The sequence below is a fragment of the Populus trichocarpa genome, chromosome 18, assembly GCF_000002775.5.
Source record: "Populus trichocarpa isolate Nisqually-1 chromosome 18, P.trichocarpa_v4.1, whole genome shotgun sequence".
In the NCBI taxonomy this organism is placed as follows: domain Eukaryota; kingdom Viridiplantae; phylum Streptophyta; class Magnoliopsida; order Malpighiales; family Salicaceae; genus Populus; species Populus trichocarpa.
In genome coordinates, this window is record NC_037302.2 from 15,966,006 (window position 1) to 16,037,570 (window position 71,565).

Consider the following 71,565-nt stretch of genomic DNA (forward strand, 5'->3'; position numbering starts at 1 on the left):
TCCGTATATACAACCATTTGCCAGCTTTGTTGCGGCTTTCCTTCACAAGTGATTTGGGGTATCTTGGTTTTATACCTGATTTCTCAACATCTGGCGAGACTACCAGTGCTTAGATTCATCAAGATTGGTCTTTGTCAACTTTCACTCTCCACCTCAAATCGTCCACATGATCGGGTTTCCAAGAGTGTCCTGATTTTTCCTTCCTTACAGCCAATTAAAATTCCCCCACTTAGCAGTTCAGCACACATAATTGGGCGAACGTGTATGACTTCTTCTTCTTCATCTCCATCGACCACCATGATGACCTTCAGATGCCTCCTCATCGGGCAATCTCTCTTTAATAATTCACCACCACCACTTTCAGTCTCAATCTCAATGATCGGACCATACCATTGCATCTGGAACGATTAAATTAGCTAGAAACAAGTCTGAAATCATCCAAATCGCATTTCAGACGGCTAAGATTTGATCAAAACAATTCTGGCCTGATGAACGGCCCAGATTCAATCTCAAATCGGGTTGCACGTAGGATCAGCTACACTGGATCCTATCCCTCGACTCACGGCACAGCTCAAACTTGGCTCAGCTCAACTCGGCTCGCGACTGATGTCGTGGCAGGTGGGTCCCGTTATGCTGACGTGTCAGCTGACATGGCTTGCTAACTGGCATGCTGACAACATGATTACATCATGATGGCGTCAACCTCCATCCGGGTTAGTCACGTCGGTCAGGTCGTCTGGTATTCGAGTCAGGTTAGCCCATCCGGGTGAAGAAGACGTGTGGCACGCGTGGGGCGCGTCGGCGCGTGTTGGCGCGTACGGCCATTTCTGACGTCTGATTTTTGCGCCGTTTTCACCGGTGTACTCGTCTATTCCTCCTCCACATAGTGATATGGTCAAAACAAAATTTTGACAACTTTCATTTTTGAGCAAAAATCAAACACCACTTTAAACCATATGCTCTGATACCAATTGTTGGGGATTTCTCCCCCTGCAGATCAGCGGTGTTCATGATCATTGCCCAAATGAGGCTAAGCACACTGACATAATATTTAACGTGGTTCGACAAATCGCCTACATCCACAGGAGTAGTCTATATTATTAGAGATAGAGAAAGAATACAACATACGGAGGAGGATCACATCCACTCAACTCAACTCCTATCTCTCATTGCTGCATAAGGCAACAGGGCTACTGCTAGCAGCCCTTCTTTCTTTCTCTCTTCTTCTCTCTTTTTTTGCTCTACTACTGGACTCTCTCTATCATTTTGTGCTGCTCTTTTGGTGCCTATTTATAGGCTTCAATGACAGCTCCTGCTACACTTGTCAACAAATGGCGGCTACTCTTTGTTAATGGTTGGTGCAGTTTCTTTTGACATTAGCAGCTGCCACCAATAACCCACCATTGTAGCCTCCTTTTTTTGACAATGTCAATAGGCTGCAAATGCTGCACCAGAAGCCCTTTTTAACTCTCACAAGTTGGCCTTCTTTCTTTGACAATGACAGCCATCTTCTTCTAGAGAATGGGCTGCAGATGCTGCCACATAAGTGGCAATATCCCAACAGTTATGCAGTTGTTTATGATAAAGTAATTGTTCTCATAATTATTCATACGATTAGGATGAATAATAAGTTTACAACCCTACAAAGTCTATAAATATCAAAGACGTCTTGTATGAAGAAGAGAACATACAAACCCCATGATAGAGAATAATATAAATCATATCTTGGGACCTCACCTAACAGCTTAAGCTTTTGGGTTGAATTGATTCTTTGACATGGTATCAGAGCCTTGATGACCAAGCGGTCACAAGTTCAAATCTTACCATCCCTATTTATTTGATAAAAATTAAGCAGAAGGTAATGTTGGTATATGCAAGTTTCAAGCCCAAAGGGCTTTCACTTGAGGGGGTGTGTTAGAGAATAATATAAATCATATTATTATAAAAAAAACACAAAAAAAGAGCCATTTCATTGGCTATTCATACACCTGTCCACTTATATCTAGTCATCACATTGGCTCTGGGGTGTTTTGTAATTGGGCTCTTATCATGGCCCTCACACCTTCTCTTGAGGCGTCTCCGCCCGTTATGGGGCGATCTAAACTTGTGCTCATATCATGGCCCTCACACCTTCTATTTGAGGTGTCTCCGCCTGTTGTCATGAGACGGTCTGATCTGGGCTCATATCATGGCCAGCACACCTTCTATCATAGGCAGTTGCACCCCCTTAATTAGGTGCCTCTACAACAGCTCATCTTTCCATCCTTGCATGCATTGGAAAGGTCTTCATCTGCTTCATTAAAAGCACAAGAGACTTCCTGTTGTACAACTTCTCACACAGTCTCTGCTCTAAGCTTTATCTGGGAACTCTTCTTCTCCTTGCACCTGTCGTCTCATTACAGTACCTCATTGGATCCTACAGGTACTCCTACACAATCTTCTTGTGCCCTCATGCAATTTCTGTTCTCTAGATTCTTTTTATTTCTTGCTTATGTTTGACAACAGCTCATCCTGTCACAACACCTATCCAAGTCAAAATAGGGTGTCAATCTTTATCCCCTTGTTGTATTTCTCTTCCATTATCAGGGTCTTCATCAATTCTCCCTTTGAGAAATCACAGTCACCGAATCTAACTTCTTTGGAGAAATCACCACTCCATCAGATCCTTGAACATACGGAACCCAACTGTTCTCTTGTGCCATCGTCTTGCTAGTCTTTAACCATTTCATTACAAACTGCTGTATATATGAAAATAGTACCGTATGGATAATCCTTCAACTAAGCAAGTTCCCAGGAAAGATTGGAGGGGTCACACTGGTCCCGCTTAAAACCCAATCTCCTAGACATAACTTCTTTTGTCATATCTATCCATCGTACTATATTTCCGTATATACAACCATTTGCTAGCTTTGTTGCGGCTTTCCCTCACAAGTGATCCAGTGATCCTATCCTGGTTTTATACCTGATTTCTCAACATCTGACGAGACTACCAGTGCTTAAATTCGTCAAGATTGGTCTTTATCAATTTCCACTTTACACCTCTAATTGTCCACATGATCGGGTGTCCACAGTGTCCCAATTTTGTCGTCCCTTAAGGCAACTAAAAAATTTCCCCACTTAGCAGTTCAGCACATGTAATTAGGTAAACATGTGCACCTTCTTCTTCTTCATCTCCATCGACCACCATGATGACCTTCAAATGCCTCATGATCGGGCAATCTCTCTTAATAATTCACCACCATCACTTTCGGTCCAAATCTCAACAATCAGACCATACCATTACATCCGGAACGATCAAATTAGCTGGAAACAAGTCTGAAATCGTCCAAATCGCATTTCAGATGGCTGAGATTTGATAAAAAAAACAATGCTAGCCTCATAAACGGCCCAGATTCAATCTCAGATCCGGTTGCATGTAGGATCCAATGATCCTATCCCTTAGCTCGCGGCTTGGCTCGGCACCTCTCGGCTCGGATCAGCTCGGCTCGCGGCTAATGACGTGGCATATGGGTCCCACTATGCTGACGTGTCATTTGACTGGGCACTGACATGGCATGCCACCTATGCATGCTAACGTCATCCTTATCCGGGTCAGACACATGGGTCAAGTCAACTGGTATTCAGGTCGGGTTAGGCCATCCGGGTGAAGAAGACGCGTGGGGCGCATCTGCGCGCTTTGACAACCACCTAGTCGGCGCATGTGGCCATGTCAGACGTCTGATTTTGACGTTGTTTTCACCAGTGGCTTCGTCTCTTTCTCCTCTACACAGTGGTATGGTCAAACACAATTTTGACAACTTTCAGTTTCGAGCAAAAATCAAACAACACTTTAAACCAGATGAAGCTCTGATACCAATTGTTGGGGATTCTAGACCCCTATGCGTCGACCAGTGGTGTTCTGATAGTTGCCCATTGGAGGCTAAGCACACTAGGACACAATATTTAACGTGGTTCGGCAAATCGCCTACATCCACGGGAGAGGTCCATATTATTAGAGATAAATAGAGAAAGGGTTACAATACAAATACATGGAAGAGAAGAATCACTTCACTCAACTCTACTCCCAGCTCTCACACACTGCTGCCCAAGGCAACAGCTCCTCTTTCTCTTTTCTTCTCTTCACTTTTATTCTCCTCACACTTTCTCTCACTTTGCTCTCCAAAACTATGCCTCTTTTATAGGCATTAATGGTAAGCTTCTTCAGCACATTTGTCAACTTTGATGGGACAAGAAAACCTTAAAACATGCCACCAATTTATGGCACTGGTGCTTCCACTAAGCATAGTGGTGGGGTATTGCCACAAAATGACAATATCCTAACAATATCCTAACAATATGTACAGATATTAATGAATGCATGCTTCACTGTGAGCAAGCCGATCTGTGTAAATTCAGAAGGTGGCTACGGTTGTATCACACCAGATAGCTAGGAATCAATGGACTAAAGGAGCCGAAGTCGCTTTAGGTATCTAATTTCACAATTTATTTTTATTAAGATAGCATTTGGTACAAGTTTAAAAAATAAAAATAAAAAATTATACGAATTGTTATTTCGTATGAGTTTACTGATTTTTATTGAAAAATATACCAGAGTAATACCACAAGATAAATTTTTAAGAGTGTAAAGGTTGGGTTTCAAGTGTTTGGTGTGTTAATAAATGGAGAGATAAATTGTTAATGACAAGGGAGAACATGTTAAAATATTAGTACTGATCGGAGAAAAGGAGATAAAAATTTATTTTGGATAACCGAAATGTGCCTATAATTTTGTCTTCTGCTACAACTGCAGGCATTGAATGTCTTCGGATAACCCAGTGTAGGCCTAGCATATGCCGCTAGCTAGAATCTGCAAATATAATATGTCCCTGGAACTTGCCAACTGATTAAACGAGAGGTACATTACAAGGCGCAGATGAAATTAATATGTTAAATATAGTTTTCCTGTGTGTATATACTTGATTAGTAGAGTTGAACGAAAGTACTGTATGGAAGCTGTTGAGAATGGAGGCAAAATGGCCAGCTGGAACGGAGACTTGATGTGATAGAACAATGAGCTGAAAGTGGCAGGGTATTAAGCTGGCAATGGGTTGTGTTCGTCAGCCATTATGGGCAGAAATCTTGGATAGAAATGGGAATGCCCCCCCTCTCCCCCCAAACCATTTCTGCTATATATGAAGCTCAATTGTGCAGAAGAGTTAGAGAAGAAGAAGCAACTGCAAGGCGCAGAAAACAGCAAGAACTGCAGCAGATGGCAGCGAAGGACAAGAGAGCATCAAGGTGCAGCAGAAGTGAGAGGAGAGATATTTTGATCAAAAGTGATATAGAGAGCATTAGTGTGTGAGAGGAATGTAACGCCATTTATAATTCTCCACATGTTGAAAAATTGTTTCTCCAACGCTCGTAGGTAAACTATTTGTGTCTCTTTGTGCATTACTTTGAACTTCTGGGCATTCGCTTTAAACTTCCGCTGTGCCACAACAGCAGCTACATCTACATCAGGGTGGAAAAGAAAAGGGAATGGCAGCTATTCGATTAGTAGTGTACATCTACATCATTTAATGATCCATTGCTTATTGCAGAAGCACAGGCAATGACACTCTCTGAAAATTGACCATCTGCCTGTGGCAATGTTGGCATTCCATATCCATTTGGAATGAGAGAAGGTTGTTACCGAGACGAAAGCTTAAAAATACATTGCAACTCTAGTAAAATTCCCCTACTTTCAATAAACGGCACTGATCCGGTGGTGACAGACATTTCGGTTGATGACAGCACCATTACGGTCAACTTTCCAATTGTCTTTGCAAATTGTGATGGCAATGAAAGAAACACGGTTATTGACTTGGAACGAAGCCCTTTTGTTTTCTCCTCCGATTTGAATTACTTATTTCAAGTGGTTGTGACAACCGTGCCTTGCTGATTCAGAATCAGTCAACAGTTGGTGGGTGCATGTCAATCTGTGATCATGAAAGTAGCGATGACGACTTATTGAGTAGTCCCAGCGGCATCAACTGTTGCCGGACTAGCTAGTATCCCTTCACATCTCAAGGTTTATAACGTAACCTTGGGAAGGTGTTGATGATGGGAAAGGCTCTGGAAGAAGACATCGGGCGAACAAATTATGGAGGCATGCCTATTTAGTTGACGAAAATTGGATGAATAATAGTGTATGGTAGGGATGAAAGCATAATGACCCCTTTTGACATGAGAGATAGGGACTGTTCCTGTAGTGCTAGATTGGAGTGTGTCATAACCCAATTCTGGGTTATTCCCCAAAATTTATTTTTTTCAAAATAAAAATTAAAAAATAAAATAAAGGCTGTCAACGTGCAGAAAGCAGGCCGGGGAATCAAGCTGCAATTTTTTGAAGGAAATTCAAGACCTAATTGGACCCCATTATGCCCAAAAATGGAGAAAAAAAATGCAAATTCAAAGTCAAATTAAATGATTATTGGACGAATTTGCATAAAAATTAAGTTCAATGACATAATTAAATTTTTAATAGGCCAATTTGATTTAATCATGGGCCAAATTAAATTTTAATTATGTTTAAGAATTAATTTGGGTCCAATTGAAGGATTTAATTAAGTGCAAGGACTTAATTATACTTTAAATGGGTCACATTAATTTTATTTTGGGCTTAATTGGTGAAAAATTAAGTTTGGGAGCCTAATTTCGGCTTAATTGAGGAGATTGGAATTTTAAGAGATCAAATTTAATTTTTTTCCAAGTTAATTGATTGAAATTAGGGGCCAAATTGCAAGAAAATTGAAGTTTTGGGGTCAATTAGGGGTTAAATTGAAGAAATTCACAGCCAAGGACCAATTTGCAAAAGGCACCAAACTTTAGGAGCTTAATTGACAAAAACCGGGGGTGAAATTGAAGAAATTGAAAGTTTGATGGTCAATTAGGGGTTAAATTGACAAAATCCGAGACCAAGGACCATATTGCAATAAGCGCGTAACTTTGGGGTTCCAATTGAAGTTCATCAGGGACCTAATTGCATTAAATCAAAAGTTTAGGGTCAATTAGGGGTTCAATTGAAACCTATTGAAAGATAGAGGACTAAATTGAAAATCTGTTAAAATCCTTAATTTAGTCCAAAACGGCGTCGTTTTGCATCAAAAAAAAAAGAGCACCAGACGACGCGTCGTCTGGTCACTGCTCATTGTCTTCCCCGTTTTACCCGAAAGAAACAGCGTGGGAGCCTACTTTGCAGGTGCATTAAATGCTTGATTTCTCCATCAAATCAAACAAAACTTGCACGTAAAGGATCCCCTGCAGTTTGTCTACAACCCCATGTGAACGGTTCAGGATGAATGACAGTGTAAAGAGGTCAACGCAGGCAGCCTTTTCCTGCAGATTTGACAACTCAGGGAGGCTACTTTGAACCAACGGTTGGGATCTTTACCAACCAAATCAAGGGCCAAAATTTTACCCCGGTGTAGAAGAGATTACCCTCTTCCACCGTCTATAAATAGAGTCTCCGTTGATGGCCTAAGGGAGAAGAAAATCGGGTCCAAACATTGCGAAAAACCAGCCTTCCTTGCTCAGTTTTCCTGCAACCGATCCATTCTCTTTTTTCTCTCTCCACCGTGGCCTTCAGCCACCACCACCCTCATCACTGGTCTTTCCACCATCAGCTCCACCACAGGAAGCCACCAACCGACCACCGAGAGCCATCGTGAACCTTTCTCTCTCCTCTCTGCAGCCCCTCCCGTTTTCTTCTTCTTCTTCTTTTGCTTCCTCTGCCACTGGCCGCCAACTCTTCCACCGTTCCTCGCAACGCCGCCACCTGGGCCATCAACTCAACCTCCTCATCACATCCGTGACCACCGCTGACGGTAGTCTTCTCCTCCGCCCGCCTACAGCTTCTGCAACCGTTTGGTTGCATGCAGAACGTGAACAGTAACGGTTCATGTTTCTGCAGAAATAATTAATATGGGAGATGGGTCGGACCTGATTCGGCCCAGATCATATGTATGGGTTGGGCCCGGCCCACCCCAAAAGAGAAAAAAATATTATGTGCCGAGTTCGGCCCAACCATTTTGGGCCGATCTTGGCCCGCCTTTTCCTTGGGCTGAGCCTGGCCCAGTTAGCTGGGTCGGCCCAACCCACATATTTAATATTATATAATATATATTATATTATAATATTATATAAAAAACAAAAAAAATCCAAAAAAATTAAAAAATCATTTTAAAAAATTTATGATTTTCTCAAATATTTTTCTATCCATTTTGCATAATATCGGGTTGTATATTTACATTGTAAAATACAAATCCGGTATTAAAATACCTATTTTTCTCCGAAATATTTCAAAAAACAATTAAAAACATTTTCAAAAAGAAAAAAATATTTTGTTGCATACGACCAAATCCTAAAATTTTCCATGCATATTTTTCATAAAAAAAACAAACAAAAATTGCATCTTTTTCATGTTTAAAAAATAAAAAAAATGGATATCGTAACCAGTTTATGATTATCCATTAGGATTTGGCCAACATGTCAAAAATCTTTTTCCAATCCTTTTTTAGGATCCAGATGTAGACTTTAATATTTGTGGAGTGTAAAATTACACGATAAAGTACACCCTCAGGTATTAAAGATACAAAGTGTAGATATGCGATGCTAAAATTCAGACTTTAGAACAGTTAAGATTTAACCCGATAAGGTAGAGACTCTCTCATGAAGAGAGATCTGCCTTGAACCTTAGAAAAGACCAACGAATAGAAACCCGACTTAGAAAAAACAATCAAACAACAATGCAGCTTACCTTAGGTAGGGTGCACTGGGGGTGATGCGTCTTCCCCTTGCACAACCAATCCCTTACTCAGACTCTCGCAGACCATAGGTTCCTAGTGACCATAATACTAAGTGGCGACTCCTGAACATTAATCATAATTCTATTATTAAAACCAAAAGCCCTTCCCAACACACAACACCTCACAACAGGAGGCACGACAGTAGCCCCCCCCCCCCCCCGATACAGGGTGCACAAATGGGGTTTTCTGAATTAACTTTAAGGACGGAATGGTTCCCTAAAGCAAGGTCTACATGTAAGTGTCGAGTTCTGAATCCTCCCATTCATTCAACCAACCAGTTGGCAACAGTTCAATTTTCTTGTACACCAGGCTTTGTAGGAAATCCTTATTTAGGTCATTGTGAAGGTAAATTCGTGGTTAATTTTATAATTTTCTTATTTTCTTTGGCATTATATTTCCTACTCCATCGGTTCTTCTTGAATTTTTTACCATTACACGGTGTAAAGATCAACTATGTTACTCTATGTGACATGTGAGAGAGAAAACGTTGGTCCTGGGAATGTGGCTGCATTTGCATCCTATATCATCTAAGAAATGACAATTGCTTAGGAGTGAGAATACTTGCATTTTTCCTGATCAGTTCCCTTTCCCTATCTGTTCATAATTGCTTGACTTTTGTTGGCCAAAATATATATTTTTTTTATTTTTTGAAATATTGGTCAAGTTCTCATGACTTTAATAAACTGGTTATTAAAGCCAAAATGCATGCTAAAATAACATATATTTTTTGAAGTTTTAATGTCTGGGATTACGAATTTATACGTAAAACGTATTCTTGATATTAAAAAGGTAGTTCTTTTATAGACATTAGACCAGTTAAGTTTCACCTCATAAGATAAGAACCTCTTTACTGAGGAGGGCTTTTCTTGAACCATAAACGGACCAATATGATAAAGACCTTAGATTTTTATCAGACAATAAAACAATGCAGCTTACCTTAGATAGGGCGTATTTGGGGTGCTAATACCTTCCCTTTACGTAACCAGTCTCCGTACCCGATCTCTGAGACCAGTTACGGTTCCTAGTGACCAAAATACTAGGTGGCGACTCCCATTCCATTTTTTCACCGCTAAGAGACAAAGAATTCCTTGTCTCCCCATATTTACTAGATATATATCCATTACATTGAGGGTGGAAGATCGCCGCGACGCCGCACACGTGCGACAGAATGGCGACTCCACTAGGGACCTTGTGGACTAAGCTTTGTTTTTGTCTGATTATTGTGTTTTATTGTTTGGTTTGTGTCCTTGTTAATATGTATTTCCTCATTTTCTCATACGTTTTAATTTTGTACATATTTGTTTGCATTGTAAAATTGCTTCATGCATCATTCACATTTTAAGGGAATTTATACCGAAAAACTTTAAGTTAGGTGAGGGACTAGCAGCTTACCTTACGACTTTTAGTCAAGGTTTAAGTTTGTGTAAACCTCGACTCTTCGCTGAGAGCTTAGATTGGTAATGATTAGTGCATGTGCTATCCCATTACTTGCTGAGCCCCCATATTGCCTTCACGAGGGTGATCACTGGGACAGCAAGAGACCCTTTTGAAACCAGGTAGAGAGCCACTCATCCTGTAATGGCCCAAAACCTATCGCTAGAGTATGAACTCCCTAATATGCATGTATATACATTTGCATCCATATGCATACATCCATTCATTTGTAAATAACATACATACATACATACAACAGGTTGGAATATAGGTCCCCAACTAGTCTACAACACCCGACTTCGAGCGAGAAATATGGAAAACGAAGAACGCGCTCACCGTGATGCCTATTTTCAAGAAAAGTTGGAATCTTTGAAGACAAGCGTGGCTCGCCTTACTAGCTTACTCGAGCAACCATTAAGAAATGCCTCTGGTGAAGGTCCTTCTAACCGACCGGTCACCTTTAATCAGACTCCAACAACAGCTCAGCCCGAAGAAAGAATGAGTGAGCATGATCAAGAGCCTCAACATGATCCAGCATTTGTACAATCAACAACACCTGCACCAGCCCCGGCAGTCATGGATGCATTTGCTAACGAGTCCCACCAGGCCAAGTCATCTGATGGCCTTGATCAAGAAATAATAGCGGCGCTAGAAGCCAGAATCAAAGTCATTGAAGGGGTAGACTTATATGATCCAGTACGGGCAGCGGAGATGTGTCTAGTCCCAAATATGGTTGTCCCAAAGAAGTTTCATGTTCCTGAGTTCATCAAATATAGTGGAACATAGTGCCTCATGACTCACCTCAAGTCCTATTGCAATAAAATGGCAGAAGTAGTGCATGATGAAAAACTACTGATGCATTTTTTTCAGGATAGCTTAAGTGGGGCAGCATTAAGCTGGTACATGAGATTGGACAACACAAAGATCCGGAGATGGAAAGATCTTATTGAGGCTTTTGTCAAGCAATACAAGTACAACATGGATATTGCTCCTGAAAGAACTAGCTTGTCCAATATAGGGAAAAAGGACAAAGAAAGCATAAGGAAATATACTGAAAGATGGCGAGAATCAGCTGCTCAAGTCCATCCTCCACTTCTGGACAAAGAGATGGTCACTTTATTTGCCGACACACTTAAAACGCCATATTACAAGCATGTGATGGGTAGTTCGACTCAACAATTCACTGATGCTGTGGTAGTGTGCGAACGCATAGAGCAAGGCGTCAAGAGTGGTAGAATTTCTGCACCTACCGAGAAAAGAGGCTTCGAAAGGAAGGAGGTCAACCATGTTGAAGATGGCTACAAGGGTAGGAAGAATTTATCCCAAAACTACCACACTCTATCCCAAATTGCCAACATCAAAAAACCTGAACCCTTTCAAGCCAAAAGCCAAATTGGAAATTACCAAAGGGTCCAAGAACAACTACCTCCATTACCGCTCCCCCTGAATGAAATGTGTCATAACCCAATTCTGGGTTATTCCCCAAGATTCATTTTTTTTTTTCAAAATAAAAATAAAAAAAAATAAAATACAGGCTGCAAAATAGGCAAAAATCAATATGCAATTTTCGGAGGAAATTCAAGGCCTTTTGGCACCCCATTGTGCCCAAAATCGGAGAAAAAATGCAAATTCAAGGTCAAATTAAATGATTATTGGACAAATTTGCATAAAAATTAAGTCCAATAACATAATTAAATTTTTAATAGGCCAATTTGATTTAATCATGGGCCAAATTAAATTTTAATTATGTTTAAGAATTAATTTGGGTCCAAATGAAGGATTTAATTAAGTGCAATGACTTAATTATACTTTAAATGGGTCAAATTAATTTTATTTGGGGCTTAATTGGTGAAAAATTAAGTTTGGGAGCCTAATTTGGGCTTAATGGAGAAGATTGGAATTTTAAGAGACCAAATTTAATTTTTACCAAGTTAATTGATTGAAATTAGGGGCCAAATTGCAAGAAAATTGAAGTTTTGGGGCCAATTAGGAGTTAAATTGACAAAATCCAAAGCCAAGGACCAAACTGCAGAGGCGCCAAACTGGAGGGGCCTAATTGACAAAATCCGGGGGGCCAAATTGAAGAAATTGAAAGTTTAATGGTCAATTAGGGACGAAATTGCATAAATCCGAGACCAAGGACCATATTGCAAAAGGCCCGTAACTCTGGGGCCGAAGATGAAGTTACGCCGGGACTAAATTGCATCAAATCCGAAGTTTCAGGGTCAATTAGGGAATAGTATTGAACGAAATTGAAAGACGGAGGACTAAATTGAAATTCAGCAAAATTCCCTATTTTATCAAAACGGCGCCGTTTTGATCCAAAAAAGGGGCAGGACCAGGCGACGCGTCGCCGGATACTGTTCATCTTCTTCTCCACTGAGCTGCCCGAGTGGCCGACTTCAGGCCGTGTTTTTTGCCTCGTTTGGCACCCAAATCCGACAAAGCATGCGCCAAAATGTCCACCTGGAACCCCGTTATCCCGGGGAGTGGTCCGGTCGGGTCGAAAAGGTTTGAAACGACTCCGTTTATTGGCCCAAAGTGTGCACCTCGGGCAGTCTGCAAATTTGGCAGTTCGAGGTGCCCAATTTGAGCCAACGGTTTGGATGACTCAGGTCGAATCAAGGGCTGATACTTTTTCCCCATTGAAGACAAGATTGCTCTCTTTCCAGCCCTATAAATAGGAGCAATTTTCATGCTCAAAGGGTGGAGAAAAACGAGCTCAAAGTTGGCCGAAAACCAGCCTTCTGTATTCCTGCAAACAATCCTTTTTCTGCTTTCTCTCTCCACCGTGGCCTTCAGCCACCACCACCTTCTTCACCTGGCTTCTCACCATCATCCCCACCTCCAGTGGCCATAAAACCATCTCACGTGACAGTTGCACCACTTCTCTCCCTCTCTCCTCTGTAAAAATCTTCTCCTCTGCCACCGTGACTCCTGCAGCGGCGGCGACGGCAGAGCCAGCAGCCACCACCTTGCCCAGAAGCTCTCTTCCTTCCCAAAGGCAGCCGGGGTAGCAGCTCTTTCCTCAGCTACACCAACAGCTCCAGCCATGAGCTTTCCTTCTCCTTTGCAGGACTCTGCTCCTTCTTCTTCCAGCCGGGACCAGTGCACGCCGCCGTCCTCGCTGCCTCCAGTCGCACCGCGCACCACCAGCCAGGCCGCCAACTCCCTCCACGCCAGGTAATTCTCTCCTCCCCTTCCCCTTCTTCTTCGCCGTCTCTGTTCACTGAGTGAACAGTGGACGTGAATTATAATTCACGTCCTACTGTTCACGCATGAACAGTGGACGTGAATTATAATTCATGTCTACTGATCATGCAGTGTATTATATCTTTTTCTTTATCTTTTTTTTTCAGAAAAAAAAAACAATTTCAAAAATATAAAAAAAAATTCAAAAAAATTCAAAAAATCATTTAAAAAAAACTTGTGACTATCTTAAATATTTTTCTGCCAAGTTTGCTTAATATTGGATTGTATACTTACATTGTAAGATACAAGTCCGGTATTAAAATACCCGGTTTTCTCCGAAATATTTAAAAAAAATTCAAAAAAAGAAAAAATATTTTATTGCATACGGCCAAGTCCTAAAGAATTTTCCAAGCATGTTTTCAGAAAAAATTGCATCTTTTTCACGTTTTAAAAATCCAAAAAATGGATATCATAACTAGTTTATGATCATTCGTTAGGGTTTGGCCAAAATATCAAAAACCTTTTTTTTAACTCTCTTTTTTTCAGGATCCAGGTGTAGACTTTAATATTTGTGGGGTGTAAAATTGCACGATAAAGTACACCCTCGGGTATTAAAGATACAAGGGGTAAATAAATGCAATCCTAAAATTTAGACTTTAGAACGGTTAGGATTTAACCCAATAAGGTAGAGACTCCTTCACGAAGGGAGATCTGCCTTGAACCTTAGAAAAGACCAACGAATAGAAACTCGACCTAGAAAAAAAATAATCAAACAACAATGCAGCTTACCTTAGGTAGGGTGCACTGGGGTGATGCGTCTTCCCCTTGCACAACCAGTCCCTTACTCAGACTCTCGCAGACCATAGGTTCCTAGTGACCATAATACTAGGTGGCGACTCCAAAGAACCAAGCAAAACACCAATAATAATAAAAAAATCGCCAGCGGACGCCGCGCGGATTTTGACGTGCGACAGAATGTACCAAAAGTTATTAAGCATCGAGCAAGTAGCTCCCGAACCTCTGACACCGGTGCAACCACCTTACCCTAGCTGGTACAAACCAGAGCTCACTTGCGAATACCATGCTGGTATTGCTGGACATAGTATCCATACTTGTAACGCCTTCAAGAGAAAACTTTTGCAATTAATCAAGGCAGGGTGGATAGAATTGGAAGACACTTCTAATGTGAACACAAACCTTATACCTAATCATGCTTGAAGTGGTGGATCAGTAAAGGCACTAGAGGCAGAATGCTCAGAAAGCACCGATGGTCAAGGTAGGGTGCGAAAAAGACAGCTTAAATTTTGAAGGACTTGACTTTCGACCACAGTTCTATTGTCCTCATCGTCAATGAGACATCTACAAGAGTCGTGGTGGGGAGGCTAACCTAAGAGAAGATTTACCAAATTGGAAGAATGAAGCTGACCCTATTATTTCCTCGATCATGTTTGTTTTAACTTGTTTCAGTCTTGTTGGTAACTTGGCTCACAATGCAACAAGATTTTCTTTGTCAAAAGAGCCTTCATGTTAATAAGATCAAGTGTTTTCCTGTGTTCATGACATGTCTTCATTTTTTGTTGTTGTTTCATGTAAATAACACTCTGAGCACAATATTTACTCACAAAACCACTGCACCAAGAATCCTTCGGTGTGTTTCCTTTTTCTTCCAAAGAATTTTTGGGAATTCAAAGTTTAGTACAAAAATAAAAATCATTTTGGTGTTTGTTCAAAACTAACGAGTACTGAAAATTCAAGTGATTTCTTAGAAAGGTAACCATACACCTAAAAAACCAAAAAAAAAAAAACAAAAAAAACACCATGAAGTGACTCCAAAGTTGAGTTTTATTTGAATGAATAATGAGAAATCATTTTGCATACTCGCCTGAAAGCAAGGCTTACCGATCCTAAATGCATACATTTGAAATGAAGAAATGCCATCTTTGATAATCATTTCACGAAGCTAAAAATATATCCTTTGCAGTCCCTTTTGAGCTTAGTAAAGTTTTTGAAAATAACATTGGCTAGGATTACACCTTACACTGGGGGGCAAGTGCGAGAGATATACCAAAATCCTCAATACTGAAAAGTGCCTCAAATAACACTAGAGGGGCATGGAATGAGCAAAGACGCCCAAACAAAACTGGAGGGCATGAAAAAAAATAATCCAAAGGATACAAAAGAATTGAGCTTCTCACAAAAAAAAAACTGATATGATGATGCTCAACCAAGTGAAGAAAGAAAAAACAAATGAAAGAGCCCAAGCCCAACACTGGGGGGCACGATAGACCATTTCGGAAAGACATTCAAATGACAAAAGGTCAAGAAACAAGCACAAGTGATCCTTAGTCTTGAAATCCCTTAAAACACCTTTTGAGCTTGAAAATATCCTTTTTCTTCATAACCAACAGCCCAAGCCTACATTACGTGCCTAATCAAGCCCTTTCTGATCAAAGGCAAGCAATCTGGATCGGTAGGCAGTGCTTTCTCATGCGAACCAAATCATTATTCATACAAATAAAGTGAATGTTTTGAACACTAGTTCTTTGAAACCCTCAAATTAAATCTGAAACTTTTTTGACCAACCAAATGTCACTTCACATTTTCAACAAAAGCAAAACAAAGAGTTTTCATCACTTCTGAAAACCTCTTCATAGGAATCACTTGAATTTCTTCAGAATGAGTTTGCTTTGAATGGGTGTCAAAATGATTTCTATGTCTGGAATAGCTTTGAAATTCCAAAAATTCTGCATGAAAACAACTCCTTGTCAAAAACCAAATCTTCTTCATATAGCCTCATCCCCAAACCCGAATTAAATACTTGGGGGCATGATCAATCTGGGGGGCAAATAAAAATGCATGGTACGGTTGGCTCCATTATTGCCCTCCTAAGGAAAATGCCCGTCAAAATTGGCAACCCTTGAGATAAAGGGGCGGAGGACAAAGAAGGATGATGATATCAAGTCCTTCATAGAGGTCAAGATCACAAGAGATGACTCGAGTAAGCAGGAGCGAAAAAGCCATCGAAGTCTACTACCAACACTCCAACTTTTGAGAAAGGAAAGACACCATGAAAAAATGGGGACCCATATTTCTCAAGTAAGTACACATGCATATCAATCATAATGCATTGCTTTCAACATTGTCAGATCGATGTTACACCATCAACTTTTAGGTAGTGTGTTTTCTAACCCTACCTCATTTCGAGTGCGCCTTTGAGCCCTCACTTCTCAAGTAGTGCGTTTTCTAACCCTACCTCATTTCTAGTGCGCCTTTGAGCCCTCACTTCTTAGGTAGTGCGTTTTCTAACCCTACCTCATTTCGAGGGCGCCTTTGAGCCCTCACTTTTCAAGTAGTGCATTTTCTAACCCTACCTCATTCCGAGTGCGCCTTCGTGCCCTCACTTCCTTTTGTGTGCGCCTTTGAGCCACCATTTCTCAAGTAGTGTGTTTTTTAATCTTACCTCCTTCCGAGTGTGCCTTTGAGCCACCATCTCTTGGGTAGTGCGTTTTCTAACCCTACCTCCTTTCGAGTGCGCCTTTGAGCCCTCGCCATCCATTCTTCCACCTGGGTAGGTCACCCATTACAACACGACCACTCTTCCTTTTTTTCCATTTTTAGGTAGGTCACCCATTACAACTCGACCATTCCTCCATCTGGGTAGATCACCTATTACAACATGACCACTCTTTATTTTTTCCATTTTTGGGTAGGTCACCCATTACAACTCGACCATTCCTCCATCTGGGTAGGTCACCCATTACAACACGACCACTCTTTATTTTTTCCATTTTTGGGTAGGTCACCCATTACAACTCGACCATTCTCCATGTTTTTTGTCTGGGTAGGTCACCCATTACAATGAGACCATTCCTCCATCTAGGTAGGTCACCCATTACAACACGACCACTCTTTCTTTTTTCTATTTTTGGGTAGGTCACCCATTACAACTCGACCATTCTCTATGTTTTTATCTGGGTAGGTCACCCATTATAATGAGACCATTCCTCCACTTGGGTAGGTCACCCATTACAACGCGACCACTCTTTCTTTTTTTTCATTTTTGGGTAGGTCACCCATTACAACTCGACCATTCTTCATTTTTTTTTTATCTGAGTAGGTCACCCATTACAATGAGACCACTCTTCCTTTTTTTACTTGGACAGGTCGCCCATGAAAATAGACCAGGATAAGCGTGAGTGTGTGGGCTGGTCGCCCCTGAAAATAGATCACTTTGAATATGTATGGGCAGGTCGCCCATGAAAATAGACCATGGAAAGTGTGAGTGTATGGGCAGGTCGCCCGTGAAAACAGACCAATTTTCTTCAAAAGGGGCAGGTTGCCCAAGATAATGTGATCGTCTTTTTTTTTTCTTTTTTTTCTTCTTTACAAAACTTACTATGCAAAATCTTTGCTCCGTAAGCATTGTAAAGAGGGGGGCAACTATCATAACCCATTTTTGGGTTATTCCCCAATTCACATTTCTTCCTCTCTCTTCAAAAAAAATAAAATACAAAAATATCAAAAATTTATCAAAAAAATATAACAGTGAAAAGAGGATGTCAGAATGCTCAGAAAATAGTCAAAATTTGGTTGAGAAGGTTTAAAAATACAAAAATTAAAATTTGACAGTATTTTATTGATTGATGATAACCCTGTTGACAAAGAAAAATTCAATTTGAGGAAAAATATCCAAAATCAGATGTTTATGGACTTAATTAAATTTTATTGGAGGTTTAATTGAATTTATATAGGGTTTGATTACAAGGAAAATTGATTTTTAAGTCAATTTAGGCTTTAATTGGATGAAATTAAAGTTCTGGGTCAAATTATAATTTTTTAGAGTTGATTTGGTCAAATCAGGGGCTTAATTACCTAAATTTTGAAGTTTGATGGCCAATCGGGGACTTAATTGAAGAAATCCGAGACCAATGACCAAAATGCAAAACGCACGCAAATTGAAGGATTGGCTTGACCAGTTTTCATTTAAATGAAACGGAGCGTTTTGGGCAAAACGACGTCGTTCCATGCATTTTAAAAAAAAAACAGAGAGAGAGAGAGACGAAACGGTGCTGTTTTGAGGCGGCATCGTTTCTTCTTCTTCTTCCCCCGGACATGCAGCAGGGGAAGAGACGTTTTTTGTTTTCTTCTCTTTGTCTCTTCCTTTCCTTCCCACGTGCTTTGCCACCCACCTCATGATGAGATGCCTGAGCAGCCGTTCTCTGCAAGCAACGCCTCCATTGGCCACCACGGCCGGCGTCGTGGCAGAGGTGGCAACGTGCGCCACATGCACGCAGCGATGGGACGGTGCAGGGTCGACCCCGCTCCCCCTGCCCCTATAAATACCACCCGAACGCAGATAAAAGGAGGAGGTGGAGAGAAAAAAAATAGAGAAAAGAGGAGGAAATGGCAGAAAACGGGGAGAGAAACCGACAGTGTTGAGAGAGAAACAACCGAAACAGTAGAAACCAAAAACCGGGGATATCTACAGGGAGACCGAGAGAGACAGACGGAGAAAAGGAAGAAAAAGGGACAGAAGGAGTGAACCGGAGTGGCCTGGTGTCCCTACGCCGTGGAGAAGAAGAACCGCCGCTGTCGTCGGGCTTCTCAGTAACCGCCACCGCAACGCCACTGAGAACAGTCGCCAGCACCACCGTCAACTCAGCCATCCGAGATCATCGCCTCAGGTAAATTCCCTTCCCCTCCATACCCTCCGGTCATTAATCATCTTCTTGCTTGCAGAACGTGCACTGTGCACGTTCTGCATGCAAGAAGAAATAATTAGCCGGTTACTGTGCACGTTCTGCAAGCAAGAACATCACTACTGCTGCGCACAGTAACCGGCTAATTAATTAACTGGTTACTGTGCTCATGCACAGTAACCAGTCATGGTTTTTTTCTTCAGTGGGCTGGAACATCATCCCAGCCCACGCGGCTGGGCTGAGTCCAGCCCCTTTTTGCTTTAGGCTGGAACATCAGCCCAGCCCACACGGCTGGGCTGAGTCTAGCCCTGTTTTTTTTGCTTTGGGCTGGAACCATCAGCCCAGCCCACGCGGCTGGGCTGAGTCCAGCCTTGTGGCTAGGCCAATACAGGCCCAGCCCAGTCCATTTCATTTCATTTATTTATTTATTTTTCTTTTCTCCTTTTTGTTTTGTGTGTTTTTTTTATTATCTATATATATTTTTTTGAAAATTGTGATTTTCCCACAAATGTTTCTACGTCATTTCGACTAATATTGGTATGTATTTTTATATCTTAAAAATACAAATCCGATATTAAAAATACCCGATTTTCAAAAAAAAAAACTTCTGTTTTCATGCATACGGCCAAGTCTCTCAAAGCTAAAAAAATCATATTGTATTTTTATACAACAAAGAAAACTAAAAAAAAAAATATGTTATTTTAGTATGCATTTTGGCTTTAATAACCAGTTTATTAAAGTCATGAGAACTTGGCCAATATTTAAAAAAAAAATATTTTGTTTTGTTTTAATGTTTGGGATTATGAATTTATACGTAAAACGTATTCCTGATATTAAAAAGGTAGTTCTTTTATAGACATTAGACCAGTTAAGTTTCACCTCATAAGATAAGAACCTCCTTATTGAGGAGGACTTTTCTTGAACCATAGACGGACCAACATGATAAAGACCTTAGATTTTCATCAGACAATAAAGTAATGCAGCTTACCTTAGGTAGGGCGTATTTGGGGTGCTAATACCTTCTCTTTACGCAACCAGTTTTCGTACCCGATCTCTGAGACCAGTTACGGTTCCTAGTGACCAAAATATTAGGTGGCGACTCCCATTGCATTTTTTCACCTCTAAGAGACAAAGAATTCCTTGTCTCCCCATATTTACTAGATATATATCCATTACATTGAGGGTGGACGATCGCCGCGACGCCGCAAACGTGCAACACGGTCCATGAAAGACAACCATCTGTTTGATGTTCTTGATCCTCAAGTCATGATGCATGGGAAGAAAGAGGATGTGTTGATGGTTGCTACCTTGGCTAGGAGTTGCTTGGGGTTAAATGGGAAAGAAAGACCTACGATGAAAGAAGTTGCTTTAGGGATGGAGGGGATTCAAAACAAATCACTTAGTAATCAAATTTCCAGACAAGGATTTCAACATTGCACAGGAGATTGAATATGATAATGGTTATGAAGTAATGGATGTTCGTTGGGACCTTTCTTCTACCTCAATAGGCTTTGGTTTTAACAATGGCGTTGCTTCTTCAAAAGAAACAACACTACTCTTGCACACATATTAGAATTTTTTTTTTCTTTTTTGTAATTATATGTTTTGTTGTAACCAAATAGTTGCTCCTGATCATATGAATAATATAAAGAGTTTTTTTTTTATTTTCCATTTTTTTAATATATCCATTGTTCTTGATAGTATCCATAACACTATCAAGAACAACGTCCGTAGATTTATTTGGTGATATATGTATCCTTGACTGGTTCAAGATGAAGCACTCCATGAGCATGCTGTGTTGGTCACATGCCATTCATTATCAGTCAAGAATGGCTCCTGGAATATATAGAGTTTCGAAACTTATTCAAATATTAATTTAAACCTTGAAATACAGCAAGTCCAGTGATGGTAAGAAGGAAATCATTTGACATTTCTATAATTTCTAGCATTCACGCGTTATGATTGATTAATTTCCTTGCGAGAAACCAAGATATTTCTTTCTTTTGAATGGACAATGAATACGTCAAAAAATTAAGAATTAATTCATAATTACATAGTTTATCAGAACTAATAAATTAATGAGTCCTTTAGTATGAAAATAATTACATAATTCTTTCACAAAAGTTTTAAATTTAGCACTTTTATTTTCAAAAATCTCTTTTCTTCCCAATCAAATTTTCTCATCTCAGACATTACACATCTTTTCTTTCTTTTATTTATTATCAGTCAAAAATGGCTGTAGAATTTATTGGGGTGCGAAATTTCAAACCTTATTTAATAATAAACTTAGTCCCTGTTGTTTATTAAAAACAACTAACGAGTCCCATAGTATGAAAAATAACCATCTAGTCCCTTGACTAGTGATGACCTACTTCAACTTAGTTGTTTATGTTTTCAAAAATACCTTCTTTCATAATCCATTTTTCTCATCTTAGCTATATATGTTTTCCTTTTTTATCCATGTAAGAAAACTAAGTAAAAATAGAACAAGAAATTGATGAAAGGACTAAGTTATTAACGGATTTAAGAAAATAGGGATCAAATTTATAGTTTCTAAAAAATTATTAGTTAATTAGGTTAGGCTTTTAATTAACCCAAGGTTTAGTTGAAGAAAACATCATCTTTTGTTTGGTCAAAGTCCCACATCTAGAATAATATCTGGCTCTAAAAGTGATGCAAAAGTAAATGGGGAGAACAAAAGCAAGAAGAAATCACCTTTGAATCCTTCTACTATTAGTTGGGAATTTCACAGGGTAGAATGTAAAGAATCTGATCTATATAGCTTCAAGTGGCAGGATTTTCATTTCAGCCAGGGAGAGGAAAGCTGTAAAGAAAAATAATGGTTTTTCAGCTAGTGTTTCAAGTTATTTTTTTGTTCTGCTCATTGAATCCATTTCTTGCAGAAGCACAATCTATAACAAAAGGTGGATGTAAAGAACGTTGTGGAAACATCACCATTCCATATCCATTTGGAATGGAAACTGGTTGTTACTTAGAAGAGAGGTTCAGGATAGATTGCAACTCTAGAAGCATTCCTACACTTGACCTAAATGGAACCAGCCTGGAGGTAACAGATATCTCAGTTGATAAAGCCAACAATATTCAAATCAATTTCCCAATCATCTTTCAAAATTGCAGCAGCAAAACCAGCAGCAGGGATTCACTGGTCGTCAATTTGGAAGATACCCCTTTTTCTTTCTCAACTGAAAATCGGTTCGTTGCAGCTGGTTGCAACAACCTTGCTTTGTTGAGCAGAAATGAGGCTACTGTCGGCGGGTGCATGTCAATTTGCAACGTAAGCAGTAGTGATGCCTCTGCAGATGGTACTATTTGTAATGGCATCAACTGCTGCGAGACCACAATCCCCTCAGGTCTCGATTTTTTTAACGCAACCTTACAAGTTGTAGGCGACAAGGTGAAGGATGGGTGCAAGTATGCCTACTTAGTTGATCAAAATTGGTTTAATCTGAGGCTCGACAATAACATTTCGGTGATAGATATGGACTATGTCCCAGTGGTGCTAAATTGGAGAATTAATCTTGGATTATACGAAAATATGACGCTGAATGGATCAGCGTATAGTGTAACAAATTTAACGTCTTCCGGGACTTCCAGATGTAGCCAGAACTCAACTTTTCTTCTATGTTCGTGCTCCTCAGGCTTTCAAGGCAATCCTTATATTCCTGATGGTTGTCAAGGTAATCATTCTCATCAACTAAACTAATAGTTTCTTTAAACATGGATTAAAGAACAGGATAATTACATGATGTACTGAATTTTGTGTTGTCTACATATGCAGATATTAATGAATGCCAGAGCTCTTCCATCAACAACACTACTATTTGCTCCTGGGACCTAATCTGTCAAAACCTATACGGCGGCCACCAATGTGTGAAGCTTGAAATCAAGAAATCTCGGGTTAAAATGGTGGGTTTAGGTATGTTGTCTTGCAACCTAGGACATGATACAAATGGATTTGTTTCTTTATTTTTCAACAGTTTGAGAAGAAGAGTGCATGAGTTTCTCAAAATGTGAATAGTCATGAAGGCTTATTGATCTGTTAATCATTATGCAGGTTTTGGCGTGGGGTTTGGAGTATTGGTCCTACTTATTGGTTCATGGTGGTTGTACAAAGTTATAAGGAAAAGCAGGAATGAAAAACGCAAGAAGATGTTCTTTGAACGGAATGGTGGTTTGTTGCTGCAAGAACAACTATCTTCAGGGGAAGTCAACGTCGAGAAAATCAAATTGTTTGGTTCAAAGGAGTTGGACAAGGCCACTGATCATTACAATGTGAATAGAACGCTTGGCCAGGGAGGCCAAGGTACAGTTTACAAAGGGATGTTAGCGGATGGAAAAATCATTGCAGTCAAGAAATCAAAAGTTCTTGATGAAGATAATCTCAGACAATTCATTAATGAAGTTGTCATTCTTTCACAAATTAACCACAGGAATGTGGTCAAGCTTTTCGGTTGTTGCTTAGAAACTGAGGTTCCATTGTTGGTCTATGAATTCATTCCTAATGGAACCCTTTACCAGTTTCTACATGACTCAAATGAAGAATTCCCATTAACTTGGGAAATGCGATTAAGGATTGCAACAGAGGTTTCTGGGGCACTTTCTTACCTACATTCAGCAGCTTCCATTCCAATTTTCCACAGAGATATCAAGTCTACAAACATACTACTAGACGAGAAGTACAGAGCCAAAGTAGCAGATTTTGGGACATCAAAGTCAGTAACCATCGACCAAACTCGTGTCACAACTCTAGTACTAGGCACCTTCGGGTACTTGGATCCAGAGTACTTCCAAACAAGCCAGTTGACAGCCAAGAGTGATGTTTATAGCTTTGGGGTGGTCCTTGCTGAGCTACTCACTGGACAAAAGCCAATCTCTTCCATGAGATCAGAAGAAGAAAACAGAAGTTTAGTGACATATTTCATTGTTTCCATGGAGGAAAACCATCTATTTGACATTCTTGATCCTCAAGTTACTATGAAAGGAAAGAAAGAAGATGTAATGATGGTTGCCATGTTGGCCAAGAGATGTTTGAGCATGAAAGGAAGAGAAAGGCCAACAATGAAAGAAGTGGCAATGGTGTTAGAGGGGATCCAAAAGTCATACGGGACTCAAAAATCACAGCACATGATCATTCCTCAAGAGAACGAGTATGATCCAAATGGTTTCATGGAGGGGCTTTGGGACCTTGCTGCTTCTGACACAACAGGCTCTAGTTCGGATAGTCGTCTTGCTTCATCACTAGATAGAAAACCACTCTTAATAAATATTAAATAGAATTAATGCTTCCCAAATTACTACATGTTTTTGTCCTCATAGATAGTGAAGGTGATAGAACTTAATTATATACCACTGGATATTGTATATATTAACAGATATTGCTGCTGTCTAATGCTTACTTTTCGTCTGTGATTGAGGGGTTTTTTTTAAGTCAATTATACCGTATATAAACTACGGTGATAAACAGTATGGATAAAATGTTATGATCCTCATAAAATTATATTTGCATTCCACCAATTTTTTCTATATTTATTATGTTTATTAATTTTATTTGATATTATAGTGCATGATGTTTTGCTTTTTAATTAAAAATACATTAAAATAATATTTATTTTGAATTTTTTTTTACTTTAGCATATTAAAATTATCCAAAAATATATTTAAAAGCATTAATTTTATATTTTTTAAGAGAAAAATAATTTAAAAAGTAGGTTATAAGACAAAAACTTACAACTAAATATAAATGATAATTTCTCATCAAACTGGGCCACGTTGTCAAAAAACAGAGGCCTTGCTTGTAAAGATAAACAACAAGTTGGAGACATTTAAAATCCAGCACGGCTAGGAGCTCAGAAAGAGTAGCTGGGTCACAATTCAATTAATTTTACAGCCGCACAGGTCCAAAGTCGACTCCCTCGTTGATTTTTGCTCCAACTGTTCTTCTGTGGCATGTCATGATCAAGAGAATTCCATTGGTTTGATATTATACTATAAATCAAATCTTATTTCAATAAACTGACCTCTATATAATTCACTTCTAAGATTTTATCAAATACCATGAATTCTCGAGAATATAGATAGAGAAGAAAATATCAACCCATAAAATATCATAATATCACATGCATATATTAAAAAGAAAAGGTTTGCATGAAAAAAAAATAGAATGAACTAAATCATAGTTTTGAAACCCGGTCCGGGTCGATCCGGGGCTGGAACTGGGCCTGGTTGAAGAAAAAATATGGAAAGAAAAAACTCGGTGTGACCCGGTTGACCCGACAAGACCCGGTCAAAAACCCGGTTAATTGCAACCCGTTGACTTTTGTTTTTTTGTTTTTACTAAAACAACGTCGTTTTGATTTAATAAAAAAAAATTAACCCGGACACCTTGGTGACCCGGTCAAAACCCGAAACCTAGGCCTTGGACCGGGCCAGTCACTGGGACGGGTCTGAAAACTATGAACTAAATGTTTTTTTTTACTAAAACGACGTCGTTTTAATTTAAGAAAAAAAAATTAACCCGAACAACTTAGTGACCCGGTCAAAACCCGGAACCTGGGCCTTGGACCGGGCCAGTCACTAGGACGGGACTGAAAACTATGAACTGTCACTAGTAGCGCTTTAATGTATGTTTGGTATTGCAGTGTAGGGTATTTTTAAAAAGTTCTTATCTTTAAAAAAATATATTAAAATATTTTTTTATATTAGCATATTAATAAAAAAAACATTAATTTAATATTTTTTCACATCCATCACACTTTTAAAAACTATATAAAAAAACAAAAGTTATGATATTCTTAAACATTAAGAAAAAGCACACCAGGGAATAGAAAAAGAAATTCTTTTTTGTTTTGTATAATTATACAGTGCTGTCAACCACGTTGTATTAGAGGCAATGAATAGTAAAAAAAATATTTTTTTCATTATTTTGAATAATGGATAATTAATTTGACATGAAAGTAAAATTAACAGTTATCATCAAATGATTCAAGAATTTTTTTTTTATTTGTTCAGCATTACTTCAGTATTTTTATAACAATAAATAGTTAGGTAAAGAAGTTTATTCTCTTACATGACTTTTCGAACATAATATATGAAAAGAAATATAGTTTCATGGACACCTCATCTCACTTGTCTGTACACCTATCCACATGTAAGCCTAAATTAAATAAAATCTTGACGAGACACATTGTTAGAAACATCGATCGGGTCATGACTATTTACCAGCTTTAATACATCTGTGATCGTTGTGCAATGATTTTGTCTTTTGCTACAACTGCAGGCTGCGGGCTGCGGGCTGCGGGCTTTGAATGTCTTTTTGGATAATCCAAAGGAAACCGAGCATCTTCAGCTAGAATATGCAAATATAATATTTCCCTCAACTTCCCAACTGATTAATCGAGAGGTATGTTAGAAGATGCAGACGAAATTAATATCTTGAATATAGTTTTCCTGTGCATATATACTTGATCTGTTGAGTGGATCGAACAGCAGTGAATGGCAGCAACATCTATATCAGGGCAGGAAAGAAAAGGGAATGGCAGCTATTCAGTTAGTACTAGTGTACTTTCAGGTAATGTTGTTGTTGTGGTCATTTGATGATCCATCGCTTATTGCAGAAGCACAAGCTATGGAAAACCCTGAAATTTGTCCAAGTGCCTGTGGCAATGTTAGCATTCCATATCCATTTGGAATGAGAGAAGGTTGTTACTGTGACGAAAGCTTAGAAATACATTGCAACTCTAGTAATATTCCCCTACTTTCAATAAACGGCACTGATCTGGTAGTGACAGACATTTCGGTTGGTGACAGCACCATTACGGTCAACTTTCCAATTGTCTTTGCAAACTGTGATGGCAAAGAAAGAAACACCGTTGTTGACTTGGGAGGAAGCCCTTTTGTTTTCTCCTCAGATTTGAATAACTTCATTGCAAGTGGCTGTGACAACCTTGCCTTGCTGATTCAGAACCAGTCAGCAGTTGGTGGGTGCATGTCAATCTGTGATCATGAAAGAAGCAATAACTACTTATTGAGTAGTTGCAGCGGCATCAACTGCTGCCAGACTAGCATTCCTTCATATCTCAAGGTTTATAATGTAACCTTGGAAGGGGTAAATGATGGGAAAGGTCCTGGAAAAAAACAGCCGGCGAAGAAATGCAGGCATGCCTATTTAGTTGACGGAAATTGGATGGATAATAGAGTGTATGGTTGGAGTGGAAGCATAATGACCTCTTATGACATTAGAGATATGGACCATGTTCCAGTAGTGCTGGATTGGGGGATAGAATTAAGGGTATATGAATCACTTGTAAATATTGGATTATTCTCTAATACAAGTAACACTTACAACTGTCAAGTTCTGAATCCCCCCCCAGATTCCACCAGCCAGATGGCAACAGTTCAATGTTTTTGTAAGGCAGGCTTTGCAGGAAATCCTTATTTAGGTCATTGTGAAGGTAAACTCTTGGTTAATTGTACAATTATCTTATTTTCTTTGGCATTATATTTCCTAATCTACGATTCTTCTCGAGTTTTTTACCATTACATGGTGTAAAGATCAACTCTGTCACTCTATTTATGGCAGAGGGTCGAGACTACATGGAGCACGGGGGACATGTAAGAGCAAAAATGGTGGTCATTGGTATGTTGTTTCATTTGCATCCTATATCATCTAAGAAATGACAATTACTTGAGACTAAGAATACTTATTCAACAGCGCCATTTTACCTAACCAGTTCCCTTTCCCTATCCGCTCATAATTGCTTGACTTGTGCAGGAATTGGAGTGGGATTTGGAGCGTTGTTTTTACTCATTGGTTTGTGGCAGTTGTACAAGGTATTCAAGAGGAGGAGGAATGAAAGACTGAGGGAAAGATACTTTAAAAGGAATGGTGGTTTATTGCTGCAAGAACAACTATCTTCAGGTGAAGTCCATGTTGAGAAAGTCAAATTGTTTGCATCCAAAGAATTAGACAAGGCCACAGATCACTACAACGTGAATAGAATGCTTGGCCAGGGAGGTCAAGGTACAGTTTACAAAGGGATGTTGGCTGATGGAAAAATCATCGCTGTTAAGAAATCCAAAATTCTTGATGAAGGGAATCTCAGACAATTTATCAATGAGGTGGTCATTCTGTCACAAATTAACCATAGAAATGTGGTTAAACTTTTGGGCTGTTGCTTGGAGACTGAAGTTCCATTGTTGGTCTATGAATTCATTCCTAATGGGACACTTTCCCAGCTTCTCCACTCCCCAAGTGACGAACTCCCATTTACTTGGGAAATGCGCTTAAGGATTGCAACAGAGGTAGCAGGGGCACTCTCCTACCTACACTCAGCAGCTTCCATCCCCATTTATCACAGAGACGTCAAGTCTACGAACATACTGCTTGATGACAAGTACAGGGCAAAAGTAGCAGATTTTGGGACTTCAAAGTCCGTAACCATCGACCAGACTCATGTCACAACTCTAGTACAAGGCACCTTTGGATACTTGGATCCAGAGTACTTTCAATCAAGCCAGTTCACAGACAAAAGTGATGTGTATAGCTTCGGTGTAGTCCTCGTCGAGCTACTCACTGGACAAAAGGCAGTGTCCTTTTGCAGATCGGAGGATGAAGCCAGAAGTTTAGTGACATATTTCCTTATGTCCATAGAGGACAACCGTCTGTCAGGAATTCTTGATCCTCAAGTTAAAGTTCAAGGCAGGAAGGAGGATATAATGATGGTTGCTGTCTTGGCTAAGAACTGCTTGAGCATGAAAGGAAAAGAAAGGCCTGCAATGAAAGAAGTTACCATGGTGTTGGAGGGCATCAGAAACTCACATGAGTGTCAAAAATCAGCGAAGGATTTTATCATTCCGCAAGAGATCGATTATGATGCAAACGATTTCATGGAGGTACCTTGGCACCTAGTTTCTGTCACAGCAGATTCTGATTGAGATCTTTTACAGTTGTGGTGCTTCATCACCGGATACAAAACCTTTCTTAATTACATATTTTATTCTGCCATAGATATATTGAACCTGATTTATAGATTTATTATATTAATGAACAATGGTACTACCAGATACTTTTTGTTTTACATTTTAATTACTAAATTATTTGTGTGTGTGTGTATCGTCTCAATCTAAAAATGTAATATAGGCTTTTTTTTCTTAAATGCCTTGTGCTAATTTAATTTAATTAATTAGAGAAAATGTGGCGGTAGAATTAATACTCATAATTGTTTAGTTAAACTGTTTTTTATGAAAAATAAATAAATTATAAACAATCAAAATTTTAAATCGTATATATCTTGTAATTAAAATTTGCATAAACTTATCACTCTATTATTTTTTATCAATTTTAATTTAATTAGAGAATGAGAATAGATGGATTTGAATTCATTTGACTATTACGATCTTGAAATTATATGAAAAATTATCTTAGATTTTTTTCACCTGATTCATTTTAAAATTATTGAAAATAAAATCTCAAATTCTTATGAAATTAATTTTTTATTCGGTCATATTTTCTCTGAAATTTTATTATAACAAGTTTTTACTTCTATTTATTATGCAAATATTATAAATCATAGAAAAAATATCCTTGAATTGTTTTTCTTAAAAAAAAAAACTAGCTGTAATTCTCGAATGTTTGTCTAGAATTATTTATTATTTAAAGACTTTGTGTTTTACGTACGATTAGATTCCTTCCAAATATATTATAATAATCCACGCATGGCCCAGTTGCTTGTACTGTCCAATTGCAGTCGCCACAATAAGGATCCCTGGAAGCATCGTAGATATCAACCAATGGAATTCACTTGACCATGACATGCCACCGAAGAACACTGTGGTTCTCCAGAAGTTGGTGCAGAAATCAATAGTATATTCGCCACCAAAGGGACTACATGCTGCCCAAGATCGTCGTCTTTGGATTTGCAATGGATTGTAAGGTCCAAGCCAGCACCTAAGCCATTGGTGATATTAAATGAGTTGGGTATATGGACAGATTGCATCACAGCTAGTTCTGATCAGCGACAGAGATAATAACATTAGCAGTATGAAATGTCTGGTGAAAGAAATCATGTTCGTTTGGATCATATTTTAGCATATGGTGCCCGTCGTATTATATATATATATAGCAAGAGGTTGTGCCGTTTCAAGAGTCTTGACGTTTGTGAGATGCTTTCCTTTTATATTTACCAAAACTACAGCATTTGGCCTTGGCTAGCTTTTCAGGCAGGATAATCTACAGTGATGCTAGCTTTATAGAAAACTTTATCTCAGGATTTTCTTTCTATAAAAACCCCATTCGAGTGGATTATATACTGAAACACGATGTTTTTGTATCGATCAATGCTATATTATTCACTAATCCAATTTATTTTAGTTTTCTGATCATTTTATTCTTACTCTTAAGTTGTCAAAAGTTTATTTTGGTATATATATAATAATTTGATTATGTATCATTTACATCTTATTATTATCTTCCTATCAAGTCCTTTTTTTTAATTAAATATAATATCTTTTTTTAAGAATCATTATTATTATAAGCAACTTAATATGCTTAAGCGTTTTTTAAATTTAATATTAATTATAAGTAGATAATGATTAAAAAAAATTAAATAAACACAATCTTTGAAGATTAGCTGAAAAGATGACAAGCACAATCTTTGCTGATTAAATATAAACTACAAGGTAGACAATATTTACTTCTTTTTTTCAAGGAAAAGATGAATATATTTAACTAAGTGTTGGCATTAATTAATGTATATTCATCATAATTAAACTTCATATGTAAATAGAAATATCCAATGTTTATATTACATATATATTTTTTTTTAATATGAATTGTTTTGTATATTCTTGAACAGGAATATTATGCATGATTTTATGGATTTTAATTTAAAACACGTCTCATGGTGGCGGTGGGACGTTAATTTGTCTTCATATATAGTTTGGATATTAAAGACATGACTAACAGCTGATATATTTGAAAAACATGACTAACAATTGAAATCGATAGTGATATACAAGACATCATATTTGGTTAATAATGGAAAAAACCAAATAAAATATAAAAAACTTTATTTTACCCTTAAATTATTATCAAACTTGATATATTTGAAAAATAATTAGATATTATTATTTTATTTTAATTTATATTCAGTATTAAAATTAATAATAGTATAATAATTATTTTTTTCCTACTTGGTTGAAGATTTGGTAGTAAATATCAATTTAAAACAACTTTTAATATTGTATAATTTCATTCATTTACAGGCTTTGCTCATTATTGCAGTATGATTAAAAATAGCAAAATATCTGTACCTTAAAGACTAATATAATTAAAAGCAGAAGATAGTAATTTTATAAATCCAACCTACATATATTAAAAATTCAAATTGCTTAAGATATCAAATATCAAAATAGTATGTTCATATTTTATGAGTGATTAAAAGCTAAAAGAAATAATAAATATGATAAAATCATGTTAACAATCTATTTAAAAATTTTAAAAATAAAAGAAGAATTGATTTTTTGTGAAAAAAATATTGTTAGTATTATTATTTTCATATTAGTAACATAATTATTGAAGAAATTTTATTAAAATTGAACTAAAAATTTATAATTATATTTAAGAACAATGTTCAAATTAAAAAGTGAGTGAATTTGGTCAAAAACTCTTAAGAGTGACAAAAAAATCAAGGAAAAAAAATTCATATACCGGCCACATTTTGAGTACATGTGCCGCCTAAAATGGAAAAGAAAACGAAGAGGAATTGACTAAAACGACAAAAGAGATTTTTTGACCGCTGAAAACCACCGCACACGTCGCCCAATGTGTGCGGCGATTCCAACGCGTTGCTACTTACTCTACACATACCAACAACTTTTCAATTAATTAAAAAATAATTATTTTAAAAGGAAATTATATTACTACCCTCAACCAAACTTAAAATTAACAACAAAATCTAGGCTAAAAGACTCAAATACCCATGACTACAATGAACTAAATGTATTGCATTCAAGGGTATATACGTAATTCCACTGTATATAAAAAATAGCTAAATACCCCTACCCGAGACCACTAAATGTTTTTATTTTTAGAGGTATTTTGGTTATTTTATTGTTTATAAAATATTAAATAGACACAAGTAACCCCAAACAAATCAGTAATGACTAATATACTTTGTGAAAATATCAAAATAACCTTGACTCAAAGATATGCATTTTTTTATGAAAATAACAAAATAATCATTATATTGTAGCGATGCACGGTACTAAAATACAGGAGGGGTTACAATGAAACATTGTTATGTTTTAGTTGTTTGTTAATTATCTGATAGGTACATAGTATATATTTATCAGCAAAGATTGTGGAAGTAATCTTTTAAGCTAATATGAAGGATTGTGTTTGTTTAATTTTTTAATATTGAATTAAAAAATAAATAAACATATTAAGTAGCTTATAATAATGATTCTTAAAAAAAGATATGATATTTTAATTAAAAAAGACTATATTGGAAGGATGATAAGATGTAATTAGTGATACATAATTAATCAAATTATTACACCACAATAAACTTTTGACAAGTTAAGAGTAATAAGAATTCGACAAGTAGTTAGAGTAAGAAGAATAGAATGAGAAAACTAAAATAGATTAGATTAGTGAATAATTTATAAAGCATTGATTAATACAAAATATCGTGTTTCAATACAGAGAGAGCTTGATAACTTGTAGAATTCACAAACACGTACGATCCTGCCAAAACATTTTTATTTTTATTTTTATTTTTGGAAAGATGATTTTGATATATAATTTTCTGTAAAATTAGCATCGCTCAATATTATCCTGCCAAAACAGCTAGCCAGATGCATGAACCAATTTAGTAGTAATTATCACTAATTCATTGTAGCCAAGTGCAGTTTCGCTAAATATACAAGGAAGAAACCCTTGAAACGGCACAACCATTTGCTATATAATACGAAGAGGCACCATGCATATACTAAGCCTATAAGTAAGTTGGATTTGCATGAATACAAAAAAATAATCCTAACTAAACAGATCAAAATCTTCTTACAGACATGATTTCTTTCACCAGCCATTTCGCCCTACTGATATTATTATCCGTGTTGCTGCTGATCATAGCTACGTGTGATGCAGGTTGTCTATGGAAACCAACACGTTTGAATATCAATAATGACTTGGGCCCAGGCCTGGACCTTACAATCCATTGCAAATCCAAAAACGACGATCTTGGGCAGCATGTAGTCCCTTCTGGTGGCGAATATACAATTGATTTTTGCTCCAACTTTTGGAGAAGCACACTGTTCTTCTGTGGCCTGTCATGGTCAGGAAAATTCCATTGGTTTGATGTCTACGATGCTTCCAGGGATTCTAGTCGCTGTGGAAATTGCAATTGGACAATACATGCAACTGGGCCATGCATGGATTATTATAATTATTATACCAAGGAATTTGTATGTTATCCTTGGAATGACAAGGCATATCTCCAGTAAAGCGCTACTTAGCTCTATCTCCTGTGTTCAATTTACTAGCTGCATAAAGCGGAGACCACAAAAAAAAAAAAAAAAAAAAATTACCATTAATTAGGAGTGTTTTCCTTTCATGATTTACATATTCTTTTCAAGGAATAACACTATTTTGTTTGTGATAATCATGATTTGCCGTTGATTACAAAGTTTAGATCAGACGTATAATATTTGTTGTAGTTGTGCTATAGAATATAATTAGTCAATATAATATCCGTGTTACGATATGCAATGTTTATTTGGCAACGCGTTTCACCAACAAAAACTGCTTTGTTAAACAAGACTGTACTACACTTATCGGAAGGAAAAACATTATTTTAGCTGTGATCATCATGATTCACCGTTGCTTATAAAATCCAGAGACTCCACATATTTGATAGCCATAATCATTAGATTTATGAAGTTTAGGGAAGCCAGAGTAGCCATCCTGATGAGAGGGATTAACGAGGTACGTAGGCAAAGGACGATGGATTAATTATGATAAAGGGGAACCACTTATTAGTCGTTAATTGTTTAAATAAGTTCTCAATTAATCCCCAAACTATTAATTTTATCATCATTTGGTGATCCCTAATCTATATACTTTCCACTTAATTATTAGTTGTTAATTATCATTGTTAACATGGTTCTCCCGATTAGATTTTTCATAACCCAGATGAATTAATCAAATCGGCCTAAACTTTATCAGGTTAATATAAAAAAAAAAACAACATTATTTTAATAAAAAATAATTAACTCGGTGATTTAGAACATGTTTGGGAACGCGTTCCTAAAAAATTTAATTTTTTTTTTGCTAAAATTTAATATGGTTTGTATATTTTGGATCGTTTTGATTTACTAATGTCAAAAATGATTTTTTTAAAATAAAAAAACCATCATTAATATACATTTCGATATAAAAAATTATTTAAAATTAATCACTACCACACTACACAGCATCACTAAGTAGCTGCTCTTCTCTATAACCGTACCCCCAAATCAATTCCCATAATTATGGCTATCACTGTGCAAAAACAAGAGTTAAAGTATAAAATTGCTTAAATGTATATCCATGCCCAATATGGTCGGTGGGACAAATTTTCTGATGAGGACATATTTTTACAGATTCTCCTTAAATATTGGGTGAGCAGCAGGCTCTATTGCAGTATTTCTATCCATACAATTTAGGAAAAGATAACAATATTTCCTAAATTGGCTAATATTTGTTGTTGTTGTTGTTAAAAGATGGAATTCTGTTTAAAATTATTCATGACAACTACGATGATGCTAGAACGCAGAAAAGAAAAGAAATTAAGAGATTTATTAATTATGAATACAGAGTACCATCCAATTGTTTTCAAATTCGAGGAACCAAGATTTCATGAATAAAATACTTAAATTAATTGCCATGTATTTCGTCCTAAATTAATCGTCCTTGTAGGCAACAACAAAGCATGCATGCATGTATGGTAAGAAGTAATAAATAGAAATTAAAACATCAGAATTAAATGTCATCACTACGTTGTTCTTAATTAGATGTTGCTAACACGGATCATCAGATCCCAAATCACAGTTGGAAAATACAGGGGGGAAAGGGTCTTACATATTCACCATGCATGTAGGCAGCCTATAAATAAGAGGCATGCGTTCAAAAAGAAAAATCAAAATCAAAATATTATACAAAAGAAAAACACTTAATCATACAAGCATGAATCCCTCTATCACAAGGCATTTCATTCTGCTAATATCATCTTTGTTACTGGTCTTTACTACTTGTGATGCATTTTGTTTTCTTCGAACAAGTGTAGATTTGAAGATCACAAACCAGTTGGGTTCAGGCCTGGACCTCGCCATCCACTGCAAATCGAAAGATGAAGACCTTGGCGTGCACGTAGTCCCTTTTGATGGCTATTACACGCTGAGTTTTTGTTCCAATGCTTGGGGAACTACACAATACTTCTGCGGCATGACATGGTCAGGTAAACTCCATTGGTTTGATTTCTTCATTGCTAGAAGGGACTCTTTTCGCTGTGGTAAGTGCACTTGGAGAATACTTCCAAGAGGCCCTTGCATGACTTACAATATTGGTGAGTTAAGAGAGTACAAATGTTACCATTGGAATGGCGATCAGGTATTTTAGAAATATTCTCGTAGCATAAAATAGAGTTAAATGTGGTTCTCCACAACTTAATTAGAAATGCAATTTATGTACTCCTCTACTCCATGTATTTGACTCAATGAATAAATTTGTTTTTCTTGTTTTTCCTTTTAGCAGTTTTATTTGCCATTGCAAGAGTCTCCTTTAGGCCATGACTAATTAAGTTCCTTCATGTACTAATTATGAGCTGTTGATTGTCAGTATAGAGAATAAATATTGATCTGGTCTGATGAGGTGATATTCTAGCCAATGCAGGTTGTAATATTAATGGTGATTAAAACCGAAATTAGAGATTATGCAATTTATCAAATGAATAAGATCAACATTAAAAGTAGTTAAATCAAACTAATTAATTAAACGTTTAGCCCCTCAAAAACATGGCCTCCAAAATTAATTAATACATAAGCAAGCAATCGAGTAATGATAATATATATTACATGGAATTCATTTATTTAAAAAACATCAATCAAGTAATGTATTTTTGACTTTTGCAACTTTGAAATACAAGGAGCCTGAGAGGAAAAGGTGTTACCATCAATTTGGAAATATTACACGCACTTCCAAATCAATAATTTTAGGTTTTTTTTAATATATATTGAATATTATTGTCCTGAAATAAAAAAAAATTATAAATAATTAGAACAGAAAAAACATGTCCTCTTTTCTTTTATATTTGGAAAGGAGGGTAAATCATCATGATTAATTTTCTTCGTCTTCTCTGTTCATGTGAGATAAAAATAAATAACAATGAATACTTGGAGTTGATCTTGAGAGTTTGAAATATAATGAGCTATAATTTCTTCTTAAAATAAGAAATGAAAATATAATGGATTATTTATTCTTAAAATAATGTTTGAAAAGAATACTCACCAATGAAAATATTTTCGGCAGATAGACTTTGGGCCTATATATATATATATATATATATATATATATATATATAGTTATTAGTCTATTACTTAATTTATGGATTTCATTAAATAAGGAAATAAATAAGTTTATATATACACAACACATCATCTATGACTTCAGTGGCTTTGGAGGTGGCCACCATTACTGTTTTCGGCGTGCCCACTTGATTCTGCACAAGCTTTATCGCTCTTGATCTTGCCGCCATTTCTGAATTCTGAGAGTTCTAGCTTTCGTGACGGTCATTGTTTCTCATTACTTGGCATTGTTAATTATGTGATTCCTCAAAGATATTACTACAAGTGTTTTATTTCATGATTTATGTACTTCAGTACTCCAAGTTTTTTAATCAATGAACAATCATTGTTCTTGTTCTTCCATTCAAACCTGTTTTCGTGGTTGATGGGTGATAAATTTATCTGGTATTATGGTAGATTTTATTGTTGTGGTTTGATAATTTATAATTGAAACAATTTATAAATTATAATTTTTTTATAATCAAAGTTTTTAATAAAATTTTGAATGGGATCTTCGTAAAATTCTAGTATATATTAATTAACTAAATACTTTTAAAATTATAATTAAAATATAATATAATTTTATTCACAATTCATCACATCAACAAACAAACATGATATAAATGTTTTTAGACAAGGTAAGAATTTCCATAGGAACTAGGCTAGGCTCCAACCTTCTTTGCTTTGCCTGTTTCATTCAAATGGATAATCATTACTTGATTCTACTTTTTATTGCGTGTCAAATTAAAAAAAAAATTATTTTTTGTATTTTTAGTTTGATTTAACTACTTAGGATATTTTTTTTTAGTTTATCATGGGTGTTCGGGTTAGTTTGCGCGTACCTCAACTAATTCTATGGGCCCTGAAGTTAACGACCATGTAAGCCTTCAGTGGCCATCATATGAGCAACCACATGATTCGAACCTAAGACCAGAGGGAGCAAATCTTTTAATCCCAAACTCTTACCACTGGACCAACACTTAGATGGTTTACTTAGGATATTTTTAAGAGTATAATAGATGTTGTATTTTAAAATATTTTTTTAATTTTATTTTTAATATTAGTTAATTAAAATAATTAAAAAATATATAAAAAATAATTAAAAAATTAAAAATATGGTTGAATCTTGAAGCAAACTGGGCTTAGATAAACGATGTTGAATAGGTTTTGAGTTTGAAACTTGGATCATCATTATAAGGGTAAGATGTCAGTCACCTCGTTTGTCCTTCGACTGATTTTATGGTGGTGCCACCGTCCACGTAACTTTCCTGGTGACAATAGCCAAACCCAAATGAGGTGCAAATAGGAATCGACAGGTGGAACAACAAGAGCTATCTCTTTCCCTATCCTATTAATGGTGACCCAAATTCGATTATTATAATTAAATTTTTTGAGAAAAGATGTCCTTTTCCTTTCTGTTTTTTCAAACTTTTGAAAAAGAAGGAGGAAAATAAATAAGAAAATTGGACTAAAAATTCAAAGCTGAATTGATGTAGAGAATATATAATTATTAGAATTAAATTAAATTATGGACCCTAATTTTAAGATGCTTTGAATTTTATTTTATCAGCTTCTTGGTTTTTTTCGGCTCCTTGTGCTTTATATGCTTTTCTATTATATTTATTATTATTATTTTAAAAACTTTCCTCCACAAAAATAATTAGAATATATATATATATATATACATATATATATATATATATATCTTTCATTTATTCAGAATATTTTAATTTCATCTCCTTGCTATTAATTGATCCAATATTATCCTTGATCCATTGATATAGTTAATCTCTCCACTTGTATTTGACATTCTAAATTACAATTCCAATCATTTACTGACGTTATCATCCTTTTGGCTTACAATTATTTTTTTTAAAAAAAAGACTTCATTAAATAAACAATTAAATCTAACTTATTTATTAATGATAAATGCATAAATTATATTGCTAGTCTCAAATTAGGGATGATAATTTAATTCAAATTTGATGGATACCAACCTCAACCTACTTAATAAATAAGTTTTTTTTAATAAATATCTAACTTTGAATAATGAATAAAATATGAATATTATGTAATTCAACTCAAAACTAACTTGACACTCACACATATATTACATTTATAATTTTATCATTGAATATATATTCATATATTTCAAATATATATTATTATTTTATTTTATGTTGAATAATAAATAATAATTAGATGATAGATAGATATATGGACACTTGAAATCTAATAAATAAAATATAAATTTTTAAATTTTTCACTTGGTAAATAATTAATAGGACAAGAATATAGAAAAGTCAACCCATAGAGATCTATTGTCACATCCTTATCTAAAATTCACCTAAATAACTACCCCAACTATTGTAAGAATCCAAAGAGAGACAGTAAAATGTATTTTTATGGATAAACTTTTATTTTTAGACTAATAGTTTTAAATGGTATTTTTTATATATAGGTGGTAAATACGTGGCAATCAATTCATAAATCTTCGTTGCTTATGCCACATGCTTACTTTAAGCTATAACTTAATTTATAATTAATGTTGTCATAGCCATTTTTAGAGTGTCGTTGGATATGCAAGGCGTGGCATTGGTACACGAGTTTTATTTGACAAAAGCGAGAGCAGCATGTATTTTTTTACCCTTCTTCTTGCCACAAAATTATTTTTTGGAGGAGTATTTTATTTTATTTATTTATTCAATGCAATGCAATGATGCACTCTATTATTATTATTATTTCTTTGTTAATGAAGTATTCTCTTTATTATTTTCGTCCAAAAAAAAGAAAAAAGCATAAGGCTGCTCTCCCTCGCCTATATAATCTGAATATTCTATTTGAACCCTCTAATGAAAACGTTGCAGAAGCGCCACATGCACACATTCTCTGCTCTCTTCTCCCGTGCTTTTCCGAAAAAGGTAATCTTTTTCTCCTTCTCACTTGACTTTTCACGAGAACCAAACCGAATCTCCAGCACTAACACTCCCGTGTCTCACTTAACTTCCTATCTCTCTAAAAAACCATATCGCAGTTATCTTCCTCTACTGATTTCTGAAAACAGAACGCTAACAACTGCTTGTTTCTCTTCTGAAAGATAAATTAGAGACAGATAGGAAATGTGGAGGTTAAAGATAGCAGCAGGAGGAAATCCATGGCTAAGAACGACGAATAATCATATCGGAAGACAGGTTTGGGAGTTCGATCCTACACTAACTCTATCTCCTCGAGAGATCGAAAATGCGCGTCGAAATTTTACGGAAAATAGGTTCCTATTCAAGCATAGTGCAGATCTAATCATGCGCATGCAGGTAAATTAGTTTAATTTAGAAAAAAATAATAATTCAAATTCGGTTTTTTCGTTTTTTTATTTGTTTAGATTATAGTGAGTGACATTATGGTAATTTTTGTTGGTGTGAAGTTTGAGAAGGAGAATCCGGTGCCGGAAGTGTTGCCGCAAGTGAAGGTGAAGGAGAGCGAGGAGGTTACGGAGGAGGCGGTTGCTGCAACGTTGAAGAGAGCTTTGAATTTTTATTCAAGTATACAAGCTCATGATGGACATTGGCCTGGTGATTATGGCGGTCCTATGTTTCTCTTGCCTGGCTTGGTAATCTGTGATTTTCATTTGAATTTTAAACGGACTTTTTTAGCAGAGTTTGGGTTGTTTGTTTATTTGTTTGTTAGTGGATTCGTTGTTAGGTGATTACTTTGTCAATTACGGGAGCATTGAATGCAGTGTTATCGGATGAACATAAAAAGGAGATGATCCGGTATCTCTACAATCACCAGGCATGTTGTTTTTTTTTTTTTGAAAAAATTCTAGCTTTATTGGGATTTAGTTTGATTTTTTTTTTAATGTGGAGATGTTTGTAATTTGCAGAACAGAGATGGGGGGTGGGGTTTGCATATTGAGGGACCGAGTACAATGTTTGGTTCCGTGTTGAATTATGTTACTTTAAGGTTGCTGGGAGAAGGGCCGAATGATGGAGATGGGGCAATGGACAAGGGGCATGATTGGATTCTGAATCATGGTAGTGCAACTATGATAACATCGTGGGGGAAAATGTGGCTTTCAGTTCAGTAATAAAAATCTCTTTTACTTTGGTTTTGAGTTTTTGTTTTGTTATGGGGGTTTTGTTTTATGTTTGAAGTTTTAATCGACGGCAACAGGTACTTGGAGTGTTTGAGTGGTCTGGAAATAATCCAATGCCCCCTGAGATGTGGCTTCTCCCTTATTTGCTCCCAGTCCATCCAGGTTCTTGCCTATTTACATGCCCTTTTAGTATTAGTTTTCTATTTCTATGTTTTTCACAATATATTATCTCAACATTACCGACCTGTTCTTATAGGCATGTTAGTATGATTGGAAAGTGATATAATATTGTTTTCCCTTTGCAGGAAGGATGTGGTGTCACTGCCGGATGGTCTATCTGCCTATGTCCTACTTATATGGGAAGAGGTTTGTTGGCCCAATCACTCCAATAGTTTTATCTTTGCGAAAGGAGCTGTTCACTGTCCCATATCATGAAATAGACTGGAATCAAGCACGCAATCTGTGTGCTAAGGTTGGTAAATTGGTATCTTAAACCTTTGGAAAACTTAATTTACATTTTCAAGAGTTACACCATTTACTTAAATGTGAAGATTTTTAGTGAATCTTTTGGATATTGAGATGAACAGCCATCTTAATTAGTATTCCTGTTTGATATATGGTAAATGCTGTTCTAAATATGTGTAAGATGTGTAGTCAGGACCTCCGTGGTTTATTAGTCAAATGAGAAAAAAATATGATTAGCATACCAATAATAAAGATATGCAGATAATTTCCATCCATGACATGCTAATTCCCAAGATGCTTTGCCCTGAAAACAATGATCCAAAAAGTGATTACTTTGGCAGATGATGACATTATCAATGCCAACTTTTAGTTCCATTAGGTGCAGCTCAAGGACTTGTAATGATTAGTATAAGAGATGCTATACTCCTTAATTCTCTTGGATTTTTCTTTTAGGGTGGATTTTCACTTTGTATTGCTTAAAAATACATCACTGAACTTTTGCAGGAGGACTTGTACTACCCTCACCCACTGGTGCAAGATGCACTATGGGCTTTACTTGACAAGGCTGCTGAACCAGTTTTAATGCATTGGCCTGGAAAAAAGTTGAGAGAACAGGCTCTTCATACTGCAATGGAGCACATGCACTATGAAGATGAAAATACTCGTTATATTTGCATAGGACCTGTAAATAAGGTATGCATTTTAACTTGGTTAATGTTGTCAAAATTTGATTCTTAATTTGAAACTGTGAAGAGAAAATGATCTTTTAAAGTAACATGTTCTTTCTTTTTCAGATATGGCAGGAATGTGATTCCTTTAGTGCTTGTTTTGATGTCTCTTTTAGATGATTTTTTTCACTTTCCTTTGGTCCTTTCATTTTCTTGAAATCATTTTCCAATATATATGACTTGATTTGTCAATATTTAGCAGCAGTCCATGCATGTGGGAAAATGCCATCAACATTTTTGCATTTAGGCTACAATGGATGTCTTCTTTGTTTTGCTAACCTGTTTGTTTTTTGGTATGCAGGTGTTAAATATGCTATGCTGTTGGGTGGAAGACCCTAACTCTGAAGCTTTCAAGTTGCATCTTCCTAGAATACAGGATTACCTCTGGCTTGCTGAAGATGGAATGAAAATGCAGGTCCACAAATCCTATTTTCCATACTCTTAGTCTCAATTTCTTTTTTTCTAATTGTTGCTTTCACAAACAGTGGGTGGGTGTTAAAAAGGAATATTGGGGAGAAGTTACTGATAGACTGTTTTACTTGATAAGCATTCAAGCAAGTCATTATTTGCAAAGATTTGCAATATAATGAGTTGGATTTTTAATTCATATTGTTTGCTGTCTTTTCAATGCATGCGAGCTATGTTGTTGAAAACTCATGTGAGGTCCTATTGGCAATAGCTTTGTTTCTTATGTTTTATCATACTGTGCACTATAAATCCTAAACTACAAGCTAAGTAGACATGATAATTTTGCTCCAGGGTTACAATGGAAGTCAATTGTGGGACACTTCTTTTGCTGTTCAAGCAATTATTTCAACTAAGCTTGTGGAGGAATATGGTCCAACTTTAAGAAAAGCACATGCATATATTAAAAATTCACAGGTGTGTGTTTGTGTTTTTTTTTTTTTTTATATATATAATTCATTGAAGTTTAATGTCAGAGAATTTGTAATTATGTTGTCTCTTAACTACTCAAACTTTAAAGTTGTTGATCCATTTATCTTTGCTGAGAAGGTTTTGGAAGATTGCCCTGGAGATCTTAGTTTCTGGTATCGCCATATTTCCAAAGGTGCATGGCCTTTCTCAACTGCAGATCATGGATGGCCCATCTCAGATTGCACAGCAGAAGGACTAAAAGTAGGGGCTGATCAAATTAAAAGAGTTCATTAAGCTTGTTTTATTTATGATACTTATCCATCCAATCTTTTGCAGGCTGCTCTCTTATTATCAAAAATTACACCTGAGATTGTTGGGGAACCATTAGCTGCAAACCGATTTTATGATGCAGTAAATGTCATCCTCTCATTACAGGTAATTGGTGACTTAATGATAATGTTGGTGAATCGATTTCATCGTCTGCGTTAACGTGACAACATGCAGCCATTTGTACTTTGCAACATAAAGGTCCTGAGTGTTTACACATGCCAAAAGATATAAAATTCCACTACAACAACTATACCAAAGGCCATCACATATATAAAGTGGAGTTCTGGAAAGGAGAATTTGGGGAGAACCCTATCTTTGAGCATATTTATATTCAAAATTATTGGTCTTGAGACTCGAACTTGCAACCACAAGTTGTCATACCCAAGACTTTAACCTTTATTTTCTTAGTTCTTTTTATCCATTTTTTTTTTAGTTTTTAACATAAAAGGTATTCAAAAAATGATTTCTTCTCAAAGTTCAGCATTATTACTTATATTCTTCAAAAAGGGACTGGGAAAATTATTGAAGGGGAACAATCTCCTTTAATGAACTTGTTCTAACTCAAGCACTTAAAAGTCTCGTGGCTGATTGTCATTTGTTCTTATAATTTGGGCAATGGTATATTGTCATAAATTGTTATCAGATTTTCTTACTTGAAGTTGGATACTATGCCAGAAGAAATGGTTCTTTGACATGTGAAAGCTATGATAGATCATTGGGTATTTTGCAGGGAGTAGGGAGTAGGGAAACATCTACTGTTATGAGAAAAAGTGAATAATTTAGATTTTCTTTTCAAAGATTTTTCGTTAACTCTGTATTCTATTCAAGGGAAAACCTATTCTTGATTCAACTGAACGCTCATTCCTGCTTTGTGCAGAATGGGGATGGTGGCTTTGCGACATATGAGCTCACAAGATCTTACAGCTGGTTAGAGGTGATTACCTTGACAATTTCATTTATTGCTCTTCCACATTTTTACATTTAAAGAAGATAGTTTTGGCATGGATCAATAGAACGCTTGTCCTTTTATAATTTCTGCCCTCATGTCAGATTGAATATTTTAACATTTATAACATGATCAATAGGCCTTGTTTTCTAGCTCCTTGTAAAGGTAGAGGTTGTTTGATGTCTATGTTATCCAAAAAAAAAAAAAATTTCTGCCCATAAAGTAGTTCATTTGAATTTGTTTACCGTGTTTTCTTTACCTGATAATGAAGCTATGGACTATAGAACACCAGGTTCACCTGTGCACATTATGCGAGCCCCTTGCTAAACTAAATCCTTACATTGTTGGAATGATGAAGGAACACAATGATCCCAAGTGAGCATCTTGAGTCATCAGTTTGATGGTTCGCTTGAAGAAATGATCTGTTTATATTGCTTGTTATACAATGAATCATAACTCCTTTTTTTTTCTTTGCAGTAGCAATGAACTTCTTAACTGTACTCTATCATGGTAATTGGAATATATATCTGATTACTACTTTTTTTCTCACTCTCACTCATTTTTCACTTTACCATTGTCAGTTGATCAACCCTGCTGAAACTTTTGGCGACATTGTTATTGATTACCCGTAAGATATCAGCGCTTTGCATTATATCTGCTGTGATATTCATCTGTCCATTCCATTGCTTCATTTGAAAGCTAATTACGGTATTTCTATAGATACGTTGAATGTACTTCAGCTGCAATTCAAGCTTTGGTTTCATTTAAGAAATTATATCCTGGACATCGGCAAGAAGAAATAGAAAGATGTATCAGAAAGGCAACTAAGTTCATTGAAAGTATACAGGAGAAGGATGGCTCATGGTTTGCTCCTTTTCCATTAAAAACCTGTATTTGGAGGACTGGTTGATTATATAGTCATCAATGTGTCACTGTCACTGCTTTCCTAATTTCTATCTATGGCTAGTAAAGATTGCTTGTTCAACAATTTCTTTAAGTGCCTAAGATACACGGTTTCAATAACTTCAACTGACAAAATAACCAGTCCTTTAATATCTTAAATTGCTAAACAGGTATGGTTCATGGGGTGTTTGCTTCACCTATGGCACATGGTTTGGCATAAATGGACTGGTGGCTGCTGGAAAATTTTTTAATGATAACTCCAGTATCCGCAAAGCCTGTGATTTTCTGCTATCCAAACAATGTTCTTCTGGTGGCTGGGGAGAGAGTTATCTTTCATGTCAAAACAAGGTTAGATGCTTGTACTGTCAAATATTTGTTCCCTTTTCCCACCTCTGATGCATGTCATGTGTAATCATTAATGTTTCTCGAGTTTTTATGTTATCTCCATAAATTTTCTTTGATTCAAGTTTTGTACTGCATATATTTCTTGTTCCAATATTTTTTTGTTTTTGCACAGGTTTATTCAAATCTTGAAGGGAACAAGACTCACGTGGTAAACACAGCATGGGCTATGTTGGCTCTCATTGAAGCTGGGCAGGTATAGCAAATTTCACTGTTTTGACATTGAATTATCTTCATTTGATACATGGAGTGTTACATCATCTGAAGTCTTTAAAATTGACTGGTATCATACTGTAAGTAATCAGGATTTGGAGAAAGAAAAGGAATGTCCTCTCTTTAGTAATATTCTTAAAATCACTTTGACCACATTCATAACTTGTATGTTGTATCTAACTTGTGTGATTGATTATACGGGGCATTTGATATTGTAATTGCATACCACGGTATTGATGTGCTAGCAAGCTCTATTTTTCCTGTCTTGTGCATGCAAATTTGTTTAATATGCCATTAAATATGCAGGCTGAGAGAGATCCAGAACCGTTGCACCGTGCAGCGAGGTCCTTGATAAATTCCCAAATGGAAAATGGAGATTTTCCGCAGCAGGTAATTCTATACCTACTCTTTGAGCACTTCTTTATCTTAATCATCATTGGGCAGTGTGGTTCTTTACTTCATACGGTCATGTACTTTTGCTCATATCCTCTATACTTGCCTGTTCTTGTTCTCCAATGCTCTTCATACACTTAAAATCTTATTCTTTTTCCTCGGCACAGGAAATCATGGGAGTTTTCAACAGGAATTGTATGATAACATACGCTGCCTATAGGGACATTTTCCCCATTTGGGCATTGGGAGAATACCGGTGTCGGGTGCTGCAGGCTAAGGCTTCATAAGAGTACCTTGCCTATCCGATACCATTTTCAATGCTTTGCGCCTCCATTGTTTGTTTGTTTCAGGCTCAATGCATCTCCTCATTGCTTGGAATATCACGAGGTACGAGCTGTAACCGTGTAATGAGAAGAGAGTTGAAAACGACTTGAAATCAAAGAGCAATCAATCAAAACTTCTTCCAAAAATGGGATGAAGAAGATCAAGTTCTGCAATTTCAAAATCCATTTCAGGTGCAGTAGCTTCATGTCCAGCATCAATTAATTGCTAGAATCTAAACCTTACACAAAGTATTGGTAAACGACTGCTGTATCTTGTCTAATTTATGTAATTTATATCCTTTGTAATGTTATCTATCTATTTTTTATCCCAATCTTAGCAAAGAGAGCACGGTAAGAAAAAACTTGAAGAATGCATATAAATTAATGGATCATGATACTAAAGCAATCCAGTAGAGTATATTTTTAGGTTGTGGTTAATTTTCTGTGAAGGACAGACATGGAAGGGATATAATTGTGTTTGGTTGAAGGGCAGACATATAAGGGACATGATTGTGTTTGGTTGAATGGATATACATGAATATATAAAAATAAATCTACCTCTTGGAAAGTGACTAGTTTTTATTTTTTATTTTTTTGTAATAACTGTTTCAACCTTCGAGTGTGGAGGTTTTTCGTTAACGTGACATTGCAGTCTAGACAGCCTTCAATTTGAGCATAGGAAAGTGAATAATTTGATGTTTTAATTAAAAAAGAAAATGCAAATAACCAATCACATCATGAACTCTTCAAGCTAAAAGATCTTTCCAAGTAATTGTAAACGAATAGGGTCTGCAAATAATCAAGTCCGCCCTCAAATGCATCTATTTGATGCTAAAAAAAGGAAAATGCATCCATTTGCAAATAATCAATTACATTATGAACTCTTCAAGCTGAAAAATCTCCCAAGTAATTCAAGTCAAACCTCGGAGACATGTAACTTAAAGATTTTATACTCAAGGCTTGATGGGAATCTTCAATGCTTAATTATATTGCGTCGTAACCATTGATGTCAAGATTATGAGTTTAATATTACTCATCTATATCAAATATAAAAACAAATTAAAAACTTGAAAACTAATAAATTATATTTAACTTGTGAGGTAGAATTAACAAGTTTATAAGAAGTATAAATACTATGTAAGATAGATAGTTTTCTTGATTCTATATGAATAATTGGTAGACCAGTTTTGAATTTTTCATAAACTGGTTAATTGGATATCATGTTACTTTTGACTTTTTATATATTTTAAGGTTCTATCATTTATTTTATTTTTGTTTTATTATTATTATTACTCGGTTAAAATTATTAATATATAATTAATTAAAAAATATTATAGAATTCATTGTACTTTTATTATCGTGTAAAAAAAAAGAAGAGTTTTTTACATCCTTAGTCATACCTATCTCAGTAGGCTTACGGCAGCAGCTTAATCTACCAGTTAACAAACCTAAAAGGTTGACAAATACATGATCTTTGACTTTCTTAAATGAGAAGACTCTCAAATTTAGAAAAGGTAAGCGACTTTTTTGCTACTTGTTAGCCGTGTTGTAAAACCCCTCAGGTTAACTTGCTTGACTCGCCATCCTCGACCGGCCTCGTGAGTCAATAAGATAGAAAGTCATCGTGAATTATTTATGATAACCTTTTGGAAATCCACTAGATAAAAATGTTAATTATATTATTTTAAAGTATTTTTTTGGGTTAGACTTTAAGTGTTGTTAATGCTAATTATTGCCCGCAGGAACTAATAATAACAATTAAGGCCATAAGTCAAAAGTAGTTCATTCCACACTCCAACATGTTTACCTCATATTTAAGTCGCATTCTTTCTAATCAAGTTGAGTTTCCCTGCACTATTTTCCTTGACCAACATATACAATAAACACTTGCAGTCCTTTTATTCAATCTACATTTTTTAAAAATATAATTACAAAAAATGATATTTGAGAAAGTTGCTATTATTTTTTTGGTTTATTATTAGGAGGCTCGTTGGGTATTGAGGTACATAATAGAATTAAGATAGCCATTCTGTATTATATAATTATCAAATAAAATATAGTTATTAGAACTCGAACCTGCTTCATTGAAGAAAGTCATCGACCGACGTTAGACTATATCTTCTTACACGAAATGTGTTCTTATTTTGGTAAGTTATTGAAGAGTTGAGTTTGCATCTTAATTGATCATTACCAGAAACACTGCTAGAATTTTTAGATTTATCATTGGAATTTTTTTGTTAGTGTTTATACTCACAATTTATTGGCATAAAACTTGCGACATAATCACAAACAAAAATAATCCGAAAAAAAAAAAAACTTGTCAATGATTATGGTTTGTTAATGACTCTGTAACTATATTAAAAATATTTTCAAATACGTTCTTTTTAATATCCATGAAATCAAGGTTATGATGTAGGATATTGGTCTTTCAATAAAGGAGCTCCCAAAAAATACTTTGTTTGATCCAATTGTGGGTTAAACCAAAACCAGAAAACTTCTGCTTACTGAATTGAAAACCAAATACAATAACTAACACCACATTATACAATTCTTCACCCGATAATAGCAACGGTGGAACATCCCTTTCAATTCTGCCAATAAAGAAGTCATTTTTGTTCACAACGGTGGAACATCCCTTTTAATTCTGCCAATAAAGAAGTCATTTTTGTTCACCCGATAGTAGCAACGGTGGATTTATATTGGAGAGGTGTGGTGTTTGTTGCAGAGAAAAATGAAAGAGGTGTTGTTTGTCATGTTATAAATTAAATATTATATGCAAATTTAAATCCATTAGGTAATTATATCTGTAAAAATGACATGTTATCGTATTTTTTATTTTTTTTTAATCTTTTTTTTATTGTAATTCTCTCAATATATACCAAAAGTATTTTTATAGGTATTTATCAATATTTACTGCAAGAGCATATTCAATAAAAAAACATTTACCATAATTTGCCAATAAAATATTTATATCAATGTATCCATTTATATTTGTGAATTTTCTTCTAGTGAAACAGTACTGAAAGTCAATATCAATAGCGTGGAGTGAAAGGAGTTGTTGAAAGCTGTTAGCAAATAACAAAACCGTGCAATATATATATATATATATATATTTGACCGATATGCTAGTAGGTTGAGGCCACTTAGATAAAGCGCGTACGGAAGTAAAAGCAATTGAAGAAGAAGAATCCCCAGTAGAAGAAGGTGCAGCTATTACAGACTCCATCGGTTCTTAAAGAATAAGCTGTGGTTGAGCTAGTGGGATAGTATTGCTAGGTGCATTGTGGTATATATTTCTTGTTTTTTTGTTGATTAGGCGACACCCAGATTTTAACCGAGAAATTAAAAAGGATTTGCAGTCATAGATGTTCTTTGGAAATGAGAGTGTAAAGTATGCATGAGAGACATATGATTATATATATATATATATTAAAAGATAATTATTTAAAAGATGACTTCAGAAAAGTTAAATGGTCGTTTACATAAAAATAAAATATTTGTATTTCAAATGAAATAAGAAAAAAAACAATTGAATTAATAATGTATATTTGTTTACATCCGAATATATCGTCTGCTCTACGTACGGATTGCATAAGAAAGATTGTGTATCCATAAAATTGTACTGAGTTTGGTATAATCAGGGAGACGTTGCTCCATGCATTTTCTGAGGAAATTTAACATTATGTAATTAATTAAGTAATTCTTCTGCTACTGTTGCATGATAGACTGTACGTGTATCCATAAAATTTGTTAGTTTGGTAGTAATTTTAATATAATGATGGAATATTAATTTCATGTATATATTTTCTTGAACTTGTTATTTGATTATTCTTATTCTTATTCTGTTTTTTTTTTCTTTTCTTTTTTTGCTTTTTCATGTGGCATTTTCTATTCAAACTAAATGAAGAGATTAATTTTTTATAGTTGCGTGCGTCATAGAGTTTTTTATTGATACATAAATGGGTAGAAAGATGGTATGAAACAAGGAAGATTCTACAAGCAAGACAAATTAAGATAACAACATCAGTAAAATAATATTTCTCTTTTTTTTTTTTGTTAAAATATCATTTTATTCATCTACTATATAAATACACGCTTATATATAGATAGATAGTATTTGATTATTATTTTAGAAAAAAACAAAACACAGATATATTGTTAAATTAGAGAGGATTTTAAGACTTTTTTTATTTTAAAATCAAGGACAGAACTCCACTTCAAAATAAATTTTATTTTTATATTTTTATTTTAGTTCCTTCAAGGAGAAATGTTTTCAACAAGCAAGCAAGCATGCCCTAGCTAGGTTAAATCTCACTTGCGATTTCTCAAAACAGAAACCATTTTATCTTCCAATTTCCTCAGAATTAGAGTTGCAAATCTTGAAAAAAAAAATATTTCTCTTCATTTTAATTAATATATAGCACTATCAGTCAATTTAACTTATGTTTTTTTAATTTTATAGGAATTGTCTGGTAACTTACATCCTACCTACTAGATTGTACGGTCGCACCTAGCTAATTTACACAATTTGACTTGATTAATTTTGTAATCAGGATCCTAGTATTCTTGTCTTACGTAATTTTATTTGACCACTACAAATATATATAAGACAGAAAATCTCCAATTACGTATTAAAAATCTAATGGAAAACAAGCTTCTGTTTTTGCAACGCAAAACCAGTTGATTTTGTCGTAGTTTCAAGTTCCGAACTAACTTGTATCCTGTCACTCACTAGCTGTAAATATTTAAAAACGAGGACAATATATCGAGTTGGCTTCCGGACATGTTTCTTTAATGGAAAAACAGTACGTTGTTGCCTTGTTTTGCATGGAAGATTCAGTACTTAATTTTCAACTAATATATATATATATATATACACACACACACCAAAAATCTCACCTAATAATTATAGAAATTAATGCTTCCATTTGCAAGTAATCAATCAATCACATGTCGATCGTGAATCCTTCAAACTAATTAAGTATATATTCTAGACATTAATTATAAAGATCAATCATCAACAAGCACTCAACTACCTAGAGACCCAATAAATAATTAAAGATACAACTCGTAGGCACAGGCCAAAAAATGACTTTACTTTTCTACTTTCCTTAAATTAGAATTTTCCTCGTACCTTTGAAGATAAACTATACGTACGTACCAATGACGTCCCACAGATTGGTTCTGTTCAGAAAGATGCTCTCCAATTAACAACAAGAAAAAAGTTAATGTATTGATTTGTCATGAAACTAGTTGATCAGTGCATATCAGGAGTTAATGGGAGAAATCAAAAACCAAAACTAAGCTCTAAGATAATTCGAGGCAAGGATACAATGAAAAAACGTTTTGAAAGGGTCCATGCTCCATATATATAGCAGTTCATCAACGTTCTTTTTCTCAATGAAGGGCCGGGGAAAGGTGGCCGAAGTGGCGGCCGCCGGGGATTCTCTGGCCCCCTTGTGGAATGGGCCAATGGTCAACCAGTAGATATATACATAATGTCCATATTCTTTTCAAATGAGTTTCTCAAGCCTCTTGGAGGAAGGAGGGTGGGGGGTGGAGCCCAAAGTCAAATGGTGTTTGGAGAAGACTATCTTTTTTATTTTAAACTGAGATTGAGCTAGCTAGCTATTGAGCTATGGCCAGCTTGAGGTTTATAAAAGGCTACATTTGCACCCACTCATGGCTATGACAAGTTCAATACTTACATGAGCAACATTGATCTCCAGCAACCATGAAGGTATTGAATCATCATATTGGCAATGGCTTCTGCATGCCTATCTTTATATATCTAGCTACGACATTCTATAGACAGAAAACCTTCACAGATGCTGCATTTGCCACGTTAATCTTTTTTTTTTTTCTCTCTTAACAATTATGCAGAAAACAGTGCTAAAAGTCAATATCAATTGCATGAAATGCCAGACGGAGGTGCTGAAAACCGCTGCCAAGCTTGAAGGTGACTATATATGATAATTTTTATCTAAATTAGACCGTTCTCTATTCACCTTGCAATTAAAATTTTTTAAATCTAGATTTATTTTGTATATTTTTTGTATGCATTAACGTTATTGTATCGATTTTGGCTCAAATATTTGTCTAGTATCAATTTGACTCGCAAACAATTTTCTGTATCAATTTTATCTATAAACAATTTCGATTTCTCAATTAGAGCTTTCTCTTGGGATTCATGACAGAAAATATTAAGTTCTCTAAAATTGCAAGATGTAGAAAATATTGTAACTGTAGTTATGTCTATAAGTTGGTTTTTGAGCTTGTAACAGGCATTGATGAGATAGCAGTTGATATTGCGAAGGGAACACTAACAGTAATTGGAGTTGTAGACCCAGTGCTGGTGGCTAAAAAACTCAGAAAATCTGGAAAAATGGTAGAAGTCGTTAGTGTTGGGCCGCCTAAGAAAGAGCCAGACGAAGAAAAAGTAGATTATATAACAGTTGGCTTCCCTAGTTGTTGCAAGGAATGTGAGCTTGTTGCCTTTGGCTTTCCCCCCCATTATCAGGCTCAGATTTGCTCCATTCTTTGAAGAAACGCAGCCCTTCAGCTGATATATATTATGCGATATTCTAATAAGCTCTGCATCTTATATTTTCAAGATCATATTGACTTGTATTTGCTAATGTCAAAACAATGATCTAGTTGTCTGACTTCCTCGTTTTGTAACAAGCATGTTGCTTGATGAGAAGGGACTAAGAAACATATTCACTGCCCCTTGCACCATCAATGCATGGCAGGTTCATTTTTTTTCCTTTTCTTCTCAGGTCTTGAAGGTAAGGGTTTTTTCGGTGTTGTATTCTCATATCAAAACTAAGTGTGTTTGTTCATGTTCAAACTCGGTTGACCGCAAAAATCATCATTTATTTTTTTGTATTTTGCGAGGCTAACCGTAATTTGAAATGCGATTGACCCGTAGACAGACTAATCCTAAATCTCGAATCTAATTAAGATAAGGATTGATGTATTCGCAATAAAGCATCTTTCTTCCCGTCTCTTCCAACATTCCAATCTCAATCGGGATCACAATGTGAAAAGCAAACCTATTTATCAATGAATCAGGCATCTAAAACTTGACGAATCTAATTATTTTATATAATGCATCATCATATGGAAAGAAGGCAACTACCCCTTGATTCCTATTATTCTTGATCTTGTTAATTCACTTCCTTCACCACCCTGTGGTGTAATCAAATAAGATTGTGTGTGGTTAAATTTATGATCATGCTGTGTGTGTTTTGCAATGTAATTAAATAAGCATAATGGTTTTCTCGTTGGGCTTCCTTTACTTTCTTTAATGTAAAGACGTGTATATATATAGAGAGAGATGATCAGAGCCTCCTCCTCCTCCTCCTCCTCTTGGAGGGCTAATGATAATAATACTCATGAACAGAAGGTGGTTTTGAGCTTAAGCAAAAGGTGGATCTTGCTTTGAACAAGCTTGCTGATGCAGATACTTGTCACATTGATGTTGATGAGCTTCAAAAACTGGCTCAATGTTTAACCCGAGAAGGGTTTTCCCCGTTCCTTTCTTGTATTTTGGATACGGACAAGGAGGAGGAGCAGAAGAAGAGTGCGGGGGGTGTTAGTTTGATAGCTACATTGATGAGTTTTCAGAGGGCTTAGTGGGACCACCCCATTTGAGTAAGATGGTCTGATACCCCTGAACCTTCAGAAACCGGATCTTTTATAAAAGGTTTCGTGTCCATGCTAATTCACTTGAAGTGTTAAAATGGATGTTATGAAATTATGAACTGTTTGTCTTCGCCTTTGCAAATCTAAATGCTTCTTAATTCGAATGATTAATGAATGTTTGATTATTCAAAGCAATGTAATAATTCTGAGCATTCGAGTGATGATCGTGTCTGGTTTAGAACATGACGGAGATAGAATAGCTCAGGTTCTATGCTAGAGGGGAGACGTTCTGATTCAGCTATATCTAGACTTAAGAAGCAGAATCAAAGTGTTTCTTCTCCCAGAGTTTCAACATACCCTCCTAGGCCATCTGAAGATATTCGCAATAGAAAACCTTCACTGCTTTCTACAAAGAAATCTGATCTATGGGAGGAAAAACATTCAGCAGGAGCAGATGAATCAACCAATCCCACTGTAAAGATTAGTAGGAATGCTATAGGAAAGGACATGCAGAAATGCTCTGAGCAGGGGGCATGTCAGAGCATGATGGGTCAGACAAGAAAAGTTGATTCTGTCTTTGCTTCCCTATCTAGTGCCAATGCTAGACAAAGCGGTTCAGAGAGCAAAAATTGCACGTGGAAGTGTGTGAAAGGTTTTCTATGTGAAGGGGACATGGAATCCGCTTATGAGGAAGCTATCTTTTCTGGTGATGAACTTGTTCTGATTGAGCTTATTGATAGAACTGGTCATGTACTGGAAAGCTTGCCCCCATTGCCGGTGATGTTCTTAGCACTTTGGCTTCGTTGTACTTCTTGGAGCACAGGTTTACAAAATATATAACCCCTTGGTTTCAGTAGGCAAGTAGTTTACTTTCTCATATTTTATCTTTCATTACTGCGCTTCAATTACTTTCAGTGGTTTGAAGTTTATACTAAAAACCCTCTGAAATTCTCACCTTCTAGGTGGTGTACTTGAGCACAATCAATGGACCTGATTATCTTGTTCTCTATGCATAAACAAGAAGGGAATTATTTTGTGCGATTCAGGACTTAAATGTCACCATTTTATTGATGATAAAACTTGGATGTCGCTTCTTTTTTTTCTTTTTTTTGGCTGCAGGGAAGACTTCCTGGTAATTTTAGTCCCATCTGAAGCATGGTTTCCAATCCATCTGTTGTTTCCACATAGGGATTCACACGAGCAATGTTGAACCTTCCACTTCGAAACCTTAGTTTTCCACAATGAGTTTAGTTGCTCAAGAAGCCCAGGTGTTTGTTATGGAGTCAGATGGATGCTGGTAGTTGCTCTGGGATGTTTTTCTTATGAGTCGTTTGCTTCATATCGTGACTGCTGTTCTTAACGCAGAAAGAAGCAGGATTGTAGGATAACTGAATGAATTAATGGTACAAGGTCGATTTTGCGAGAAATAAGCCAATATGAAAAAATACTGAAGTGTACGTGAAAATTTAAGTTTATTTGAGCTGACGGCTTCCATCTCATTTTCCAAATCCCATTAAACAATCCTGATTCCTGCCTTTAGTAATCTGAGATCTGGATGTTGGTGTTGCCTTACCTTCTTTTTTAATGGAAAAATTATAATGATCATACAAGTCTTAAAGTAAAAATTGTTATTAGCAGTTACATCTGCGATGCTTAAATTAAGCCATAAAATAAATGTGAACCTCATGTAAGTAAAAAGCAACTGCCATATGATTGTAAGTTATGAAATAAGAGAAGAGAAAGTGATGCTTCAGCAGCATATTTGTTTTGAGAATCTGGAATTCCAAGAATGGAGAATAACTACTATTCCAAAAACAACAAAATGGATAGACATTTCTTACAATTTCAAATTCCAACCATATTGGAACAAGTTCAACTCAATGCTGATGCTTATCTCATAGGACTTGAGATTCTAAAATCAGGAGGGCTATACAGATCACTCTCAGTAAGGGGCTCAGTTCTGCTCCTTGCATTTGCAGGTTTGCTCCTCCTTTGAGGTTCCCCTTCTCTATGATCATGACTTCTAGTTTGGGTTCTTTCCTCCTCATGAGTGTGAGGAAAAGGTTCCCCTTCCCTGCGTTCATGACTTCCAGTTTGATCTCTTTCCTTCAAAGGAGTGCGAGAAGGTTCCTCTTCTCTATGATCTTGACTTCTAGTTCGGTTTCTTTGCTTCTCAGAAGGAGAGTGAGGAGAAGGTTCCTCTTTTCTGTGATCATGACTTCTAGTTCGGTTTCTTTGCTTCTCAGAAGAAGAGTAAGGAGAAGGTTCCCCTTCTCTATAATCATGATTTCTAGCTTGGTTTCTTTCCTTCCCAGGAGTGTGAGGAGGGCGCCTTGGGTCTTCATAAAGGGTTACACCTCTTCCAGTGGTTTCAAACATGGCTTCTTCATCCTTGGACTGCACACTCTCAAGTAGTTCAACCACCTGGTTCATGAGTGGTCTACCTTTCGGATTTTGGCTAAGGCATTGGTATGCCAAGTTAGCCACTTTCATTGCAATTCTGGATGAGTACTGCCCTTCCATTCTGGGATCTAAGATTCTCAGAACCTTCTTATTGTGGTTCAAGAGAGGGCGAGCCCACTCAACAAGGTTGTGTTCTCGGCTAGGCCTGCTCTTGTCCAAAGCTCTCCTTCCAAGAAGCAACTCAAGTAGTACTACCCCAAACCCATAAACATCACTTCTAGCAGTTAGATGCCCTGCTCAGAAAAATCATATAAGCTTATTTAATGATGGATTCATATCAATGATCTCAGTTGAACATTAAATAGATTGTCGATGTTTAAATTCATCTTAAGAACTAAATCCCGATCTCAGCACCAAATACAAGCATCTTTCCTAAAAGAATGTACCTAGAGATGGACTAGTGAGGAAGAACTTTAAAAATAGAAAAAGAAAATAGGTTTACCATATCATAAAATGATGTTGGAATGATCAGCGCAATATGTCACTAAGCACTCACCAGTCATTACATATTCAGGAGCAGCGTATCCATATGTCCCCATAACACGTGTTGACACATGAGTCTGATCTCCCATCGGTCCATCTTTAGCAAGTCCAAAATCTGAAAGTTTTGCATTAAAATCCTGCACATTGTTATTAAAACTTCAGCAACAGAACTAGTGAAAACCTCCTCAAGCTTGACCACTCACTTCTTGAAGACTTGTGCACTTAATTGAATAAATGATACTTGCCAAGAAAAAATTCCACAGCATCGTGCACGAAACAATGATCATTTTTATTCTTTCAAGGAACCACAATTTCGATTTACCAATGAGACACTAGAAGTAAGACAAATTTTCAGTAAGATGATGCCTGGTTTGCCAGTTTTTTGAACTTTGAAAGGAGGAAACAGCACCATGAAGGAGATGAATTTGTTTGATAAATAATAACAAATGGTGGAAAGATAACTAACCGAATCCAGCAAGATGTTTGATGTCTTGAAATCACGGTATATGATAGATCTTTCTGCACCATGAAGAAAAGCAAGTCCTTTTGCAGCATCTAAAGCAATCTTCATTCTTTTTGACCATGTCAAAGTACAACCCACTCCTAACAAACAAATAGGAAGAATAAGAACTTGTATCTTCTTCCAAAGGGAGAGATTCTTTTAAGCTTCAAAATTATCAAGGGTATGACAGAATAAACATTGAGAGACAGCATAATCTAATACTAATACGAAGTACTATCCACCTCAATAAAATGTTCTTATGTTTTCCTTTTCCCTTTTGTGGCCAAACACACCTTGACTGACTGACTATCTATCTATCTATCTATCTATCTATCTATATATATATATAGACAACCTGAACCATGAGATCAAACATCTCAGATCTCTGTTGCTTAAAGAGTTGAGCCCATTCCCTAATCCCTTCACATTCAATCAACAATATAAGCTACAGAAACACCCCAAAAGGTTATTTTAAGATAGTTATGTTAAAGTTTAGATCCGTCATAAATTGATTAATTCTATGCTAATGTATAAGATTCCTCGCAACACTGAACACAACTTCACTCCCTATATGCACCAAAAATTCAAATATTCAAAAGCCACTTACTCCGAAACAGATGCTTTTCAAGGCTCCCGCTTGCCATGTATTCATAGACCAACAGCCTGTGCTCATCTTCACAGCAATACCCAATGAGCTTCACAAGATTTGAGTGACTGAGTTGACCTAAATAGTTAACTTCTGCCTGCAAAGCAAACAGGATACTATAAATACAAGCTAACTGATTGCCATCTTTGACAGTCTAGTGTTTGCATAAGAAAACAAGTTTGGTTTTAATGGTTTAATTATGCTGTTCCTAACAAAGATTATAGCATCATCATGACTATCCAATCTCCTTCCCCCAAATGCTAATGGGCATTCTCAAGAGATAGATATATACATATTGTTGTTTAATATCTCCCTCTCCGTTCAAACAATAGAAAATTCTCACATCCAAATAGGTAAGCTCATTTCTTGAGCACGATGAAACGTGATACTAGGTTCTAATATCATTCATTTCACTCTCAATTCTCGAACATATCAGCATGTGTTATTATCCTCCTCAACCACAAATTGATGGATACATAACTAAGTCTCCCAGATAAACCTTCTACAACACTCCTAATCCAAATTAAAAGGAAGTTAAGTTCACCCACTTCCAGCCATTTATTGAGGCAATAGTAAACATGAACCCAGAACAGATAATTAGTACCACTATAACACAGGAAAGAAATAGATGTTCTGAGAAAGTATGCAAAGGTGAATACCAGCCATTCTCGGTCACCTTGTAACCCATCAGGATTAAGCTCCTTGATTGCAACATATGTGGTCTTGTAAAGAGTCCTTACGCTCTCATCTATGACTCCTTTGTAAACAACTCCGAATCCACCCTCACCAAGAATATAATCTGGCCGGAATTGCTTTGTGGCCAGCTTCATTTCCTCGTATGTGAAGATATCAACGTTACCATAACCAGGACTATTACGGAGATCTGTAACATTCTTGGGAACTGAAGGCGTGCTGGTTGCTCTTTTGGTCTCAACCAAATCCGGCTCAGTTGGTCCACTTGGAGACTGATCATAGACATGCCCTGCTTTTTTCACAACAACAATTATTAATAAGCTACTATGCATTCACTAACCACGCACACAAATCAGCAAACCCTAAACCTTTTGTATAAAAGGGCAATTTAAGTAGCATTTAACAAGTTAGAAAACCTTTTATATGATGATGTAAACTAATAATTTCACGAATTAACAGAAAATATGAGACCATTTACACGAATTAATTTCCTTAAATTGCCAAAGTCACATTAAACTACACGCAAACACTTTCAAGAGTCCAATAAACGAATCCACTTCACTAAAATGCTTCGTTTTGTTGCTAAAAACATGAAGGGCATAACAACAAAACAAAAATCCAAACAAACCTCATTTCCCTCATCAAGTATGCCTAATAAAAATCAACGCAAAAAAAGAAATCAAGAGACAATAAACACAAAGAACACAGACAAATACTAAAAAGATGTTGACTTTATAAAGCACTATACCTTGGTTTCCCTTAGAAGATAACTGCCGTTGTTCTTGTGGGATTTTGTCGCCATCAACACTGAAACAAATCCCCATTAATTTTGACTTTAGACCAAATCTTGATTTATGATTGCTTTTCATCTTCACATTCACCATATATCAACCCCGCCCACATTAGCCCCCTTCTACCAAAAAATTTTAAAAAACCTCTTCTTTGGTTGCTGTAACAAAAAGAGTAAGACCAAAGAAATGACAAAACGAGTCTCGATCTGATCTGGGTTCACTCAAATCTCAAAAGGGTCACCTCGAAATGTACGGATTTTCTCAGGAAACAAACAAAGACAGAACCTCAAAGTTGTAAGGGAAGGACTACAACGATAAAATGGGGGGGGGGGGGGGGGGGACAGAGAGAGAGAAGGAAGTTACTTGGTGTTTTTGAAGAGAGAGAAAGAGAATGATTGGTAATGGAAGGATGAGTTAAGGTGATATCTTGTAAGAATAGCCGCCAAAAACGCCAAAGCATGCGGGCCCCTTCAGGTAAGACCTATCTTTTTAAGCCCTGGATTACTCTCTTTTTAATGCAACAACACAAATTACTACTAATATTAATTAATTTGTAGACTAATTTTGCCATTAAATTTCCATATTTGAGGGGGCATTTCTTTCTTCTTCCATAAATGTGGTCTTTTTGTTTTTGTTGGTGGGAAGGTGGTGGGTGAGTCTACCTATGAAAATTGACCTGAGCTTTCAATGAAAATTTTCTAATCTATTGTTCATCAATGGTGAGGTGAGGTGAGGTGACGTCTCACGCTGGATGGTATACTATACGTGACAATGCAAGAGACTCTCATCATTTTTTATTGCATAAAAATAAAGGTTTTGATTTAGATAGAAATAACTTCTTAGAAAAACATAGTCGTATTTAATTAATCTGAAGCCATAAAAATATTAAAAGCAAAAATATTTTTATTATAAAGACGTAAATAAGAACATAAAATAAAATTAATTTTTATAATAATTTTAAAATAAATTTATGTATTTTTAAAAATAAAAATATGTTCTTTTAATCCCAACTATCTCATCTCTGTTTTTTTCTTTGTCGTTATATTAAAAAGGTGACAAAATGTTATCTGAAGAATTACAGGAGTTAAATTCTTAGAAGGAATGTGGCTCGACGGAAGACCAAATGACCTTTCATTTTCATAAATAATAATTATATAAAATAACCTTTCACTCTCATTAATTGGAGTCATCTCCTCCCATCTTTCATCAGCTTCAAGCAAAGTCTTCACCAACCTCATCCATATACGTAGGCTCCTTTTGTCTTTCTTTGATGAATCTACGATTCTGGTTTTGCGGACATGCTTCTTCAAAATATCAAAATCCACTTAAAAAATCTTTTTACCGAAAAAAATTATAATATTTTTTTATTTACCTTGTTAGAGCGAATCTATTGGTTATATATGATTTTAATTTTATTTATATAAATATGTTTAATTTATTAATAAAAACTTATTTGTCTTTATTATTCTTGAAATATTTTATTAATGAATTTAATATTTGATTAATAAATTTAGAGTAGAAATACAGTCTCCAAAATAAAAATACTTTACAACAAAAAATTATTAAATTATTATAATTATAGATTTTTTATTATATCAAAACATTGTTCATAAAAGTTCTCAATCAATACTCCATTAAAACTTGATATTAATTAAAGTTGTTGGGAGTAATACATATTATATTCTTTTCTTTATGAAAAGAAATATTTATTCTCATAAACTGAAATATAAAAAATACCTAGATGATGGTGTTTGTCAGATAACATATACATTAAACTGACCCTTATAAAAATTTCATATAGAGATATCACATGTATCTATGAAAATGCTCACGTGACGGTTGTGTAAGTAATCCTTACACATGAGATAACTAAGTTATCTTATATAGAAAATTATATACTTTGATTCTGCTACACGTTGTCCTAATTAGAGGTAACAAACAAACAGATATTGGGTACAACATGAATTATGTGAAAATACTTGAGTAATCAATAGAGAGCTCAACACCGTAAGTGAATTATAAAAAATATTTCTTCTGTTCTGAAATAATATTTATTGTAAATCTCTACATAAACTGGAATGAGATTTTAAAAAAAGTTTTAAATCTTATTATAAGAGTCAATGATTATGGTATTGAAAACAAGCATAATTTAACAAAGTAGACACACTTCATGTTATAATTTTTAAATTAAAACATTGTTGATAGAATAATGATAATAACACTGAGAAACTGATAACCGAAAGGTTAAATCAAAGCACCTGTGACTTTTCTAATATTTGGGAGATTATGATATGTTTCTAAACATTATTCTTGGTCTTCGAATATAAATCAAACGATTGTTAAATTGATAATAAAATAATTTATTTAATCCTATTTTATTTAGAATTATAATTTATAGTTGGATCAACTTATTAGGTAATCTAATAGGTCACATATATATAAGAACCATTGGTCAGAAATGAAAATGAAATGATTAATCAAGTGTGACTTGATTATAAATAAATTGTAGAAATTGAGGACTATAATGTAATTTATACAAGAAATTACAGTTCCAGACATATAAAATTCAAGTAAAGACTTGATCGAATAAATTTCTAAAATTATCTTAAAATAATATATGTGATAATATTAAGGAGGTAAGTTAATATTTTATCATTTATATGATCACATGTGTATATGATTGTGAATTTTTTTTAATTCAAAAAAGTATTTTTCAGGTTTCTCTATAAATAGAATTTCATGCTTTTATTTTATGTATGGTAAATAGTGTATAAATCACATAAGTTAAAGAAAACCTGAAAACTCATAAAAAAAAAGTTAACATTTAAATGTATAACAATCCCTCTCTTTTATAAGAGTTTAAGAGATTTTTCACTAACAGTTCATGTGAATTATTGTTAGAGGCTAAATATTCAGACAACTTGTGATTTGTGACAATTCAACCCTGAAGCAATTATCCAAAGAAAAAAAAATTGATCTCCGGATAATCTTTATATAAACTCTAAACAACTCTAGATCTGTTTAACAAGATCTTGAAACTCCTTAAAAAATATTAAATTTATCATTTTCATTATGTATATGTATCTTGAGAAATCCGACGTCTAACTCAAAATAAAATGGTAAAAAAAAAAAACTCACTTCTCTAACTTTCATTCAGCATCTCTTACCCGTTTGGATTTGTTTTTTAATATGAAAAACTCTATTATGGGGTTTACAAGGAAAGCATATTTAATAAATTTTATGTATAAATTATTTTTCTTCTAAGTCTCCAAAAGATTATGCAGACGAGTATAACTTTTTGTATCATAAACTATATAAGGTTTTGTATCTTTTTCCTTTTCTTTTAAACCAATCATATTACTAAGGTTGTTATTGCAACTAGAAAGAAAATGTTTTAATTGTTGTTGAAACAATTTTTGCAATTTGAAGAAAAAACAATTGTGTATTATATATATATATATATATATATATATATATATATATATATAATTAATGAGATATAATTGGATATACAATGTAAAAATTAAATATATTATATTGAATAAAAATTATAAATATAATATTGAACACCAGAACTGGTAAATTAATTTCCATCCGCACCATTAATTGTTTTTTTTGTATTTTAAAACTCCATATTAAAAGTTTTAATATAAAAAAAATCTTAAGATGGAATATGTAATCAAAATCCTAAAAGATATTAAGATAAATATTTTGAGAAATGAAATTTTATGATGTAATCAATCCATTCAAAAATCATTATTTAATTAATCCATATAATAAATAACATTCAAAATTATTATTTTGATTAAAATATCAATCAATAGTCACTACCCCTTATTTTTATAACAAAAATAACTATAAAATATATGTTATATCATACTTTTTTTTAATGGAATTAGGCACTTGATTTTAAAATATATAAAACAATTCTGAAGTTTTTCTTAATATAGAAATGATTAAAAAATCCATGATAAAAAATAACAAAAAAAAAAAGAATAACTGTTTTTATTAAGGCCTTTAAAAACCTTTTATGGGCCAAGAGCGTCAAAATCAAATGGGCTATTAATGGGCCAATCGGATCCATAAGAAATCCTAGCTTGGATCTTCTTCCCTGCTAATTCGCTTCACTCTCTGAAAGTCTGAAGCTTTCCACTTTTCTCCAATGGCAGACGAAGCCAACAGAACCGCAAGTCCTTTCTATTCTCACTCCCCTCTCTTTCCACCTGTCAAATTTTCAGTCTTTTGGCATCCTTGTTTCTTCTGTACATGACAAGAGAGACTGATAAAAAACTCATTTGAAGATCGAAGTTGTCAACTTTTTTAAGCATACAATTTGATTTGATTGTTATTTGGACAAAAAGAACAGGCTTTTATAGAGCTACAAGACCGCATGATTGAGACCACTTCCAAATTCAAGCAGGTAACTTGGATTTGATTTTTTATTATAGAATAGGTTTGGTGCAATTTATATGTCATTTTCTTGTTGGATTTGAAATGGTTTTCTTTCAAATGCAACTTTACAGTTTAAAAAAGACAACTTGTATACTTGTTTATTTGGATTTGAAATGGTTTTCTTTCAAAGTCTATGAACTGAACTAAATTTATTTTGTAGGTCTGTAGGTCTTGATATTTGTTCTTGATTTGTTGTTTTCGTTGGTGTTTACAGTACATTAGCGATGTTAATATTTTCTTGCCTGGTTTCGTGGCGAATTTCTGTGTCCTTTATTTGTATCTGTAGAAAGATTAGTTAACACTGAGTTGTGAAGTTAGTAATCCCTCGCCTTCAGGTCCAGAACCAGATACGAACCAAGGAGGGAGAAAAGAAGCGTGCTTTCCTAACCTTAGAGGAGCTGCGGCAAGTTCTTGATGATACAAATACATACAAATCTATAGGCATGCGTAGGCACTTGCTGTCCCACAGGAATGCATTAGCACATTATGGCTGAGGTCACATCTTTAATTAATAAAGTGAACCTCTAATGGTTATTTTGGATTGTATGTGCTTCTCTGTATCTGTGGATGGGTTTCTAATATGACATTCATCTCTTTGTTGTTTTCCAGGGAGAACGTGAGTGGTGCAAAGGTCAAATGATTTAGACTGAATCGTGTTTTCCGGGCTGTCTGAATTGATGGCAGGTTGTTATGAACTCATGCTTTCTATGTCACATGGTGGTCAGGTTTGCCTTGGAGCCAAAGTCAGTTTTAATGAGTGAACAAGAGCAGAAACTCAAAGATAGGGAGACCGCAATATCCTCACTACAGAGGCAAATCCCTCTCCCACCTCCTCCCCTCTCTCTCTCACGCACAGACACACTCACATTGCGATAAAACCATCCATTTATTTCTATAAATGCATGTCCAAACCAGCTCTATTTCCATGTTGCCTGGGACTTGTTTCTTCTTTTCATCTGTTGTATCTTCCCAATCTATTTCAGAGTTATTGTTTGTTAAAATCATGATGTATTTCACTTTCTTATTGGCTTATCTTATATTTGATATCAGATGTACTGAGTTTAGTAGTCCATGAGTTTAATGCTTGGTCTACCTTGTATTCTCTTATATTCAATATCAGCTGTTCTATTTTTCCTCTTGCATTAAATTAAGTAGGCCATGAATTATACATTTTAGGATTTAATTTATAATGATGAATATCAATGAATGTCTGCGGGTGATCAGCAAATATTACTATATTGAAGTTATTCCCAGTTATGCTGGAGTTTTGTACTTGGTCAAACTTGTATTATCATCTTTTCAAATGTGTTTTTCTATTGAATTTATGTTACTTGTTGGCAAACTGTAGAAGCTAATTCCCTTCACGAATGCTAAAACCTTTCTTCATGGCTTTAAATAAAATCAAAAGAAGATCATTAAGATAGGCAGTTGCTATGTAAAGCTGGAGTCTCAATCTACAAGTGGTACGAAGAAAAATTTCCTAGTTTAGACATGAGAGTGGAAGGCTGCACAGTTTGAACAAGTTATCCATCAGGCCATGTTAGATTTTTGTACACATATAAATTGCAATTAGAGTCATGGATGAAAGAGTTGCCAATCTTTCTGCTGCTTTTGGTCTATATTCGAAGCATCCTTTGCTCTAGTTTTCTAAAATTTTTGTAAGCACCCTTTCGATTAATTTAGTTGTACTTTAAACACAATATGTTTATTTTTCTTCCATGATAATTTAGTGGAAATGATCTATTTGCTGTGCTTTGCGCAGACCTCAAGGGAATACTTGGAAAAACAGATGTCAGAGGTTGAGAACAACCTGAGGGAACTTTTGCAGCAAGATACAGGTCTTGCTCGTCAGATATTGTCCATGAGTGTAATGTAAATCTTGCTGTCACTGAAAATTTACATCAACTGATATCCTGTTTATCACTGAAAGGAAAGGGATCTAAGAAACATATTTGTGCAATTCCTAGCTTTTATTGTCTTGTAATTTTGTCTGACAAGATTTGTTCTGTTGCATGGTTGTATGTTGGCAAAGTTTTATTTGTTTCCATTAGAATACTGCTCCATCCATCATATCTTCCTTATACCAGGACATTGACGACTGAACTGTTGCTTTCCAAGCCCAAGTATATTCAAGATTTGTTGCAAAAGTCTGGTATGTCCTTTTGTCGTCCCATTGCAACTCTTTCCACTACTTTTAATTCTCGGTAGCAGGCTCCAAGCCATGTTTGGATGCTACTCGATATCGTCAAGGTGTTTGGAGGCCTTCAGTATTTGACTCTTACAAGGCTTGACATTTGGAACTCTGTGAACAAAGCCTGTCCATTCACCAAGTAAAGATCGATGGTCTGCTGTTAAGCGTATTCTGAGGTATCTTCAGTGTACTCTTGGTTATGGTTTAATAACCCAAACTGTTTCAGGCCTTTAGCTCCATGCATTCACTGATGCCAGTTGGGCTGCTAGTTTTGATGAATATTTCTACCGGTGGCTACGCCATTTATCTTGGATCGCAATCTGATTTCATGGAAGTCCTAAAATCAACAACCAAATTACAGACTAAACAGTAGAGATTCAAAGATATGATGAACTGGCAATGGCATGCAACGCTAAAGTATAAGGATACATCCCACTAAGAAAAACTCAACAATCATTGCCTGAAATCACAGAGCTCATGCTTGAGACATTCAGTTCTTATGAAAAGAGTGACGAAGGAAGAGAAAGAAAATCAATAAGAAAAGCTCATTTTAAGTGTCAAGATTTTCAATTTCTTTTCCATTGTAATCATCTCACAAGTCCTCCTTTTATTATTTCAAATTCCCTATTATTTATTTCATATTATATTGGATTTGATAATAGAAAAATTCATTTTCCATTTTCTTTTCTACAGATATGAAATAAAGTAAATAGAAAAAGAGGTATCAAATGGTGCATTAATTTAGGATTTATTTTCATTTGAATAAGAAAAAAAGTACAAGAAAGACGACATTAAAATGAAAAAAAATAAATGCTAAGAAAATTGTTTCAACATGCTCTTTGATGGTTAAAATCCTTTCAAAATTTTATATCATATTTTAACGATTTAACCACCATCAATATTGAAATGAAAGGCAGATTAGGAAGTGAATTTCTCAAGGATCACTGGATCGTCCCCGATTATGTTGCCGATTTACCACTCACTGGATCGTCCCCGATTAGTTGACAAGCAAATGCATATTAACCGCCGGTTAAAATCTCAAAATAATCGCCCACCGATTAAAATGCCTGTTATTATCCGATTGCCGATCGTTTTCACCCGTAGTTAATCACCCATCAACTCCTGATTTAATCGGTAGTTTTCCGAGTGATTTGCTGTTTGCTTCCATTTCACTGCTGGTTATTTACCCTGTCGATCGTTTGGGATTTAAAAACAAACACTCCACGCTTATTTGCCGATTATTTTCTTCTTTAGCCGAGTTATGTCCAATCTTTTCCATTACTGCCGATTTATTGAGGATGTTTGTGGTTTCATTTAACCATTTTTTCTCCCGATCCATTCAATTTCGTATCTCCTTTTTCTCTTTGTTGCTTTTTACCTTTTCCCCACCAATCCTGACTTGCTGAATTTACCGCCTTTTCATTAATGTTTCCCATGCACGTGACACTCAGTTCCTTATCTGCTTGCATCCATTTTCATGCTCTCAATTATAAATCGCACACTGTTTGGTTTCCAGGAAACCACAGAAAAAACAAAGGAAAGATGAGATAAGATGCGAGATTTACAGGTTAGTGAAGCTGCTTTCTAGAAGGGACTCTTCGGTTGGGGTTGTTGCTTGTGTTCAATTGTTACAGTAACGTCCACAAGGCTGGCAAGGATCGATATAAGTTGCTTGGGTTTGAGGTTTACATAATTATTAATTTATAGAATTAGTTAAGGTATTTTTTATTCGGATATCCACGTTAAAAAAGAAAATTAAGCGCAAATACAATTGAATGGAGACATGAATGAACATTACGCACATACACAACCTAATTTATGAGAAGTTGATTCCGCCAAACCTAACCTACTTTTTAAGAAGTTGATGGATAACCTCCCTGTTAACATAATTTATGGCGGTCTTTAATTTTTCTGACATTTCCTAAGAAAATTTAAACCCTACCAACTAAGAATTTGATGGATAACCTTCCTGTTATCCTAGGAACAACATGATATTTCTAGAAAATGCTAATTCATTTTCCATGCTATGCTATGTAGCGGTCAATATTATTTTTTAAAATATATAAAAAATATTAAGAATATAAAAAATATTTTAATAGTGCTATTAAACCTAATTATATGAGTTAATTTTTAAACATCCACTCAATTTTTTATCAGACCCAAGTAATATGGATCTGACAGCTATGTCGTACCTAAATGCAGACCCAAACGACTTGGATTCGGCAACCATGCCAGGTCCAAAAGCCTTAGGTCTTGATAATAAAACAATTCCAAAATTTCCCCAATAATTATAGAAATTTATACAAAAAAGTAGTGTGAAAAATAAAAATACTGAAATACTCCCGTAACTAGGGCTTTAATTTTTTCAACCAAAGGGAAAAAATAATAATTTAACTTTATATATATATAGATGACACACACACACACTCAAGCTCCACGCAGTCCTTTGAAAAAGCCATTTCTATCAAATAAAATGTAGTATCGGGCCATGTGAATTGCAATTATCCATGGAGATCATGATCTAATTTTAAAGTGTATAGTATCAAACTTCAGCTGACATTTCATGCCAAAATCTTTGTTTTCAGAAACACAAAATTAATCTTTTTTTGTCTCTTATTGCACGATGGTAGGAAATTCAATCTTCTTAAAGTTTGCAGATTTTGCAGCAAGTAGTCATCATGTAATTATTATAAAGTTTTGCTTATGAGGAATGATCAGTAGCTGGCAAGATTACACTATCTCATGCTCAAATATAATATACATGGCTTTGCGTGTTTCATGCTGAAACTTAAAGATTAAAAAGGCATAGACTATACGGTTAGAAAGTTGATCTGGACTGATTTTTTTTTTTAAAATAAATATTAAGATGATAACATATTAGATAAACTCAAGTTTCGTGGCTCAACTTGTCAAATCTACAACCCGGATAATGAGATTTACTTGATTTAATAACTTTGTTTTCTTACATCGTTTCTTATTTAATTACAAGATAACAAATATAGAAACCAAACAATAAAATATTTATTTTAGATCATGTTAACTTCATAGAAAGCAATTTGAAACAAATTAACTGAGATAAATTAAAAATCAATTAAATATTAAATGTTAAAATTGAAAATAAAAACTTATAAATTTATTTTTTATATTTTTAAAAGACAAATGATTTTTTATTCATCTCTTATTTTTTTAAAAAAAAAAAAACAAGCAGGCTAAACATTGCCTATTCTTGCTGGAATTCAACCACTAATGATGGTTTGAAATTAATTTTTAACCTATTTTCATTTAAAAACACACAATAAACATCCCTAAAGCCACTCAAATCGAATTTAACAACTAAAAAAACACCAAACAATCAACTACCTTAATTAAACATAATCATACGTTTATTATGATCATGTTTAATTTATCTTGATTTTTCGTTAACGTGAAAGAACGTATAATCATGTTTAATTTGTCTTGATCGCAGTTAACTTCCCTTAATTATGCATAGGGTATCATCTTCACCATCATCTTTCAGTCTATAATTCATGTATGGAGATAACTCTTGGACTTGTCACTTTCTAATGCAGTTCCAGCTAGCTTCATTTTTTTTTTTTTTGTCACAAGTTATTTCTTCAAAGATTCTTACTTAAATTTCTCTAGTTTCAAAGTCAGCTCGCTGGCTAGGACAGCTAGGAATCCATTAATTTAAGAGAATAAAAAAGAAAAGTCATTAATAATATCCGTAAGGACCGTAACCTGTTTTTATTTTTCAACTTATGTTTGCAGTATAATGACAGAGAAGAATCATAACTGAGATCTGTGGTCAACTAGCTAGGTAGTCCCATGTCGAAGTGTCTATCTTCGAAGGATGATGATCAAATTAATTAATTAATTAGTGGGATTTATGATCAGAAATTCATACGATGATCGGCAATCTCCTTAAAGAGATCAGCATCGTTGTGATTGGGCTGTCATTTCACTTCTCTTGTCGACAAAAACCCATGATTATGCAAGAGAAGCTAAGGTTAGTAGAATGGTCGTTGCTCCTTTGTGTAATATATTTATCCATATTGTGTAACATTTTGTATTAGGAATTTCTCAGCAGAGTTTATTTAATATTATTGACAGGAAGTATCTTACGAGTATTTCACATGATAACCTCGCCATCTTTATCCACACTTGATTTTGCTTTTTTTTGCCGGTAATCTGAAGTCTTGAATTATTGGAGGAAGTTTACAACTTGACATGCCATATGTGCTGGTGGCCCGTGGGTATATCTCCACTTTATTTTATATTTTTTTTTGTTTAGAGATTGCTTTTTAAATTATTTTTTGGTTAAATATATATTAAAATAATATATTTTTTAAAATTTATTAAAACGATTAAAATGATTAAAAAACATTAAAATATTTTAAACTATTTTTTTTTCAAAAAATAACAAAACAATAGATTAACCTCCAACAAACAATCCCTAATCCCCGGCAACCATTGTCTCTACTCTTTTTGACCAAGTGGAAAAGAAAAGAAAAGAAGGAAGAAAAATTAAACATAATATCACCTTTCTTTCATGTTGAAGAATTAAGATTCAAATTGAATAACATTAAACTCCTCTATTCAATAAAATTTATCAACACTAAAAAAGATGGTTTTCACAACCAAAAAATAGCTAAACTAGTGACTTTTTCTCTCTTCTAGTAACTTTCTCTTCCATCTCTTCAATTTAAAAACTAAAATATTAAAAAAATAAAGTTTTATATTAAAATATAAATCTTAAAAAAGAAAATAGAAAATTATATTTAACATTATATATATATAAAATGAAAAAACATAAGATACATGGCATGGATTGCCAAATTCAATAAAATTGTGACATAGAAAAAATATATAATGAAAAGGAAGAAGGAAACCTCTAGGAAGAACCAAAAGTAGGAATAAGGAATTTGCCTCTTTCTCAATAGAATCTTTTCTCTCAATTTGATAATTGTTTTTTGTCATCATTGTAACTAACTTTTGGACCCATACTTCACAACGAGTTTGATATTTTTTTTCAAAAAACAAATTGAATATACAAGATTTTAATTATGACATGTTTTTTTTTTTTTTACATAAATAATACTAAGTGTAAATAAAAAAAATCTTATGCACATATCAAATTAAAAAAAATTAAGAACCATTTATGTTAATAAATGAAAAAGAAGCCATTAATAATAGCTAAATACATATACGAATAAGTCGAGAGACGGATATAAATCAAGATGTTTGATCTCGCCACAC

The 71,565-nt window shown here is 35.1% G+C and overlaps 5 protein-coding genes and 1 long non-coding RNA gene across 10 annotated transcripts; 5 read left to right on the top strand and 1 right to left on the bottom strand.

Moving 5' to 3' along the window:
• The first annotated feature begins 21,832 nt into the window (after positions 1-21,832).
• Positions 21,833-24,694, top strand: LOC18107871 (wall-associated receptor kinase-like 10). The gene is made up of 3 exons (XM_006372175.3): positions 21,833-22,848; positions 22,950-23,087; positions 23,226-24,694. The coding sequence occupies exons 1-3, from the start codon at positions 21,990-21,992 to the stop codon at positions 24,443-24,445; spliced, it is 2,217 nt and encodes a 738-aa protein (XP_006372237.3). The 5' UTR covers positions 21,833-21,989; the 3' UTR covers positions 24,446-24,694.
• Positions 24,695-26,702: 2,008 nt separating this feature from the next.
• LOC18107872 (wall-associated receptor kinase-like 8) lies at positions 26,703-29,104 on the top strand. The gene is made up of 2 exons (XM_052448887.1): positions 26,703-27,458; positions 27,851-29,104. Exons 1-2 carry the CDS (start codon positions 26,703-26,705, stop codon positions 29,102-29,104), a joined length of 2,010 nt encoding a protein of 669 aa, XP_052304847.1.
• A 10,457-nt stretch (positions 29,105-39,561) lies between these two features.
• On the top strand, positions 39,562-46,767 carry LOC18107876 (cycloartenol synthase). 3 transcript variants are annotated; one of them, XM_052449187.1, is made up of 19 exons: positions 39,562-39,690; positions 39,867-40,080; positions 40,191-40,376; positions 40,469-40,558; positions 40,650-40,844; positions 40,940-41,024; positions 41,168-41,334; positions 41,832-42,020; positions 42,357-42,470; positions 42,815-42,937; positions 43,070-43,192; positions 43,268-43,366; positions 44,139-44,195; positions 44,789-44,835; positions 44,928-45,071; positions 45,281-45,458; positions 45,628-45,708; positions 46,032-46,115; positions 46,286-46,767. In XM_052449187.1, the coding sequence occupies exons 2-19, from the start codon at positions 39,889-39,891 to the stop codon at positions 46,403-46,405; spliced, it is 2,274 nt and encodes a 757-aa protein (XP_052305147.1). In that variant the 5' UTR covers positions 39,562-39,690; positions 39,867-39,888; the 3' UTR covers positions 46,406-46,767. The 3 variants fall into 3 exon arrangements, with proteins under 3 accessions (XP_052305147.1, XP_052305146.1, XP_024445289.2); XM_052449186.1 differs by lacking the exon at positions 39,562-39,690 and having other exon boundaries at positions 39,706-40,080; XM_024589521.2 differs by lacking the exons at positions 39,562-39,690; positions 39,867-40,080 and having other exon boundaries at positions 40,244-40,376; positions 40,454-40,558.
• A 5,281-nt stretch (positions 46,768-52,048) lies between these two features.
• Positions 52,049-53,309, top strand: LOC18107877 (heavy metal-associated isoprenylated plant protein 2). Its single transcript, XM_024589642.2, has 3 exons — positions 52,049-52,181; positions 52,325-52,400; positions 52,726-53,309. The coding sequence occupies exons 1-3, from the start codon at positions 52,176-52,178 to the stop codon at positions 52,983-52,985; spliced, it is 342 nt and encodes a 113-aa protein (XP_024445410.1). The 5' UTR covers positions 52,049-52,175; the 3' UTR covers positions 52,986-53,309.
• A 2,467-nt stretch (positions 53,310-55,776) lies between these two features.
• On the bottom strand, positions 55,777-60,049 carry LOC18107879 (probable serine/threonine-protein kinase PBL17). Of its 3 annotated transcripts, XM_052449055.1 has the most exons (7): positions 59,624-60,030; positions 58,842-59,167; positions 58,144-58,279; positions 57,501-57,637; positions 57,048-57,171; positions 56,353-56,784; positions 55,777-56,283 (listed from the first exon to the last, which is right to left on the bottom strand). In XM_052449055.1, the coding sequence occupies exons 1-7, from the start codon at positions 59,757-59,759 to the stop codon at positions 55,979-55,981; spliced, it is 1,596 nt and encodes a 531-aa protein (XP_052305015.1). In that variant the 5' UTR covers positions 59,760-60,030; the 3' UTR covers positions 55,777-55,978. The 3 variants fall into 3 exon arrangements, with proteins under 3 accessions (XP_052305015.1, XP_024446292.2, XP_024446291.2); XM_024590524.2 differs by having other exon boundaries at positions 55,777-56,784; positions 58,842-59,164; positions 59,624-60,049; XM_024590523.2 differs by having other exon boundaries at positions 55,777-56,784; positions 59,624-60,022.
• A 3,736-nt stretch (positions 60,050-63,785) lies between these two features.
• LOC18107880 (uncharacterized) lies at positions 63,786-65,253 on the top strand. The gene is made up of 3 exons (XR_002979010.2): positions 63,786-64,086; positions 64,454-64,613; positions 64,728-65,253. It is a non-coding gene; the product is annotated as an uncharacterized LOC18107880 (long non-coding RNA).
• Positions 65,254-71,565: the final 6,312 nt, after the last annotated feature.

What these genes read in the sequence shown, in the direction of transcription:
- LOC18107871 (XM_006372175.3), top strand. Translation starts at nt 21,990, where the DNA reads ATGGTTTTTCAGCTAGTGTTTCAAGTTATTTTTTTGTTCTGCTCATTG. An exon ending in TATTCCTGATGGTTGTCAAG is followed by an intron (nt 22,849 to 22,949) that starts GTAATCATTCTC and finishes CTACATATGCAG; the next exon opens with ATATTAATGAATGCCAGAGC. An exon ending in GGTTAAAATGGTGGGTTTAG is followed by an intron (nt 23,088 to 23,225) that starts GTATGTTGTCTT and finishes ATCATTATGCAG; the next exon opens with GTTTTGGCGTGGGGTTTGGA.
- LOC18107872 (XM_052448887.1), top strand. Translation starts at nt 26,703, where the DNA reads ATGGCAGCTATTCAGTTAGTACTAGTGTACTTTCAGGTAATGTTGTTG. An exon ending in ATTGGGGGATAGAATTAAGG is followed by an intron (nt 27,459 to 27,850) that starts GTATATGAATCA and finishes AAGAAATGACAA; the next exon opens with TTACTTGAGACTAAGAATAC.
- LOC18107876 (XM_052449187.1), top strand. Translation starts at nt 39,889, where the DNA reads ATGTGGAGGTTAAAGATAGCAGCAGGAGGAAATCCATGGCTAAGAACG. An exon ending in TGTTTCTCTTGCCTGGCTTG is followed by an intron (nt 40,377 to 40,468) that starts GTAATCTGTGAT and finishes ATTCGTTGTTAG; the next exon opens with GTGATTACTTTGTCAATTAC. An exon ending in CAGGAGAAGGATGGCTCATG is followed by an intron (nt 45,072 to 45,280) that starts GTTTGCTCCTTT and finishes ATTGCTAAACAG; the next exon opens with GTATGGTTCATGGGGTGTTT.
- LOC18107877 (XM_024589642.2), top strand. An exon ending in AACCGCTGCCAAGCTTGAAG is followed by an intron (nt 52,401 to 52,725) that starts GTGACTATATAT and finishes AGCTTGTAACAG; the next exon opens with GCATTGATGAGATAGCAGTT.
- LOC18107879 (XM_024590523.2), bottom strand. Translation starts at nt 59,759, where the DNA reads ATGGTGAATGTGAAGATGAAAAGCAATCATAAATCAAGATTTGGTCTA. An exon ending in ATCTTCTAAGGGAAACCAAG is followed by an intron (nt 59,168 to 59,623) that starts GTATAGTGCTTT and finishes TTGTGAAAAAAG; the next exon opens with CAGGGCATGTCTATGATCAG. An exon ending in TCCTGAATATGTAATGACTG is followed by an intron (nt 56,785 to 57,047) that starts GTGAGTGCTTAG and finishes TTTTCTGAGCAG; the next exon opens with GGCATCTAACTGCTAGAAGT.